General features: G+C 35.1%; 1 protein-coding gene across 1 annotated transcript; it reads left to right on the top strand.

Moving 5' to 3' along the window:
• Positions 1-26,259: 26,259 nt before the first annotated feature.
• Positions 26,260-30,572, top strand: LOC138337854 (uncharacterized). Its single transcript, XM_069288288.1, has 3 exons — positions 26,260-26,659; positions 26,804-27,078; positions 30,498-30,572. Exons 1-3 carry the CDS (start codon positions 26,260-26,262, stop codon positions 30,570-30,572), a joined length of 750 nt encoding a protein of 249 aa, XP_069144389.1.
• Positions 30,573-72,089: the final 41,517 nt, after the last annotated feature.

Genomic DNA, 72,089 nt, shown 5'->3' with positions numbered 1-72,089 from the left:
TAAACCCAACTTGGTGAGTAACATCATAACACAATGATAATCAATAAGATAACAAGGCCAATTGCATCTCTAAAACACAATTAAACTTTAGATCACAACTTGAGACAAGATGCATAGGCTATTTTAACATTATAATTCATAAAATAAATCAAATCTCAACAACTAGAATTATAGGACTATAATTCATCTTAATTTAATCATAATAAACCATAGGATAGTAAACAAATCAACAACCAACACAATTGAATGATCACAATACAATATAGGTAAAGATCAGTTCCTAGGGTTCTTTAATTTAGACCAAACCATCAACAATTACCAGAAAAAGGAAAAATTAAATGATAATTTACCCAATATAACTTAATCAAAGCATTAACAACTCAATCCATATTTTTAATTTCGTCATTGAATGAAACCCAAAAGAAAACTCAACTTTTGAAATCTAATTTGAAGGAACCCTTTGAGGAAAGATTGTCAAATGTGAACAGAACCCATACCTGAATGTTTGTCACCAATTTGACGGTGAGTTTGTCCCTTTCAAGCCCATAAACCCTAATCCTTGATAGAATTCCATGGTGAGTTCATGTAGAGAGATAAATATGAAAGAAGGAAAAGAGTTTATTTGCGATTTGTCTTTAGATTAATGAGGGTTGGTATTATCTATATTGGGTATTCAATAAATTTAATTATACTCCCTTAACCCCTAATTAAACAACCTAACCCCCTAACTAACTAAATGAGACAAACTTAAATTAGGCAGAAAACTTGACCCTCACAGATAAAACCTCGATCGACGGGCTGTCTACGAGTGGACGAACATCCCCCCTCCATCCTTCACTCTGTCGTTTTGGTCAATACTGTGTTGGCGAGGGGCTTCCTCGAATTCTCTTAGTGTGGGACGACGGTGGCATCGACGCCCTTTGATCAACACATGGACTGTAGCCTGCACCCGTGCACTGCATCGATCAAATCAGAGGTTGTGTGGATGAAGGGGACATCTCCACTAGAATAAGTGTGAGAAGACGGTGGCGTCAACACCCCATCGATCCACACACAGTCCGTCTTCTGTCCCGCAGATGCAGACTGCTAGGCAGTGTTGCGTCAAACCATAAGGGTCCTCCTCAAGGGCATTTGGTTGGTCCTTCGGTAGTTGTAGGAGAATGTTTTAACCAGGAAACAACTCAAACACCGATAATTTACCTTTCCACAAATTTCCATACATTTACGACTCCTATAAGATAGTCAAATAGGCTAAGGCACACTAATATCTCTTAGAACCAACTTCCCAACGTTATGAATGTTCTTGGACATTTTGATTCTTAAGCCTCCTAAATGACCTATATTCATTATAAATGGACTTAGAAAATGTACTTAGACTTTATGAAACCTATGATAGATTGTACAATGTGTCTTGGATTTGCAAGGTGTTACAAGTTCACCCTTGAACCCAAACCTTTCTGGAAAGATATCCAAAACTGTGCAATAAATTATGCGCCTCTATCTAAAATAATGTAGACTGGAACACATTGAAGTCTTACCACTTCTTGAAGGTACAACATAGAATAATTCACTCCTAATTAGGTAGTATTTAGCAGCAAGAAATGAACTAACTTTGTAATTCAATTGAAAATCACTCGAATCGAATCATGCTACCTGCCAGATCGTGGCAAACCCGTGAAAGGTACATGATAATCATTTCCAAATTTCATTCCGGAAATTCTATATTCTTATCCAAAACTTCAAGAATTTTGTGCTCTACTTTCACTTTTTGACCATTGGAACATTTGGCAACAAACTCAACAATATCGTTATTCATGCCTTCACACCAATATACCTCTCTCAAAATCGCGGTGCATCTTGGAGGAACCTGGATGAATGGATTATATGGAGCTATAAGCATCCTCCAAAATCCTCTCTTGGAGTCTATTGACTCTAGGTACACATAATCTATCTTGGTACTTCAGCACACCGTCTCCCCATTGATTAAAAGCTCATAGTCTTTGCTTAAGAACATTTGCCTTCAATTCAAGAAAAATGGGGTTTTGGTTTTGATTTTATTTCACCTCAAATACTACTGATTATTCAGCTCCATTGGTAACCACTATCCCCCTTTTGTGGAATCCATAAGTTTGACTCCCAAACGTGCAAGTATGTGCACATCTATATCTAACTCTCTTTTTTTTCCCTTCAAGATGGATAGTACTCCCCATGGATAACCTACTGAAGGCATCAATAACTATGTTAACCTTAATAGGGTGGAAAAAATACTTATATGATAATCCTTGAGGAATTCTAACCACCTCCGTTGTCTTAGATTTAGGTCATTCTAAGTGAACATATATTGGAGGTTCTTGTGGTCACTGAATATGTCAACATGAAAACACTATAAGTACTGACGCGATATCTTCATGGTGAAAACTGAAACAACCAATTCTAAGTCATGAGCTGTATAACTCTTCTCATGAACCTTCAACATTGTTGAGGCATGCTATAACCATGCCATCTGCATCAATGCGCCGCCCAAGACAACTCTTGATGCATCAGAATACACCAAAAAATGTTGAGTACCCTATGGTAATGTCAAAATTAAGGTGGTAGCGAACCTCTTTTTCAAAACCTAAAAACATTTCTCACAGTTTCAAAACTATTAAAACATAATTGCCTTCTAAGTCATCTAGTTAAAGAGACGATATAGATAATATTACTTCAACAAACCTTCTTTAGCAGCCACCCAAACCTAAGAAACTCCTCATATCAATTGAAGATGTTGGTCTAGGGCAACTATGAACTACTTCTATCTTATGAGTTTCAACTCTAATCCCTTCACCAGAAATAATGTATCCTAATAATTCCACAGACTTAACACAAAACTCACACTTGGAGAACTTGGCATATAGCTCCTTTTTTTTCAAAGTATGCAGAACAATTCTTAGGTGACTAGCATGATCTTTTGTTCTCCTTGAATAAAGCAGTATGTCAAGAGCATTTGTCAATCTAAAGGACATAACCAAAAACTCATAATGTCCATATATTGTTGTAAAAGTTATCTTTGGAATGCCACATTCCCTAACTTTCAACTAATGGTAGCTTGATGTGAGATCTATTTCGAGAAGCAGGAAGCACCTTGAAGCTGGTCGAAAAGATCATCAATCGTTTGGAGAGGATATTTATTCTTGATTGTCACCATATTCAATTTGCTGCAGTGTATACACATCCTATAAGAACCATCTTTCTTTATAAAAAATAAGATCGAAGCACCCCAAAGTGAGACACTTGGTCGAATGAAACATTTATCTTACAAATATTCCAATTGTGTTTTTAGCTCTTTAACTCAGCTGGTGCCGAGGGGTATATGGATTGATGTCTATGTGAAAGTCTATCTCTCTATTAGGAGGAACTACAGGTAGATAATCATGAAAGACATTTCGAAAGTCACTAACTATAGGAATCAACTAAATGGAAGGTATCTCAACACTTGAGTCAGTAACTCAGACAAAGTGATAGGTACACCCTTTGCGAATAACTTTCTCGCTTTTAGGTATGAAATGAAATGACCCTTAGGCACTATTGAAGTACTTGTCCACTCTATGACTTGCTCATTAGAAATGTAGTACCAATCCATACCTATAATGACATCAAAATCTATCATATCTAAATATTATAGATCAGCCATTATATTCTTGTGAATGATGGAAACAGAACAATAACGATAGACACTTTCCGCTCGAATAGACTCCAAACAAGAGTAGAAACACAGAAGTGTTCACTATGTTTCTCAAGAAGAATCTCATACTGATTGGCAACATAAGGTGTTACAAAAAATAAATTTTCTCCTGGTCTAACAAAGCATAAGATTCAAAAGTAATGAATTTGGTCATGCCCATGACAACATTTGGAGAGTTCTCTTGCACTTGGCAGCTAGTGATTCAATAGAGACAGTTTTCCCCTCCACCAGTACAGTAAGTGGATCCTGTAGGTGCATCACTATTTGGTGAAGCAACTGATGAATATTGAGATCTATTACTTGAATTGCCACCACCTTGTTTGTTCTTAGGCAACTCTTACATGAAGTGGTCCTATTGACCACACTTGAAGCAACCTTTTGGTCGATCATGACATATACCGGGGTGGCTTCCACCACACTACCACATGTAGGATCCCATCTACCTCCTTGTGCCACTCTAACTTTGAACTACGTAGGTCTAGTCTTGGATGTCTATGAATTCTAGCCATTGTTAGTGGTTAAGGTGAAGTCTAAGTGACATCTTGATCCTCTATTGATGGTTTTGAAGGAATCAGATCATAGTACATCTAATGATTCCTTCTCTCAAGGAGGAATGGGATACTCAAATATTAATTTAGGTTGTGTGTGTCGGATGCTGATGACTTAAAAAGACAAATTTTGGAAGAGGCTCAAGGTTACCGATACTCCATTCATCCTGCTGCCACAAAAATATATGGTGATCTACAAGAGATCTATTGATGGAATGATTTTAAGAGGGATATAGAGCAATTTGTAGCAAAGTATCCTAATTTTCATAAAGTCAAGATCAAACATCAAAGACTATGAGGGTTGACTAATGTACTATTGTTTTACGGTGCTTTCAATACATTTTTCATAAGAGTTATGTGTGTCTAGAACCTTTTTGTTGTAGTTTCAGAATGTTTTTGTGTTTGTTTTGCATGAAACATACCCAAATTTTAAAAGCACAAGTTAGCTGAAAAAAATGCAGAAGATAACCTATAAAAGCCATTGACATCTCATCGTTAAATTGACTATATGTAAGTAGTGACCGTCAATAAAAAGTTCGTGACATGTGAGAAGACCAAGAGAAATATGACCACGTGTGGAACCATGAGCTCAAACGGCGATCAGTCGATCGATCAATGGACCGTACTGGTAAACCATCAATTAGTTGAGAGAAGGATCTATTACCTGATTTATCAAGATTCTATGTTTGGAACGACGTAGGGTCATCGACGAACCATAATGCAGGTTCGTCATTTGATTCAGAGAAGATGCCAAGTCATTGAAGAAAAATTATCTAAGTCTTGATTGACGAAGGCAGACGAGGGACCCCCGTTCCAACAACGGTTTGTCAGTAGGGTCGTCGATCAATGCCGCATTTTTCAACAACCATTCCTGATTTTAGTTCCTTTTTCTTTAGGACAATGTTTTCTATAAATAGGGGATTAAAACCTCGTTTTCGGGGTTACAAACTCTTGGTTTTGTTCTATTTTGTGTTGGAGATTATTGGTTGCAAATTTTAGCTATTAATTAATTTCCAGATTGTTGTTGAAGAACATTGTCCTATTATTAGTTGGTATCTTGGGTTACTTCTTATGTTAAGTAATTAATGAATTCTTCATTACAAATATTAATTGTGATGTTGCTTACATGGGTTATTTAATCCACAATTAGGGTTGTGGGAACCATGGGTAATTAACAAAGTAAACCTAGCAAACAAGAAATTCTCAAATAGGTTCTTGAATGTATTGATATTTTTTCACCTATAAGTCTTTTGAACGAGTGAACGATTTTGAACTAGCCTTGTTGCTATTTTGCGGTACAAGGAGATAGTTAATGAGAAAAGAAATATCAACATAGATTAAGTGGGGTCCTATCTAATAGGCTAGTGTCGACTGGTGCGAAGTAATAACTAACCCATACATCGATAATGATGTCTAATATGAGCTAAAGGTAAGGTTAGTAAAGTTTACACACGTAGTGGGACCAAGGTACAAGGTCAAATTCTCCATATGCCAGACCAAGGAATTAGGGATAAATAATTACTACTTTACATGCAAAACACTAGGGAAGAATTAAAATTGTTAGGAATATGGTGTTATGAACCTATAAAGAACAAATATACCCTAGTTAGTATCACAACATCATAAAAACCCAATCTTTTACTTTCGGTCACTTTTTAACTTAGAATTGTGTAAAAAAACTCGTTCCATAACCCCCCATCTTTACTTACGTGCTTTTGAAAAGACCTTGACTAAATAGACGTGATTGTGAATTAAAGTAAAGTCTAAACCATTTTCCTCATGGTATCGACCCCAACCTACTAGTTGGGTTATGTGCTTGATTATGATCGCTTATACTTCGTTAGGGAGGTGTAATTTGAGCGTATCAAATTTCGGTGCCACTGCCGGGGATTTTGGCTGTTAGATTTACTTTAATTACATTATTTAAATTTAGTCAACAATTTCTTGATTTTACTTTTTCTTTTTGTTTTGTTTCTTTAAAGTCTAGCTCTAGTGTAAGCCAAGTACATGGAGCCGAGGTAAACACTCTTCCATTTGATCTCGTAACATAACCACACATATGAGATGTATGGTAAATAAACAAATCCTAGCCAATTTAGTTAATGGGGAAATTCATCAGTCTCTATTACTAGTTGAGGCACAAAACCAAGCTTGTGATGATAATCAATTGGATAATTCTTTGACGGTGCCGCCTTCAGCTCCACGACCTCGAGATTTTGGATAAGTCAATATAAACGTCACAGATTCTTATGCGCCTCTTGTCCTACCTCCTCTACCCCATGGGCACACATTCTTGAGGAAAAGTACCTTGATGCAAATGCTCACCAAGAGGGGCATATTTGTAGGACTACCATAAAAGGATCCTCATGCACACATAGCCAAACTTAGGTCTGTGTGCAAGATATGTGTGGGTAGGCAAATCATGGATATGAATGCCATTGGGCTACGAGTATATCCTCTATAATTAAAATGATATGTCGCAAAATGGTTTACTGAGTTTCTCTAAAACTCCATCTTTACTTAGGATCAGTTGAGATATGTGTTCTTAGCAACTTACTATCAAGTTTCAAAGAAGCTCAACCACAAGGAAAAGGTGAACAATTTTGTGAAATTCCTGGAGAGTCTATGAGTAGCTCTTTGGATAGGTTTAGTTTGTTTGTGAAAAGCGTCCTAAACCACTACATTGTTGATGAGTCACTACAAGAGTACTTCTACAAAGGTCAAGATGATAAAAACAAGGCAGTGCTCAATACTATTTTGGGTGGTTCCTATTGACATTGCACATATGCAGAGATCATAAAGAAGTTGAAGAAGGTATCTGGTAACAAAAAGAATTGGAGCACTAGATATTAGTAAATTGGGAGAAACACCATTATTGTACAAGCTACAAACAACCCAACAACAGATGCGATGCGTGAAGAGTTAGCAAAGATGAGAATTTAGCTAGGTAACATGTAAACGAAGGAGGAGAGAAAGTAAAAGTAGGAAACTACATGACTAAACAACCACTGCCGGTAGATGAGTACTATCATCAAGAAGATGCTTATGCAGTGAATGATTAGACAAGGGGTTTCTAACCAAATGCCGAAGGCTCAAATCAGGCTCAAGGACACGAAGGTCGAAACAATTGTAACTATAATTGAGAGGGTCAATATGTCTGACCTAGCAAATACAATCACGAAAACAACTTTAATAGGAATAACTATCATTAAAAGAATGATAAAAGTGGGACTTATATTCCCTCATAAAATGAGAAAGTTTCTCCTAAGGACGGTGGAGGTAGTATGGAGTAAGTTAAGGATATGCTACAGAAGATGATAAGGAGATTTGATACTAGTGATGAACATGACAAGGATATGAGAGGTGACTTAGCTAACATTGGGAAAAAGGTGCATGCACATGCAATTTTGATCAAGCACTGTAAGTCCATGCAAACCTAGCACTGTTCCTACAAACACTATCTAGAATCCAAAAAATGATGGTCGATGCATGTAAGTCACCACTCGAGGGGGTAAGCAAACTATTGCTCAACCTATGTTGTCTGTGGTGGAAGATAATATAAGCAAAAATGAAGAGGTAGTAGAAGCTAGTGGAGAATTGGTGGACAATACGGTGAGAGAAGCAGAAGTATCTCAGAAAGTGGTCCCTGTTCGTAGAACTCCACTAGCATCCCCTCAGAGATTAGTGAAGAAGAAAGAGGATGGTAAATGCTGGCGATTTATCAATATTTTGAAATACCTTTCTATTAATGTCCCTTTGGTAGATACTTTGGAACAAATGCCCGGTTATGCTAGGTTTATGAAGGATATGGTGACAGAATAGATCTATGAGTTTTGAGGATAATGATAGATTGCAGATCCAGGCATTTTCAACATTCCATTCACAATGGGGCTACTACACTTTTCTAATGCACTATGTGATGTTGGTGCAAGCATAAATGGCATGCCTCTTTCCATTTAAAAAAAGTTATGGTTTGGTCACCCTAGCCCTACTATGATGCGGTTAATGATGGCTGATGGAATAGTAAAGAGGCTTATTGATATTCTCCATGATGTTCATATGAAAGTAGAGTCCTTTATATTTTGGGCCGATATTGTGAATCTTGACTGTGAGATTGATTTTGAGGTTCCAATTATTCTAGGAAGAGCATTTCTTGCACCGGGCGTGCATTGGTTGATATGGAAAAAGGCAGATGAAGATTAGGTTGAACAATGAAGAAACAACTTTAAACATATGTAGGTCCATGAAGCATAGTGATGAGCTCCAAAAAGTATCTGCTATATCCTATAGGGTTAAAAGTGTATATGAAGTACAAATGGAAGAGTGACTAGGTGTGAAGGCACTAGCATCAGTGATCTTGAATTTTTACAATGACGGTATTGAAGAGTATGGGTATTTGGTGGTTGCACTTGATCGAAACGAATATCGTTCAAAACAAAGAAATTAGAGTTAGATATGTAGCATTGCGAGTCTCTGCTTGCGAAACCATTAATTGAGGAGGCCCCAAAATTAGAGCCTAAGTCTCTACCACCTCATCTCGGGTATGTGTTCTTAGGTAAAGATAACACTTTGGTAGTGATAATTGTAGCGGTTTTGAATGAACGTGAAGTCTTAGTGGCGGTATTAAAGACGTTCAAATGAGCCATTGGTTGGACTATTGCAAACATTATTGGGATTCCCCATGGTATTTGTTCCTAAAAATCCAATTGATGCTTGATTACAAACAATGTAATAAGCTCCAAAGATATTCTTTCGATTATTTGATGAAACATCCACCATCAAGTGCAATATGATATTGATGTTCTCTAATATGGTGTAGGACGCTATTGAGGTGTTCATGGATGATTTTTTTGTGGTTGGAGACTTATCGGTGTTTGAGTAATTTGGTGTAACACTCCAAAAGTATAAAGCCTAATATGGAGACTAACATGAGAATCTAAGAGTTTTAACAATATTTTAAAGTTAATTATAATGTATGAAGACATTTAGTAAGTTTTACAATCAATATATCAAGAAACGTCCATGACATCAAGAAACTAGTTCAAGACATGCTAATACGCCTTAACTTATTTGACTATGTTATTAGAGTCGAAAAATGATGAAATATGGTATTAAGGTTTCTAACACATATTATAGTGAGTTTATAGTCGAAACATTTGGGTACGGTTCCTCAATGATCAACCAAGGGCCTTAAAGGAGGACCCTGCCAAATGTGGCTAAAATCTGTCAATAGACAGTGTTTACCGACGAGGCCCATCGACGAGGCCTGGTACAATAAATGGGGAGTCGATGGCCACCATCTATGTATAATTTTCAATTTTGAACAAGAATCCACTTTTACCATTCTTTGTCGCCAACGACGGACCAACAGGACGGTTTAACCCTTGGTCGTCGATTGAATTACAACCTGTTGGTTGGGATCTCGTTGGTCGAGCCATTGTGTTTCTGCCACATTTTAAGTTGGTTAAATTAATTTAATTATTTGTTTATTTAATTAGTTATGTTTTAATTAAGGCCTAATAAATTTAGCTAATGACTCATATAAAGACTCCAAACCTAATTAGACTAAACCTAACTCCCATTATTCCCAAAATACAATTGTTCTTCCTTCTCTCTTCTTTTTCTCTCCAAAACAAAATCTATAAAAGAACAAGAGAAGGAGGGTTCTAGGGATTCTAAAATTCAATTTTTCTCCATAAAACATCAAGGTTTAACAAGGTATGAAGTTCCTTTCACCTTTGGGATCTCTTCCCCCAAAGGGTTCTTTCAAATATTTTTCAAAAATATGAAATTCAAATGGGGTTTTTTTCCAATACGAAATTGATCTTGTGAATTGATTTATTTATGATTCCTTTTGATTGTTAAGTGTATATCAATATGTATTATAACTCAATTATGCTACTTCTTGATGAATTTACCTAGTTGTGGAAAGATGACCTTTTCCCCTTAACCCTAGGTTATGATTGTGACTTGAATTATCTACTATTGATACAATTAGCTTGTTTAATTTGTGAATAATATTCTATGTTTTTATTATGCTATGTTTTGAGTAGATGATGATGTATTGTAATCCAATTGTGCTTGTTATTGAGTAACTTACATAGATTGGAAAATAGGTAATGAATTTAACCGAAGTCTCTAATCTTACGATATGGACTAGTGATTAATTGTTGAGTGGTTATTCAATTGATATTATTATTATGTTTATTACATTTGTGTGATGATATTATACCCTTCGTTGTGTTAAATTGGAGGGTTCATGGTAAAACCTTGATGATGGCTTGTGAAAGAGATTGGGGTAAGTCTTGTGATCTGAATTCTTTACTTCAATAATGATTATTATTGTTTACTGATGAAGTGTTATTGGATTATAACTTATTATTATGATTGATCATGGTTGGTTTGATGTTGAATTGAAATGTCTTGAACTATGGTTTGTGAGTTGTCGGATAAGATGTAAATTCTAAAAAGATGGTGATAACTAACCAATGTGCCTTATCATGATGTGATTATGTAAATGTGCAAACCTCACATGTATGAATTGCATTGGAAGAAAAATACTAATGCAATTCTCTTTGAGTTATGATGATGATTATATAAAGTATAGAACCTATGACTTAAATTAAGCTATGATTATTAATAAAGGCTTAATAACATTCCAAACGGGACTCTAGGTTAGCACCGAATGAACTAAAGTGAGGAGTGTCTATTTCCACATAGGGAAGGTAGAATCACTAACATACTCATGCAAAGGGAGACTATAACGCATGTACCATCAAGATGGTTCCAACTACATCTCTTAGTTCTTGAACTATGTTGCCCACATAGCAATACTAGCTTGTGGATCCACATAGTTTCTATGTTCATGTTCCGGTACTACCTTGGCAAGTAGTCCACCTTTTTTGAGTGTAAGGTTCCATGACACCGGATTCCACATTATCTCATGTTGTCTATGTTAGTTAAGGCAAGATGTTCCCGAAAGTTAAAATAAAATAATGGAATGAACTCTAACTAGGATGAACTATTGGGTTTAGCTTAGTCTAGGTAGGGTTATGGGACTCTACCTATGCATTGAACCAGTTAGCCTTGAGGGATGTTTTGGAAGGATGTTCTTTTGTATTCATATGCTTATAAATGTAAATTATATGCATATGATAATCTTACATGTGAATTACACTATTGGTTGTTTGTTATTATTATGACCATATGTTTGGTCTCTATTACAAAAGTATGATGCTATGTACTCTTAATGATATGCTATGTTAAGTTGGGCATTGTTTGTGGTCTTTTTTAGGTTTACTTTATTGAGTAAGGTTATGGGGCTTTGCTCAGTGATTGCACTAGTTGACTTAATGAGGATTCATGAGTAATGTTCTTCCTTTGGTTATGATTTCATGACTCGATAATAGAGTTGTCTTGATTATGTGCTTAAGTATGCTGATATGCGTGTGACTTGACTAAAATTAGTATTGTTGGAATTGTGAGGTACATAGTCTTGACTTAATGAAATAAATACTTTTGATTGATATTTGTTCTTCGATGTGCATAAGTGATTCGAAGTAAAATAACATATTGTAAGAAATGTCTCCTTTTAGCATGATTTTATGTTGTGTGTGAATATGATCATATACTAAGTGCAAGTGATCATCTAACACCATTCATTGAAGGTCTTGTGAAGACTTTTAAAGAAGGACTTAGAATTCTCACTCTTTAAGTTGGGTAGGTCCTCACCTTCCGAGGGTAATTCCACTATCAAGCTATTGATGTTCTATTTATAATATTTCGAGTTCTTTCCTTTTCATTTGAGTACTAAAGATTTTATATCCTATATGTGAATTTATTGTATTGACGTATGGGCTATGCCCTATTGTTTTACTCTTGTTTAGATGATTATGATATGAGACATCCATTTTAATACTATGATATATCAATTTATATTTATATATATGCAATAACGGTAGAAGACAATGTAATATTCTTATACGAGGGTCTATGTATACTCGATATAAATATATTAAGTGATGCAAGAGGTCTATGTAAACCTCATGATATATAGAAGAAAAGTTTTAAATTTCCCACATTTTAACCTATGAATGTAATGATGTAAACTAAGAGGCTAGTCTTACTCCTCCTTGAGGAGGACGCCGCCAGGTACGTCTTGGGGTGTTCCTTGCCAGATGTGACATTTTGATGAGGTTCTCAAGAAAATGTGAAGATTGTTATTTTTTACTTACTAGTAAGAAAGGCCACTATCTGGTGAAGAAAGGTATCCAGTTGGGCCATCATATATCGGAGAAAGGGATAGAGGTTGATCGAGCAAAAGTTGAAGTGATAGATAGGTTCCACTACACATCTCTATAAAAGGTTTTAGAAGTTTTCTTGGACACGTAGTCTTATACAAGAGGTTTATTTAGGTCTTTTTGAAAATGGCACATACTTTTTGCAAACTATTCGAGAAGGAATGTTAGTTCTATTTTGATGAATCCTGTGTGAAAGCATTTGGAGATTTAAAGGAGAAGTTGGTGTCCACTCCCATTATTATATCACCAAATTGGAGTGAGTCATTTGACGTGATGTGTGCAGCTAGTGATGTTCCACTTGGTATGGTATTGGGACAGAGAATGATAAAATCCTTCACCCCATTTACTATGCAAGCAAGGCTACACTGTAACTGAACAAATGCTTTTTCCGGTTGCATTCAAAAAGCTCCACTCCTATTTCCTTTGCACAAGGGTCATAGTGCATACAGATCACTCCACTTTGAGTTATTTGAATGCTAAAAAGGATGTGAAGCTATTGTAGATCCGATAGGTAGTATTGTTGCAAGATTTTAAGTTTTAGGTAAAAGATACAAAGGCGACAAAGAATCAAGTTGTCGATCACTTGTCTAGATTTGAGGATGAAGATATGCGTGAATTAGGAGAAAAGGCTGAATTTGATGATGCATTCCCAGATAAACATGTATTGTCTGCCTCTCAATATGTGATCCCATGGATCGTAGAATCTGTGAACTATGTGGCAACTAATGTAGTCCGTCAAACTTATCGTTCCATCAGAGGAAAAAGTTCATGCATGATGTGAAAATGTTATTTTGGGATGAGCCTTACTTATGCTGGAGTTGTGCCGATGGGATTATTCACCATTGTTTACATAGAGGTTTAGATTTTGAGTGTTTTGAATGCATATCACTCCTCGCCTGTAGGTGGGCATGTGCCGATGGGATTATTAACCATTGTGTACTTGGAGGTTCAGATTTTGAGTGTTTTGAATACATATCACTCCTCGCCTGTGGGTGGGCACTATAATGGTATCCTTACTGAGCATAAGATCTTGCAGTGGGGGTACTATTGTCCATCCATCCTCGAAGATGCTCACGAGTTTGTAAAATCATGTGATTGTTGCCAACGAGATGGAGCAATATCAAAGAGGAAAGAACACCCATTGAATCCTATTTTGGTGATTGAGTTATTAGATGTATGATTGATTGATTTTATGGGTCCATTTATGAATTCTCATGGGATTAAGTATATACTTGTAGTGGTGGAATATGTGTCAAAATTGGTGGACGTCATAGCGCTTCCTAACCATTAAGCAAAGAGTGTCACCGCATTCTAGAAAATTGATATCTTCTTCGGATTTGGCTAACCTAGGGCTATTATTAGCGATGGTGGATCTCACTTCCGTAATAAATTATCCAAAGGGATATTGGAAAAATATGGTGTTCTTCATAATGTGTCTAATCCTTACCATCTACAAACAAGTGCGCAAGTAGAGGTGTCTAATTGTAAGATCAAGCAAATTCTGGCGAAAATGGTAAATGATAATAGAACGGATTGGTGAGAAAGTCTTGATGATGATTTTTCGGCCTACCGCAGTACATACACGACTCCCATAGGTATGTATCCATACCAACTTGCATATGGGAAAGCTTGTCACTTGCGGTCAAGTTAGAGAACAAAACAATGTTGGAAATGTAGAAAATGAAGATGGATTGGACTGAAGTTGAAGGAGTTTTAAGAGCTTCGACTCAAGGTCTTTGTAAGTTCATCCATTTACAAAGACAAGATTAAGAAGTATCAAGACCTAATAATTGAAAAGCGAGAATTTACGGTTTGTGATTTGGTGCTTCTATTAAACCCTAGTTGATGTGTTTTTCCGGGCAAACTCAAGTCGAAGGGGACAGGGCCATTCCTCATCAGTATAGTGTATTCCCATGGAGCGGTTGAGTTGGAAAATAATGAGGGCGCTAAGTTCACAGTCAATGGGAAAAGATAAAGAGCTACCTAGGCATGCGGAGAATATCCATGAAGTGGTTGTTGCCTATCACCTTGATAGAGTCTGAGTAATCAAGGATCCTAAATCATACAGTGAGGTTAAATCAAGTGATTTTCACAAGGCAATCCAAGGTGTATCATATATCCAATTATAGGTTTTATGTTCTTGATAGGAATAATCTTTTTGTTTTCTTGTGTTGTTTTGTTTTTAGTCTTATTTCATTCTCTTGTGTACTACTGTTGGCTATAGACTGCTATAGGGTATGTGTCTCAATCGTGTCCAGAAAAAAAAAGAATAGCCTTAATGGGTGTTACAAGTGTAGGCACAAAAACAAAAATCTGTAGAAAATGATCTGGTGCAGAGGTCTACGGACCCCATCGACGGGTCATCGTTCCGTCAACGGAGTATTCACAGTGTCCATAGGTCCCAGGTTTGTCTCTTATTGGTTCTAAGTATAAATGTAACTCATGGTTTCAGTCAATGGCCCGTCAATTTACTTACGGACTATAGATCGTATTTCATCAATCCAAATTGACAGTGACCCGGCCAAACCAGGCCGGTAATATTAAAACACATAACGTTTCACATTCACCCCACCTTCAAATTCATGTAAAATTACCTTCCAAAACGATTTTTGTTCCTTTTTTGTTTTTTTTATCACCAAAAATCAAACGCCAATATCCTATTTTAGTCTCAAATAAGAATTTTTCCAGTTCCCCGAAATCTCTCTTCCAAAAATTTACCTTTCTTACAAACTAATTTTATATCCTATGACATATGATATGATAGATAATTGAATTATATTTCGAAGGCCACCAAGTTTATCAAATTCCGACCTTTGAGTAAAACTTTATGTGCAATTTAGTAAGGTTTGTCGAGCAGACTTAAACGACAGAATGTTGATTAAAAGATGGCCCGTTAGTCCACGTCATCGATTTCTTTGAAACCAACTATTTTAGGGGTATTTTTGTCTTTTCCTATTCATATAACCCCTAAGATACGTCATTTAAACCGTAAATCATGATATTTTAGTCACTTTAATCATACAAAAATAACTAAAACTTACCTATGCAAAAATCATTCTTCAAAAGATAGAAAATTAGAAGCAAAAGAAGAGAAAAAGGTCAAAAACCCTAGTTTAAGAACACATCAAGGTTGTATCAGTTAAAGTCCGGAAATCTAAAGATTTCTCCTTTGATTTCATCACCAGGTATGTGCAATTTTGCTAGTGGCTTCCTCTCACCCATTCAATCCATAGTTTTTAATTAGATTATTGATTCCCTTATCATGATTAGCCTTTGTGTTCTATAACTTCATCAGATTATCATTAATTAGTTAGTTATATGTTCCAAGTCAGATTACCATGATATATCTCAGATTATAGATGAATTTCGTAACCCTAGCTATATATTTCGTTAGTTCTTGAATTATATATGCTACGTCAGATATTTCTGTTACTTAAGATATATATGCCTTAATTATTAATTCATCATTATCAGATTAATTGTTGCATCCTCTATTTGTCTTTATACCTATTGAAGGGTATATTCGGTCCTCTTGATGGGGAGTATACATAGGTCTCCACATTTAGCTCATTTGGTTTTATTATCGGTTATTAGTAGCTCCCACAGTTCAATCATACACTATTCCGTTGACAATATTTACAGCTCAGTTAGTATTCAGTCTCAACATGTCATAAATTTGGTCATTACATTCAGATATCTCAGAATTCAGTAAACCATTATCACAATATTGTACTTGATTTTGTACTTGTTCAGTTATGTTGTATTTCACCTTTAATCTATATTACATGCTAGTACCTTTTAATTATTGACACGTACATGCGCTACATCTTCTAGTGATGTAGGTTCAGGCTTTCAACATAGATATCGCACTTAAATCGATTCCCGATCTCAAGTTGAACAAAATTAGTGGTGAGTCCTCATTCTCCGAGGACAATTATCACGAGTTCATATAAGTATTTTAGTCCTTTAGTTGAATTTTTGCTAGACTTAGTTGGGGCCCATCCCAACATTTCTAGTCACTTAGTGGCTTTATTTTGACATATTAGTTTCATATTTGTATTGCGATAAAATTTTATTGGTATTAAACTTATCACTTTAAAATATCTCAGTCATAGTATATGGGTATTCCCCATCTTTTCATTTCTGATTATTATATTTAGAATGATCATGATCATGCCAGTACGGTTAGATTGGGTTAACTTGTGGTCGTATGTTCCATGTTTTCATCTCGGCCATAGCTCAGGGCATGAAAAATTTTGTATTAGATCCCTAGGTTTTAGTGTCGTAGGATGTCTAAAAAACCGCATTAAGTAGAGTCCTTTTCATAGATGTGAAGTACACTACATCTATTGAGAGGGAGTCTATGAAATGTTTTAGGAAAAACTGCACGTTATTGCTACTTTTATGGTGTGTAAGATATGAGCTAATTCCACTCAAAGTCAACGTTCTATGTTTCAAATCATACCTCCTCGTAGAGCTAAAACCCAAAATATGAATGCAAAGAATGCAAACACAACTTCTCCAGTCCTACATCAAGATTTTTCCAATGTTAACTTATGAACGCCATTAAGATGTTGGCTAAAAGTGTGGCCAACCAAAACAATTAGGCTCAAGATCCTTTGAATGCTAATGGTTGATCAACAACAACAAGGGTCTGTGACTTTGTTAGGATTAATTCACCTGATTTCTTAGAATCGCAAACAAGTGAAGATCATCATAATTTCTTAGATAAGATCAAGAAGATATTTGAGGTGATGCATGTAACTGGAATGGCCGGGTTGAGTTGGCATCATACCAGCTAAAATATGTGGCTAACATATGGTACACTTAATTGAAGAAGAATATGGGTACAATTGCAGCTCTTATTACTCAGGATTGCTTTAGTGAGACCTTCCTGGATAAATTTTTCCTAATAAATTTGAGAGAAGCAAAATTCTCAGGAATTCATGTTCATAAGGAAAGGTAACATGGCAGTCCAACAGTATGGACTCAAGTTTAACAAAGTATTTTCGTAGGCTCCTCACATGGTTGCTGACTCCAAGGCTCAGATGAATATGTTCTTGTATACAGTGTAAGATTTAAAGAAAATGGAGTTCAAAAATACGATGTTACTGGGAGGTATGATTATGTCTAGGCTTATGACTCATGCTCAGTAGGTTTAGGTTATAATCTCAGGACATGCAAAGGAGAATATGAAGGCTAGGACTGGGAACTATGACTATTTTTTGTAGAAATTGGGTGGTGGAAATCGCTTACAAAGTCAGTAGAAATTTTCAACCCTTACCCTTTCATCATCTAGTGTTCTGTCCCAAAGAATAGGTATAATTAGAAGGTTAGGGCACTAGGCTCTAGGTCTCAATGATATGTTTCAGGAACCAAGACTTACTCCACCTTCCCTAAGTGTAGTAACAACCATCAAGGCGAGTTCCTCACAACAAAGGTACGCTTGTTTGGGTGCGGTCAGTCTAGTCACAGGTCGAAGGATTATCCTTTAAGACAAGGTAAAAGAGGTGGTAAAGATAGAGCTAAGTCTAAAACATCAGCAGAACCAACATGTCGGTTTACTCAGTAGGTAACTCATCTGGTGTGGGTGGATGTCAGTGCCAGAACATGTTGTATGTTGTTCACGTTTTCTTGGATTAGAAAGGTTCTATTGATGTAGACATTAGTACGTTACGAGTCTTTAACCTTGATGTTTATGAATTGTTAGATCTATGGGATACTCATTCTTTTGAAACTCCTTACGTAACATTCCAATTAAGTGTCATTCTAGAAACTCTCTCTCAACCTTTCTTAGTCTCTACTAAAGTTTGTGACCCAATTATAGCAAGACAGGCATACAAAAATTTCCCTATCACAATCTCTTAGAAAGTCACCTCTGCATAACTTGTAGAGTTAGAAATGGTTGACTTCGATATCGTTCTAGGCATGGATTTATTATATTCCTATTATGCCTTAGTCAATTTTAGAACTAGGATTGTTCATTTTTAGTTTCAAAATGAAGCAATATTAGAGTGGAGAGTGGAACGATAGAAGCTTAGCTCATATGGGAAAATTTATTTCTTACCTTAAGGCTAGAAAGATGATCTCTTAGGGTTATCACTAATCTTGTTTGGGCTAAGGATTCTAACTTTGAAACCCCAACTTTTGAGTCAGTTCCAGTAGTTAGTTAGTTTCCACAAGTGTTTCCAGAAGATTTTCCCGGTGTTCCTCCTTAAAGGGAAATTGAGTTTTCACTCTATCTATTTCCACATACACAACATATTTCAATTCCTCCTTACAAAATGTCTCCAAAAGAGCTTAAGAGATCGAAAGATTAGTTGAAAGACCTTTTAGACAAGGAAGTCGTAAAACCAAGTGTTTCTTCATGAGGTGCATTAGTTTTGTTCGTAAAGAAGAAAGATGGTTCTCTCAAAATGTACATTGACTATAGGCACTTGGACAAGGTCAAAATCAAGAATAAGCATCCCATCCCCAGTATTGATGACTTGTTTTTATCAACTTTAGGGTGCTAGACCTTTCTCAAAGATATACGTAAGATCAGGTTATCATCAGCTTAGAGTTAGAGATAGTGACTTTCCAAAGACAGACTTAAAGATTCAGTATGGTCATTATGATTTTGATGTTATGTCGTTTGGACTAACAAATTCTCCTGCAACTTTCATGGATTTGATGAACATAGTGTTAAAACAATACTTGGACTTGTTCGTTATTGTCTTTATTTATTTGAGAGTTGTTCTACAGGGTCTCAAACATCACATGTTATTTTCTATGTTTAGCAAATATGATTTCTGGTTCCAATATTTGCCTTTCCTCAATAACATTGTATCTACCGACGGGATTTGAGTGGATTTGCAGAAGATAGAAGAAGTGAAATAATGTCCCAGACCTACCCCTGCCATAGATATGAGAAGTTTCTTAGGTCTAGTGGGTTATTATAGAAGGTTCGTGGAATGATTTCCATCCATAGACTCACTATTGACTAGGTTGACTCAAAAGATTGTCAAGTATCAATGGTCGAATGATTGTGAGAAAAACTTTGCTGAATTGAAAACTATATTAACTTTGGTTCTTCCAAAAGGTTCTGATAATTATATGATCTATTGTGATGCATCAAGAGTTTTCCTAGGTTGTGTGTTGATGTAGACATACAAGGTTATCTCTTATTCTTTAGAGAACTTAAGGTGATTGAGAAGAACTAGACAATTCATGACCTCGAGCTTGCTGCAGTGGTGTTTGCACTCAAGATTTGGAGACATTACTTGTATGGTGTTCATGTGGATGTGTTCACTGACTAAAGTTAAATTTTCACTAGAGAAGAATTACTTGAGTTCCTTTAGGATTATGATATGAGTGTTCATTACCATCCTATTAAGGAGAATATAGTAGTAGATGCTCTTACCAGGTTATAAATGGGTAGTGTAGCATATGTTGAGGAAGAAAGGAATGAACTAGTGAAGGATGTTCACAAGCTTGCTCACTCGGGAGTTCACCTTATGAACATGTCATACAGTGGTTTACAACTTATTAATGGGGCCAAATCTTCTTTTATAGTGGACGTTAAGTAAAAGCAAGTCAATGATCCACTCTTGCTTGAACATAAGGGTGCAGTCCATAATCATAGAGTGGAGGTTTTCTCCCAAGGGGGAGATGGTCTACTTCGCTACCAAGGTAGATTGTGTGATTATTATGTGGGAGAGTTGACATAACATATTCTTGAACAAACCCATAACTCCTATTGGTGGAATGGCATGAAGAGGGATATAGAAGATTTTGTGAGTAAGTGCCCCAATTTCTAGCAAGTAAACGTAAAAAATCAGAAATCAAGTGGTATGACTCAAGAGATTGACATTACTATTTGCAAGTGTGAGGTGTTCAATATAAATTTCATCACAGGGTTATCTCGAATTCGCATAAAACATGACTCCATTTAGGTTATAGTTGATAGGATGACTAAGACTTCTCGCTTTTTAGTGGTCAAGAATACAGATTTGGCGAAGGACTATGCCAAGATTTAAACTAATGAAATTGTAAGGCTACATGGGGTTAATTAATCTATTATCTCATATAGAGGTCCTCAGTTTACCTCTCATTTCTGGAATTGATTTTAGAATGGCCTTGGTACTCAAGTTTATCTTAGAAAAACATTTCATCCTTAGACCGAAGGACAGGAAGAGCGCACAAGTCACACCGTAAAGGATATGTTAAGATCTTGTGTGATCAATTTAAAGGGTAGTTGGAATGATCACCTTCATCTTATTGAGTTCACCTAAAACAATAATACCATTCGAGTATTGTTATGGCCCTTTATGAGGCACTATACGGGCGTACATGTAGATCTCATGTTGATTTGTTTGAAGTAGGTGAAATAAATTTAACAGGACAAGATTAAGTCCTTTATGCAATGGAGAAAGTGATACTAAGTAGAGATAGACTTAAGACTGCCCAGATTGGTCAACATCTTATGCAGATTAAAGAAGAAGGGAACTAGAGTTTCAAATTGATGGTTGGATTTTCCTAAAAGTGTCACCAATTAAAGGGGGTGATGACATTTGGCAAGCAACCGAAGATCAATCCTAGATATGTAGGCACGTAGAAGATCTTAAAAAATGGTTGAAAAGGCGGCATATGAGTTAGAGTAGCCTGCAGAAGTAGCAGCAGTGCATTCAGTCATCCACATCTCGCTCTTGAAGAAGTGTTTAGGTGATCCAACCTTGGTAGTGCCATTAGAAAGTGTGGCATTGAATGTTAGTCTTTCTTATGAGGATGTACCAATTGTGATTTGTAACAACCCTAAAAATGTATAAGATAAGTAATGCTTAATGTGTCTAGAATGACTACGATTAGACTGGGTTCACACGGATTGATGCGCGTAGAACCAATCCTCTGCATACTTGCTATGGATAAGCAAACTAACTTTGGGAGTTAGTTGATCTAGAAAAGGTTGGGTCCAACAATGTAGGGCTCTCGAATACGAAGATTTACTCGAATGAGTCTTTACCAAACTTAATAAATGAATATCTTAGATTTGGAGGGTCTAAGGGTAAAATGGTCTTTTTCCAGGCACAGGGTATTATCATAACACAAAAATTAGCCGTAGAAGTGAAGTCTTGCTTCACTCGAGTTCGAACCTAGGTGGAAACAATGAATTAAATTTGTTCTATATTTAAGTTGGTAAAATAATGAAATTATTTATATTTAAAATTTATTATCTGATTTGAAATAAAAGGAAATAGGATTTTTAATAATTAAATAAAATCTTTTTTCACTAAGTGCTAATCTAGACTCCTAATCCTAAGAAAACTCTTCTCTCCCACGATCATCTCTCTGTCTCTCTCACATCTCTATCGCTCTCATTCTTGATCTCTCTCTGCCAAAGTAATTTCCAAGAACAGAAAAATAAACCATGTTCTTCACGCTTGAAGAACTCAAACGAAATCACAAGAAAATAAATGTTAATCACACGTTAGGCAAAGGGATGTTGTCCGTTGAGTGGTGTTGACATTGAGGGACTTGGACGTGATCTTGGGTGAAGTTTTTAAGCAAAAAGTTGAGGGTTTAACTTAAAAAAGGTATGGGTTCTCTTCTCTCTTGGACCCTTTCCCAAGAGACCTTTTAAGGTTCGGATTATTCAGTCCGAAAACTAGGGTTATTCCCCCTTGCATGTCCCTGTCATAAGATCCTAATGATTATTTAGGTTGGGTATGATTGATAGTAGATTTAGGTGTATGTTTTCTTTTCATGATAAATATATCTATGTTTGTGTATTTGAAATCGTTTGAATGACAACCTATGTGTTTTTGCAACTATGTGCATGTGTGAGCAAAAAATTTAACTATGACTAGGGTCTAGGCTTGAGGCTCCAAAATGTGTAAAGTTATGGTTGTTATTTTACTTGCATAAACCTATGTAAATGTGATGTTCATAAATTATGCAATGTGGCTGATTTAAGTAACAATCTCTTTGGTAAACGAATCTATGAAAAATGCACCAAAAAACGTGTTAAATGGTCTACAAATTACTGTGTGAGTTCAAGTGAAAATATTGACGAAAGTGAGCTGAAATGTGACCAAATTTTCAGAAAGTTATATGTTTAGTTTAGGCTAAATGTAGATGAACAAATTTGGAAAATTAATTCTGTGAAAAATGAGGTAAGGTCACCAGGATTCGAACATGCGACCTCACTCGTATAATGCCTTAAAATCGCAAAAGGGAAATGGGGGTCATGGGGATTCGATCTCGGGTGTGCGGGCTGAAAATTAAATTCCAAAAAAAAATTAATTAATAAAAAGAAATGTGATGAGTAGGAATCAAACTGAGGAACTCAAGAGCAGTAAATGAGAGTCAAAGGAAAATGAAAGAAGAAGAAATGAGAGGCATGGGAATAGTACCCATGAACTCCTAGGCAGATTCAAGGGAGAAAATTTAGAAGAAATAAAGAGAGATTGTGGGGGTTCGAACCCACAACCTTTCAGCGAAGGGAGAGAGAGTTTAAAGAATAGAAATTAAAAGAAAATAAGGTTGTGGGGGTTCGATCCCACATCCTCTTAATCCCATTGAGCGAAAAATGAAGAGAAAAATAAGGGAAAATTAAATTGAAGGTGTTGGGGCTCGATCTTGGGTCCCCAAGTCATGTGGACAAAAATACAATAAACGAAAAAATGTAACTGCTATCTAAGGGATTCGAAATTGGGTTTCCTTTCCCAAATTTCATATTGATACATAAGCCACACATTAATTAAATATTAAAGAATAATGCTACTTACTTAAATCGAAACGAGATCTTGGCATACATGCAAGATGCATAAGTCTTGTACTACATAATGTTAGAAAGATATGAATCACTTAAACAAATGATGAATGAAGCCTCGTGGCATGTATGTATAGACCCATAAGACTAGCATATGTTTAAAAATAAGTGAACCTTAGATGTATATAATGAAATGATTTAACCCTAGAAGGGTTAACTAAGAGTGTAAAACACACTAAATGGCAAAGTGCATTGGCACATGATGAAATGATGAAATCAACAATGAAACGATGAAAAGAACAAAGAAATGATGAAATGAACAATGAAAGGATGATACCCTAGAAGGGTAAAGTAAAAGTGTGAAACACACAAAACAGCCAAGTGCATTGGCATATGATGAAATCAACATTCACGTAAAATGGGGTGAGTAATAATGAATAGCAAATGTTGTAATGTTAATGAATGTGGTGACAACATGATGTGAGGCGAATGTAAAAGACAAGAGCAATCTCAAATGATCCTAAGTAAATGTTACTAAAATGTAATTACCTATGAGAGTGTAAAGTTAATGAAAAGACTAGTGTCTATGAACAACTTAATGAAAGTATTGCAATTAACACAATTTGTACTAATGATTAGAAGAGAAATTATATGTTGAGCTATGATGTCCTCATACTAGAATCCAGCTTCCTTGACATATGAGAGGAATGTAATGGAACTTTATATTGAGCACCTACAAACTAGCTATGAGCGATGATTCCTTCTTCAGGGAAGGGTAGAGGTTCACGTAACTTTCATGAGATTAGATTTTCAGGCATGCAAGGCATGGGTCTCCTTATATCTCCTATTCTTCTAACCTATATTGCGAATATAAAGATCTGGAAGGGTTTAATTCCCATGTATGCTAGAATTTTTTGTTCACTTTGGCAGGTTATTCCACCTATTTTCAGTGTGGAAAGACATTGAATTTTATGATGCTCACATGATCGATGTCGGTTAAAGTTACAGTTCCCCATGAATGAATGAGACCTGCCTCAAATGATGCACATAATGAAATTAATGATATCAAAGTTGTTAGGATAGGATAATAAGGAGGTGAGCTAGAAATAAGTAATGACACTAGGTTATTCTTGATTGTTGCACAGCGAACCCTATGAAAGTCTTAAACTACATCCAAGGTAAAGTGGGTGTTTATACTAGCTCATTAATGAAATTAAATGAAGTACGTATGAATGAATGAAGCAGACTCTGTGTTTTCTACAGAGGGCTCCCTAGTTGAGGACCCATATGTTGAGCCCTTAGTTTCGGGAAGTCTTGATGTCAAGTCCATCATTCAAAGGTGTCATGTCACATGAACGAATAATATGAAAAATGTTATGTGCTATATGGAATATCTTATGTGTTATGTGCTAGATGTTATGTGTTGTGTGCAATATGATAAGTATGATAATGCATGTTACTCAAATGGCATGACTTTCGTAACCTAAATATTGAAAGTTCTCTCACTTTCCTGATACAAATTTTGAAAGCTAACCAACCTTCATAATCCCAATTTGGCAAGTCCATGACTTGACTCTCCATAATCTTGTTGTAAGGAGAGAGCTATTCTTACTCATTTATGTCCTTGGTGTGATTGCATATAATCATACTTATTAAAATAATGTACTAACCCTATACAACTCTATAATTTTAGGTGCAGGCATAGGTGGATACTAGAGCTTACAGGTTGACGTTGTATCTATCAGGACATTGAGCTTTTATCTGGACTTGGTAGGCCCTCATGCTTACGAGGTTTTTTACAATTATTATCTAGATTTTATGTAGGCTATATATAGTGGTTCATGTTCCACTAGTGCTTCATTTAACTTATGTTCAGACTTTGTATTGGTGTCATTTTGGCAAAAATACGTTTAGTAAAATTTGAACTAATTCTTTCATTTGATTATCTCTATGTAAGATGGTGTATTTCTAATCGCCTATGATGTTATGCTTATGATGTTAATCATAAAATAAGAAAATAAAAGGTTCAAAGTTTCTGCTAAAATTTACCTAGATGAAGTAAGAATGACGTATGCAGGCTTGTCTGCGAATTTTGAGAGGTCAACGTCGTCGTTCTTATCTGGGGTCTAGATTCCAGTCGTGATAAAGTTGGTATCAGAGCGCTAGATTAAATTCCAAGGATAATTAGTTCACATCAACCATATTGAGTAGTTTCTAAGTCATGTTAGTGAAGTGCACCACTATCTTAAATTAGAGACTGCATGATGCGTAGGAAAAATTTCCTTCTTCTAATCTCATCGTGCCTTTTCCAAATGTCTGATTTCTTGATCTTATGTGCCTGTCTAACATCAATCCTTGTTGTTTTTCAGAAAACTAATACTAGGAGAACCATTGGTTAGAGGAGAGGAGGAGCAACTGTTGGGGACAATCAGGTTCCACCAAGGCTCCAGTCGAACGAGTCGCTATACCAGTTAACCATGCTGGGTTGACTGATGCAGAGGTGGGGGCATCTCTGGACCGAATGGAACATACCAGCATTATGAAGGCCCAGGACATGACTAACCAGGTCAACCAGTAGAATGTTAATAGGATATCCAATTGGTTCGTAGAATGGATGAAAGGCAGAGAGACATTCCAAGGATGAATCCTCCTATTTTGACAGAGTCTAAGACTTTGGTGGATTCTCAGGAGTTTGTGGATAAGGTGCATAAGATCTTGGTGCCTATGGAGGCCAAAGATACTCAGGAAGTAGAGTTGGCTTCCGATTATTTTAAAGATGTTGCACACTCTTGGTGCAAGATGTGGCAAGATACCGAGTTTTGGGTGGAGTTCCGATGACTTGGGAGTTCTTTAAGACAACCTTCATGGAGAGATTCTTTCCCAGGGAGATGAGGGAGGCAAAGGTTGATAATTTTATCAAAAATTAAACAGGGATCAATGACAGTCATGGAATATTCCCTGAAGTTTATTAAACTATCCAGGTATGCTACTTTCCTTATATCTAACAGTAGGGATGAGATGAGAATGTTCCTCATAGGGATTAGCGGAGATTTGGAGGAGTGTCAGTCTGCGATGCTTCAGGATAACATGGAACTCTCTAGGTTGATGATTCATGTCCATCAGGTAGAGAACAGGCACAAGAAGAGATGCATTCGTGATGCTATGAGACCTGAGCCTCAATATAAGGTAGGTTCCAGGCATGGAGGTCACAGAAACAATTTTGGCGTCTGTGAGAAGCCAAGATTTAAAAAGGGGCAACAGAGTTCAGGGAACTCTAATTCAAAGAAGAGTACAACGCCTAGAAGAGATAGACCTGACCCTAAGAAGCACAATGCAGGTGAGATGCAACGTCCTAGAAAAGACTATATTAAGTGTGGTCGTGTTCATAGTGGATAGTGCAAACATGGAAGTAATACTTACTTCGATTGTGGTAAGAGTGGGCACATGGTTAGAGATTGCCCATAGAACAGAGGTCTGGCAGGGGGTAATTCTCAGCCTAGGCCTTATCCACAGGGAGCAGCAATAGCCGAGCATCCTAAGAGGAACAGGTTCTATTCCATGAAGGGCAAGAAGGAGGAGGAGAAGTCTGCCGATGTTGTCACACGTATGCCTCAAGTATTGTCAACTTCTATTTATGGTTTTCTATATCAAGAGTCTACGCATTCCTTTGTAACTCCTTTGCTTGATCTTACTTTTGAGATATTGCATAAAGTTTTGCCTGATCCTATTGTTGTTATTACACCTTTAGTAGAAAATGTAAGAACTGATAGAGTATACAAATATTGACCTATAGTTCTATGGTGTAAGACTATGTGTGTAGACATGGTTGAGTTACCAATGCATGATTTTGATGTTATTCTTGGCATAGACTGGCTTCATAGTTGTTATTCTTTCATGGATTGTCATAGTACGGTTGTCAGATTTCATTTCCATAACAAAAGAAGAGCTAGTCTGGGAGGGCTACAACTCGGCTACGACAAGAATCTAGAACACAGATTAGATCAGCGTCGTTGACCTCTCAGAGGTCGTAGACAAGACTACATACGTCATCTTTAATTCATTTATGTTAATTTTTGCAGAAAATTTGAAACTTTTTGTTATTTAACATTAATATAATATATTGTACTTAAACATATAAATTTTCACAATCAACCATCTAATATTAAGATCATCAAATGAAAGAAATAGTTTATAGCTGCATTAGTGTACTTGCAAAAATGGCACCAATTCAAAATTTGAAATGAAGTGGGAAATGAAACACTAGTGGAACATGCTCCACTAGCTAAGTCCTACATCTAAGCTATATAATAACAATATAAAGCCTTAAAAGAATGAGGTCCTACAAAGTTCGGATGAAAGCTCAATGTCCGAATAGTTGTAACGTAGTACCGTACGATCTAACGTCCGCCTTTGCCTGCACCTAAATGTAGGTAATTGCATGGAATTAGTAAACACTTATACTAATTATAGGTATATTCAAGCACACACCAAGGACATGCATGAAAAAGAATAGTTTTTTCCTAACAACATGATTTATGGAAATTCAAGTAAGTGGACTTGCCAAATGAGTGCAACATGCATTATCAAACTTATCATTTTGCAAAAAGAACATAACATATTTCACATATCATATCACGTAGTTCATATTTTTTCATATGCCATGTGAAATTGGGATTATGGACTTGACGTTTGGACTTCCCAAAAGAGGGCTTAACATATGGGACCTCAACTGGGGCGCCTTCTTTAGAAAACACAGATTATGCTTCATTCATTTATACGCACTTCATTTTTCATTCTTTCATATACTAGTGCAATCACAAGTCATACCAAGGATGTAGTTTAAAACTCTCTTCAGGTTTGTTGTGCAATGACTAAGAATAACCTAGCGTCTTTAGTTATGTCTAGCTCACGTCTTGATTATCCTATGCCTACACCTTTGGTATTGTTTATTTAATTATGTGCATCATTTGAGGCTGGCCACTTTCATTCTTCGGGAACTTTAACTTTTACCGACATATATATATTGTGAGCAGCATGAAATACAGTGCCTCCCCCACATAAAAAAGAAGTGGAATTATCGGCCAAAGTGATCCAAAACTTGCTAGTGTACACGGGAATTGAACCCCACTCGATCTCTATATTGGCATTATAAGTTCGATGACTACGAGATATAAGGATATCCATACTCATCATGCCGGACAGTCTCATCTCATGAGAGTTACGTGAACCTCCGCCCTTCTCGAAAGAAGGCATCACCGCTCATAGCTAGCCTATCGGTGCTCTATATAAAGTTCCATTACATTCAACTCATGCATCATGGAAGTTGACTCCTAGAATGAGGAAATCATAGCTTATTAGATGATTTCTCATCTAATCATTAGTATTAAGTATGCATTAACATCAATACATTCATTAGGGTGTTCATAATGACTGGTCTCTTCAATAACTTTACATTATCATAGGTGAGTACGTGTTGGTAACATTTACTTAGGCTCATCTGAGTGTACACTCATCATTCATATTAGCCTCTTATCATGTTGTCACCACATTCATTAACTTTAGCACATTTTGTCTTCATACTTACTCACCCCTATATATGAATGTTCATTTCATCATATGCCAATGCATTTTGCCATTTAGTGTGTTTCACACTCTTACTCAACACTTTCTAGGTTTTGCATCATTTAATAACTTATATCTTACGTTCACTTACTTATAAACTTATGCTAAACACATACAAGCCACGAGGCTTCATTCATAGTTTGTCTAAGTGATTCATGTTAACCAAAGATTATGTGATACAAGACTCATACAATTTGTAGATATGCCATTATATTTATTTTGATCCTTAGAGGCAGCATTCATTAATTATTTACTTACGTATGAATTATATGTCAATACGGAATAGGGAAAGAAAACCCGACTTCGAATCCTTTGGACAACTCTTAGTTAATTTTCTTTTACCTAATTTTTGATTTACATTTCGGCTTGGGGAACCCTATTTCGAATCCCTTCAGTAACATTATTATGCCTTTATTATTCCCTCTCCTCACTTCACCTTAGGAGTTTTAAGCATTAGGGGGTCTGGGATCGAACCCCATAGCAACATTTATTTATTTCTCTTCTTCCTATGTTTTTCCCATGTTATCTGAGACGAGGTGGGTTCGAATCCCACTCATAGTATTATTATTTTTATTATTTTATTTTCTCTCCTTGTATCCTCCTTCATTAGAGAGGTGGTGGGCCTGAATCTCACTCATCCTATTATTTTTATTAATTTAAAATTTCCCTTTTACTCTTTTGTTTGGCCGAGAGATTGTGGGTTCGGATCCCACATCTCTCATTTGTTTTTCAGCTTTCATGTATTGAGGTCTTGGGTTAAATCCCAACTGACCTCACATATTTTACATTTATTTTTAAACTAATCAAACTTCAAGTATTCTGTCCGAAAACTCCATCACCAATTGCTGTAAATTTTATTAAATTTTCTAGCCTTTATTTAACAACATTCATAAATTTGTTTTGTGGTATTTTCACATTTTGTTTAACGCATTTTTAGGCGTAGATTCATTGTAGTTTTAGCTTAGATTTTTTCACGTAAGATCATCCACCTAATACTTAATTTAAACATTACAATTTACACACCTTATGCAGAATATTTCCAATCAACAAACATGACATCTTAAGACTTCAAAACGGAGAACAACAACAAACATTTTACACATTGCACCACATTATTTTCTGTTGACATCATTGAACATGCTTGCTATTTCCAATCACAAAATCACAAAGAACATCATGTTTAAAACATAGCTATCAACAACCATACCAACAACATGATTTCTAACCTAATTTAGATGAAATAGGAACGAGACCAGGGACAGGTAATTCGACAATAAAGGGGACATTCCTAGTTTCATACGTTGAATTTTGTAGAAAGAAATTTCTCTTGAAGAAAGGATTCCAATAGAGAAAACCCATACCTTGTTGTATCTTTCACACCTTCAATGTGCTGCAAAAATCCTCCACTATACCTTCAACACGATCCTGTCAAGAAGATGATGTAAAATTTTCATTTCTTAAGTTAACTTGCTTGTTTGTATATTTTTTTATAAGTTCTTTTAGTGTAGAGAACTTTTGATTGTTTTATAATGTTCTGTTTTCTTTTTTTACAGCCAAGAAAGCAAAATGGAGGAGAGACAGAGAGGTTTAGGCGTGTTAGAGAGTTTGTGTCAGATATTGCCCCTTAAAACTAGGATAGTTGGCAAGACTTGCTCATTTTAAGTTTATAATTTATAATTATCAAATAAAATCTGATTTCCCATTTTTTTAATTATCCATTGTTTAAATAATATTAATTAATTATACTAATTTATCCATTTCAATTCATTGCTTTTACCTAGGTTCGAACCTGGGTGGAGCAAGACTTTACTCTTATAGCCTATTTTCGGCCCTCTCTCCCCAAAATACCCTCCATCTTATTAATTAAATAATTAAATATATATTTATGTTAATTATGATATTACCCTTAGACTTTAAAAATACTATTTCACCCCAAGACACTCCAAACTTAAGATTTCCCCTTTTTAGGTCCGTTAAAGACTCATCCGCGTAAATTTTCATATTCGGGAGCCCTACATAGCTGGACCAAACCTTTCCTAGATCATCTAACTCCCCAAGTTAGTTGATCTATAAAAGGTCGGGTCCATCCATGTAGGGCTCTCTAATATGAAGACTTACTCGAATGAGTCTTTACCGGACTTGAAAAGGGAAAATCTTACGTTTGGAGGGTCTAGGGATAAAATGGTCTTTTTCCAGACTAAGTATAGTATTATAATTACCCTAAATATCTAATAAATTATTTAATTAATAAGGTGAAGGGTTATTTAGGGTAGAGACGGCTAAAAATTGGCCCTTGAAGTGAAGTCTTGGTTCACCTGGTTTCGAACCTAGGTTGAAGCAATGAATTAAATTTGTTTTTAATTTAAGTTGGCAGATTAATGAAATAATTTATATTTTTTATATTATTTGATTTAAAATGAAAGGACGTTAGGTTTTTAATAATTAAACAAAACCTTATTAGACTAAGTCCTAAACAACACTCCTAAGCCTAAGAAAACACTTCACTCCCATACTCATCTCTCTCTCTCACGTCTTTATCACTCTCATTCACGATCTTTCTGTGCCAAAGTAAATTTCAAGAACATAAAAATAAACCAAAATTTTCACATAGAATAACTCACACGAAATCACAAGAAAACAAACATTAATCACACATTAGGGAAAAAGAGGTTGTCCGTCGAGTGGTGTGAACATTGAGGGGATTTGGACGTGATATTGGGTGATGCTTTGTGTCATAAAGTCGATGTTTTAATGTAAAAAAGTTATGGGTTCTCTTATATTGTCGTCCCTTTCCAAAGAGACCCCTTAGGGGTCATATTATTCAGTCCGAAAACTAGGGTTGTTCCTCGTTGAAAAATGTCCCTATCACTAGCTCCCAATGATTCGTAGGTTGGGTATGATTGCCGGTTGATTTAGGTGTATGTTGTGTTTTCCTTATGATTATGTTTATCTTTGTGCATTTGAAATCGTATGAATGACAACCTATGTGTTTTCGCAACTATGTGCATGTGTGTGCAAGAATGTGACTACGACTACGGTCTCGGCTAGAGGCTCCAAAATGTGTAACATTATGGTTATTATTTTACGTGCATAAACCTATGTAAATCTTGATGTTCATAAAATATTAAATGTGGCTTATTTAAGTAACAATCTCTTTGCTAAACGAACCGATGAAAAAATGCACCCCAAAACGTGTTCAATGGTCTACGAATTACTCTATGAGTTCAAGTAAAAATATTTATGAAAGTGAGCTAAAATGGTACAAAATTTACAGAAACTTACATGTTTAGTTTAGGCTAAATATAGATGAACAAATCTGGAAAATTAATTCAATGAAAAATGAGGTGAAGTCACCAGGATTCGAACCTGCGACTTCACCAGTATAATGCCTTAAACTTACAAAAGGGAAATGGGGGTCAAGGGGATTCGATCTCGGGTGTGCTTGCTTAAAAGTAAATTACAAAAAAATTAATTAATAAAGAGAAATGTGAGGTGTGGGAATCGACCCAATGTCTTCTAGGCAACAAATTAGAGTAAAAGAAAAATGAAAGAAAAAGAAATGGGAGGCGTGGGAATCGAACCCACGACCTCCTAGGAAGATTCAAGGCGGAAAATCTTAAAGAAATTAAAGAGAGGTTGTGGTGGGTTCGAACCCACAACCACTCGGCCATTGGTGAGAGAGATTAAAGAAATGGAATTAAAAGAAAATCAGGTTGTGGGGGTTGAATCCCACATCCTCTCAATCCCATTGAGTGAAAAATGATGATAAAAACTAAGAGAAAATTAAAATAAAGGTGTTGGGGCTTGATCTTGGATCCCCTAGCCGTGTAGACCCAAATACAATAAACGAAAAATGTAAGTGTTGTCTAATGGATTCGAAATTGGGTTACCTTTCCCATATTCTTAATTGATACATAACCCATACGTGAATTATAAATTCAAAAATAATGCTACCTACTTAGATAAAAATCGAAATCTTGGCATACTTACAAGATGCATGAGTCTTGTACCACATAATCTTTTGAAGATATGAATCAATTAAACGAATGATGAATGAAGCCTCATGGGTTGTATGTATACACCCATAAGTCTAGTATAAGTTTAAAAATAAGTGAGCCTATGATGTATGTAATGTAATGATGTAATTGTAGAAGGGTTAAGTAAGACTCTAAAACACACTACATTGCCAAGTGCATTGGCACATGATTGAATGAACAATAAAAAGATGAAATGAACAACGAAGTGATGAAATGAACATAGAAATGATTAAATGAACAATGAAATGATGAAACCCTAAAAGGGTTAAGTAAGAGTGTGAAACACACTAAATGGCCAAGTGCATTGGCATATGATGAAATGAACATAACCGTTAAATGGGGTGAGTAATTATGAAGATCAAATGTGCTAATGTTAATGAATGTCGTGACAACATGATATGAGACTAATGTAAAAGATGAGAGCAATCTCAAATGAGCCTAAGGAAATTTATTAAAACGTACTCACCTATGAGAGTGTAAATTTAATGAAAAGACCAGTCGCTATGAACATTCTAATGAATGTACTGAGATTAACACACTTAATACTAATGATGAGATGAGAAATCATCTATTGAGCTATGATGTCCTCATACTAGAATCCATTTTCAAGGATGTATGAATTTAATGTAATGGAACTTCATATTGAGCACCGATAGACTAGCTATGAGCGGTGATTCCTTATCTCGGGAAGGGCGGAGGTTCACGTAACTCTCATGAGATGAGAGTGTTTGGCATGCCGGGTATGGGTCTCCTCATATCTCATAGTCTTCGAACCTATACTACCAATATAGGGATCTTGCGAGGTTCAATTCCGATGTACGCTAGCATGTTTTAGGTCACTTAGGCCGGTGATATCACCGCTTTTTGCTGTGGGGGAGGCACTAGATTTCATGATGCCCACATGATCTGTGTCGGTTAGATTTAATGTTCCCCATGAATGAATAAGGACAACCTCAAATGATGCACAAAACGAAGTAAATGATATCGAAGGTGTTAGGATATGTTAATCAGGAGGTGAACATAAGTAATTATACTAGGTCATTCTTCAACATTGCACAGCAAACCAGAGGAAAGTCTTAAACTACATCCTAGGTATAGCTGGTGTTTTTACTAGCCCATGAAAAAATGAAATGAAATGAAGTACATATGAATGAATGAAGCACTCTGTGTTTTCTAAAGAAGTCTCCCAAGTTGAGGTCACATATGTTGATCCCTCATTTCCGGGAAGTGTTGATGTCAAGTTTATGAATCCAAGGTCTCATGACAATTAAATAAATAATATGAAAAATGTTATGTATTATATCTAAAATGTTTTGTGTTATGTACTAGATGTTATGTGATGTTTGCAATATGATAAGTATGATGATGCATGTTACTCTCATGGCATAACTTTCCTAATACAAATTTGGAATGTTCTCTCACATTCCTAATAAAAATATGGAAAGCTCACTAACATTCCTAATCCAAATTTTGCAAGTTTACTAACTTGACTTTTCATAATCACGTTGTTAGGAAAGAGCTATTCTTCCTCATGCATGTCCTTGGTGTGTTTTTTCATATACTCATACTTAGTACAAGTGTGTACTAACCCTATACAACTCTACAATTTTAGGTGAAGCTATCCTGACATGGAGCTTTCATCCACACTTTGTTGGACCTCATGCTTTCGACGATGTCTACCATTATTATCTACCTTAGATGTAGGCTTTATCTAGTGGAGCACGTTCCACTAGTGTTTTGTTCCACTTTTTTTCATACTTTTTATTGGTGTCATTTTTTGCAAAAATAGGTTTAATAAAATTTTGAACTAATTCTTTCATTTGATTATCTCTATATTAGATAGTTGATTTGTCAACGCCTATGATGTTAAGTTTAAGATGTTTAGCATGAAATCTGAAAAAATTCAAACTTTCCGCTAAAATTAACCTAGATGAAGAAAGAATGACGTATGTAGGCTTGTCTGTGACCTTTGAGAGGCCAATCAAGCCGGTCTCGTCTGGGATCAAGATTAAGATCATGACATGATTCCTGACCGTCAGGTTACAAAGGTTGAGAAAAAAATATGTCGCTTCAGTCAAGGTTTTGTTGAGGCGTTAGTCCGTAAAGGGAGATATTTGGGAAGTACAAGCAGCCATGAAATAAAAGTACCATCACCTCTGTAATTTTGATTCCACTTCAGCTTGGGGAAATAGTTCATTTTCGGTTTTTCAGTCATTCATGTGTCAATTCAACCTTATAATCGTGTTCCCTCATTTGTACTTGCATTTTAAGGGTATTTGAATGTCCTTGAAACACAATTCAATCATAAACTTAGTTTTCAGTGTTCACCAATAGGGATTGCACCTCTCTCCCTATTTCAGCTAATTTAGTATTTATTCGAGGACGAATGTTTCCAAGGTGGAGATAATGTAATACCTCGTATCCAAAATAGAGCGAAAATCATCTTTTTAGAAAAATTGCAGGTGCAAGCAACAATAAGCATATGCAGACCGTAGTGTGATCTATGGTCCGTACTGCGTGTCCATGGTTCACCACTACAACCCTCCGAAACATATCTCACAAGAATAGACAAAGTCTCAACCCACGGAGAGACATATGGTATGTAGGTCAGACCAAAGTCTGTGGTTAGTGTTCGTAAATCAAGACTCCTATTACCCAGGGTCTAACATATACTACGGACGACCATCACGCGCCATTGTTCGATTTATGGTCAGTAGGTCTAATCGTAGGTGAAGGTTAGGAGTAAGTTAGTGGGGGGGGGTAAGTTTTTATCAGGTCAACTTCAATTGGTTATAACTATTAGCACAAAATGAAGTTGGTGTCTTATAACATATTATATGATAGATAATTGAATTAATCTTTCCAAGGCCACCGAGTTTGCTAAAATCCGACCTCCATTGCTTGATAACTAACTCTGGTCATGTCAACCCTGATTCACAAATTTCAAACCGTCCAAAAGGAGATTTGCATGTTCTACCATAAAGAGCATCCTGAGGAGCCCTTTCAATGCTAGAGTGATAAGTAGTATTGTAAGAAATTCCATGTGAGATATGTGATTGTCCTTATTACCCCTGAAATCAATCACACAATTTACCTTGATACCTCAAAATCCATCACTTTTTGCTTATGTACATTTACCTTTAACTCAGGCAAGATAAGGTCTTGCTATTGCTTGCCTTTTACTTCTCATACTAATGATCTGCCAGCTCCATTCATAACAATTATTCCTCCTTCTTTTGAATCCATTATTTGAACATCTTATAGTGCAATTAAACGTAAACTTTTTCCTAATACTTTCCTATGTTCCTCGAAATAGGTGGAACTCCGCATAGACAACTTGCTTAAGGCATGTACAGAAACACTAGTGTTTATAGGATTATAAATAGATCTCATGTCATAATCTTTGGGTAATTATAACCACTCTCTCTATCTGAGATTAAACTCTTTTTAACTAAACACCTACTAAGAACTTCTTGTGATCTGTGAACACTTCAACATGAACACCATATGGATAATGAAGTCATATTCCAACACAAATATTGTAGTAATCAACTCTAATTTAGGGGTTTGAAAATTATCTCATGAATATTAAACTCTCTCTTCTTGTGCCATTCTATATGGTTGAATAGAGATAGGACGAGTATATGAATTGATGTCTATGTTGAAGCCTATTTCTCTTAAGAGGGACTCCAAGAGTATTATTCTAAAAGACTTCTAGAAATTCTTTTACTGCTGAAATTGACTGGTTGAGAGGTATCCTTACACTAGTTTCATTAACTTGGACTAAGTGATACCTACAACTCTTCAAAACTACATATCTCGCCCTCATGTACAAAATGTAATGACCCATAGGCACTACTGAACTCTTACTCCACTCAAAGACTTGTAGATTTGGAAAATGAAACATGACTACTCGATATCTACAATCAACTGAGTCATAACAGACATGTAGCCTATCCATACTAAGAATGACATCAAAATCTACCATGTACATCTCAATTTAATCATCATGGTGCCTTAATGATTGATGCATACGGGAAAATCATGATATATTATCTTTGCTAGAATGGTCTCACCAACAGGTATAGAAATAGTAAATTGTTCAAAGGTGTTACAAAATATAAATCGCCCTTAGATATAGAAAAGATTAAATAGAATAGTGAAAGAATTCGATCATACCAATGACATACTTTGGCAAATCCTCTTGTCCTTAGTGACTATAATCAACATATAAGTGATTTGTTCCTCCGCCAATATCCTTTCCTTGCATATTCTTTGGACACATTAAAAAAGTGACCCTCTTCTACACACTTGAAGCAACCTGTGTGTCCGTCACGACAATTACTTTACTTGTTCTATTACAGCTAGAACATGCATTAGCCTTACTCGCTTTTTGTGCCATACTGCCTTGAGAATATGCAGGTTTAGCTCAGAGACATTGAGAATTCTGAAGATTGTACTCATATTTGTTCTTAGGTGTTTGTGTAATAGCAAATGATAGAGTAGGTCCCATTTGTTTCTATTGGAGAGATAACTTGTTAACATTATCAGTTTGCTGCCTGAAATCCTTCCCAGATGTTGTAGCCCACGTAATCTTTAACTCTTTCTATCTTTCAGCTTATGCTCGTCAACTTGTTGTACATTGATCATAAGCGTTGCTAGGTCCATATCCCTTATAATAATTGCTTCCATTACTTACTTGCTTGACCGACGAGATAACTCAGCAACAAATAGACTCATGCTGCTCCTTATGTCAGCAACCATCTCCAGAGCAAAGCGAGAAAGTTGTGTGAACTTTACAGTGTACTCATGAACTCTTATTGACTCCACATTAATGGTGAGAAACTCACTTATTGCCTCTCGCAACTCAAGGGGAATGGAAAACTCCATTAGACAACTTTCAAACACAACCCCACTCACTATTGTCTCATCATCAGCCCCATTCATCTTCCATTGGTCGAACTAGATTGTAGTGACACCCTTCATATGGTATGCAACTAGTTCCACCCTCTCTGCCTCAACAACATGCATCACATCGGATATCCTTTTTAGCTCCTCAATGAAGTTTTTCATACCCTCAGTCACACTTAAAACTATGAAACTTTTGCCCTTATCCTAAAAAGTTCAGAGATACTTGATGTATCAGCTACTTCTAGTTAATTATATCTTATTCAAACATTATATTTCCTAACTTGACTTAACCTCCAAATAATTTCATGGAATTAAGCATGGGTGACCTCTCCTTGAGGTTGCACTTCTGCTGCATTAGATATCCTTTGTTCATCGACAATTTTTTTAGTAGGGCGACCTCTAACAACTCTTCATACAGGTATGATTCTCTAAAAACACACACACGAACGACTTAGAAGGAAATATTTTTAGAAATCACACTCTAACACAAGAAATAATTATGAAGAAAGTTAAGGAACTTATAAATAGTGCAACCTCCTAATTATAGAAGTGGCACACTTCACACTGATAAGTAGGACTATACAGACACGACTTTATAGATTTCCTATGAATTTTGAACTATGTGCTCTGATATCAAGTTCATCACACATCGAGCCTACAAGCTGGACGGGACCGGCACTCTGAGACAATTGATGGCCCCATGTGAACCCTTACGCTGGCTTACTTACTAAGTGGAAGAGTTAAAGAATTAAAAAAAGGTTTAAGTGATAAACAACTTAACTTCCTCAAACCCAACTCATAATGTTTCAAAAATAAACATTAAATTAATGCTAATGTGGCAACTTAAATCACAATATAAGCCAATAAAAAGATAATGACAAATGGACCAACGTCTTTGACTATCTATAAAGCCTCTAAAAACTAGGTGGATGTTGGGAAAAGCACCACAACATCTTAATGAACTAAAATTCAAATTTAAAGAAATAAAATGGATCTTGTGAAAATGCATTGAGGCTGACTCAGTGACTTTAGGGTGTTCAACTAGATCACTGGTGCTGTAAATGACAATCCTAGTTACCTGTGTCTACATTATAATATGATGCTAACCAACTGAAATCAGTACATCTAATGTACGAGTATGCAAGTTGGATTGCTTAAATAAACATAGGCATGAAGGAGATTCTAAAAGAAACACTTACCATGATTATTCTTTACTTATGAATCCATAAATGAACTCATTTCATTATAAAATAGTTTTAAAACATGTAAGATATAAAGAAATGCTTTTTAAAATATGGTTTCCAACTCTGTTTGTATGTAAAGATACAAATAACTCTGAGATGTATGTAAAAGTAAAAATTAAACTGATGTCAATTCATAATCATAATAAATGGAATACCATTCTTCCTCTGATAGTCTACCTTTATAATGTATGAATGAAGTCCCATACCCCATTCATACTAAGTAGAACCTCTTGAGGAAACTATTCAATTAATGTTTTAGGAGTTTCTCTATCTAACAACCATCACATAAAAGTTGTGGTGATGATATATAGTAATTAGGCCCACATTGCCCGGTCATCATACACTTTCAAAGAGTATAGGAGCTGCCTAAATTAGTAAATTCATTAGCTTAACTTCAGTGATCATCTAAAAAGCATGATTATTTAATGCCTATTATAGCTACATGGTTTATAGACAGTCTATTTAATATGAACTCGTATTCCCATATAGGTGCTCAATACTACTCCAAAAATTATACTTAGCTCATATGTTTTAAAATTAACTCCTTTCTTTGGGTTATTATAATTACTCAAACGCATAGATTAAAGGATCTCTTGGAATCTATGTACCCTTCTTTTGTTCAAAATTCTTCTGGAAATCTCAGTTTTGCTCGTATCTTAAATGTGAAAACATTAATAAATTCTTTGGTCAATAATTAGTTTTCTATAGATTTTAAGAAATGAACTCAACTATTTACTCTTAGCTTAACTGTAAATTGTTTATTTTAAACAAAGTTAAAATATTTGTAAACGACATTTTAAAAACATTGATAAGATTCACTTGACTTTACTCTTAACTTTACTTTACTAGACTCTTATTTTTACTTTACTTGAATCTTAATATTACTTGAATCGACTCTTAACTTTCTTTGAAATGAATTATGGTGATTTAAGAAATTAAGATTGGTCATATAAAAGGTCTTTTGATGTTTAGGAATGATTTCAAGTAGGTAAACTTGAGAAAAGTTATGAAACCACTGTCATAAAACAAGTCCTCGATGCGGATGTGCTCCTAATTAATTATATGTGAAACTTATATTTGAGATAGAGAAGTCCAAGTTTTGTCCACGACGCGGAGAAAATTTTGTTCATTGGGGGAACAGGTCCCTTTTTCGGTACGGACTCGGTACCTGTTCCTTGTCTGATTTTTGTCTTCATCGTTTTCAAGCCCCAATTCTCTAAATCTCGAATATTTCCATCAAATTCCTCTTACACCACAATATCAAACATGTACAATCAAGAACCTAACTCCAAACAACTCCAAATTTCAATGGAAAGATCTTAAAAACTCCACATTAGAACTCAACTAAAGAACAACATTCAAATTCAAGAATTATTACCAAGAAAATCAACACTCAAAACTCTTTAAGGACAAATTGCACTGAATTAAACATGTTAGATCTGTGGGAGAATGATCCCTTACGCTATGAGAGACTAAAATAACTTGTAAGATCAAAATCTGGAAGAAATCCACAATCGAAATCGATCATTCTTTGCTAATCTTGTCTTTCCTCTTCTCCCTACTCTTGTGTTCTTTCTACAAAACCCCTAACTCTCTTTTTCAAAAGCATAAACTGAACTAACTTATCTTTGAACCCAATTAAAATTACTAAAAATGAATATAATTAATTGGGTAAGGAAAAGACCAAATACTCTTTAAATTTTTTGTTTGGATTTTTTCCCTAATCAAACGACCCAACTTCTGAAGGTCATAACTTGCTCATCCAAAATAAAATTTTTGAAATATTGGTGGTGTTTCAAATACATTTCCAAAAGTTTCAAACCATATCTTGAGCTACACCTTACTTATCTTTAGCTAGGAGTTATGCCCGATTGTAGTTGACCAAAAGTAACTTTAACTTTCCTACAAAATTTCTAGATTTTTAAAATTCTTTAGAAAAATAACTATATTCAATTTCAAAACTTCCTTCTAGTTAAATTTTAGTTGCAAGATGTTACATTTATAGTTCATGATTCTCACACAGCTCTCACATTTACAAAGATGAACACAAGCATGACTCCATCCATAGGTTTTCCCTTATTTTCAAACCAACACTAGTTTTAGCTCACTTATGATAAAAAAATGTCTTTTAAGTCTTGTAATAGGCCTGGGTGTAAAATTATGGGAATTAAGGCTCATTCATTATTATCAACATGAAATGTGGTATGGACAACACTTTATTCACTTTTATTTGATATTTTCATTCATGCTCAAAAGTCACAGCATTATTAACTTTCAATAGAATCAACTGTAGGAAACTTGCCAATTGTTGTACACTGGCAACGGTACAACCACGAATCTCTTGTTTTCTTTATTTACAGCTGGCCTTACTTAAATAAAAGTTCCTACTTCTAGCTAGCTCAATCAGTGCGCTGGAGTTCCGTTCTTTCAATCTCTTCGCTCTTGTTATCTTTTTCTCCTTGATTCGGATGAATCGAGGGTTTCAAACCTTCCAAAAGTGATAGGTATGTGTTCTTTCTTGTCACCTAATAGTTGTTGAACCCGAGGTTGGTAATAAACTAAAACTGCTCAGTCTTCTAGCATAGAGGAGTGAGATATATCCATGAATGAACTTAGCCTTCAACCACAAATGGGGTCCCACCCCTTCTGTTACCTAACTGTACGAATCTCTTTGGTATACCTCAATACAAGACAAGCCCAGGAAAGGATAAACAATAAAAACCACTAATCGATTATGATAAATTGGATCAAATTTTGCTGTTTATTTTTGTGCAGTACCTCGACGTGACATGAGCGTCAAAGGGATTCAAGAATCAGTTTTCTTCTTATAAGGGATAAAATCACTTTTTTGGCTATTTTACCCCATATTATAGGGTGGATCTAGAAAGATATGAAAGATTTCCTTCCAAGCTGACCCAATTTCTGATGTGCTTTCATAACTTTAATTTGAAACGTTTTCTTTCTTTTTTTCATTCTTATTTTCATTTTTTCTTCTTTTTTGAATTGTGGGGTTCCATCATTCTCAAAATCATGGATCAACGGGGACTTCATTGCACTCCTTGTTTTACATTCTCTTTTCACCACACCCCAACTTAGTTTTTTAGCCTAAGTTTGATATTCAAATAAAACATATCTCACGAGGATTGAGAGTGAAGGAATAAAGAATGTCACAATTTCATCATGTTTTTTCCAAGCAACTGTTAAGGTTCTAAGATTGCTCAAAAAAAGATTACACACTAACAAAGTAGGCCATAGAAAGGGCATAATGTCAAATTTGTTCTCTCTTTAAATTTTTTTTTACTAAGATCATTTCAAGATCTTGCATCACGTAGTACACCGGACCAATGGGGAAAATTCTAGGTTTCATCACACAAGATTAATGGTAAGCCCATATCACAAGGAAGTGACACTAATGTCTAATAAGACTCCACACTTTCGCTAGTGTGCAACATTCAACACATGTGACTTAACTTGATAATAGGCTAGTTACATTGAGATGCAAAAATTAACATATTATGGATAAAACTTCATTTGTCCTCATCATAGCCGCACATCCATTTTTGTTTGATTGATAACACTATAGAAGTCATCGATATTGATCAAAAGATACTCAAATTTGAATAATAAAATCCACATTGAAAAACAACCAAGACGTAACACAAAAGTTTCAAAAACCGTCAAAAAAAATTTATAATTGAAACAAGGAGACACACGCTCAAATATGCACAAACATAGTGCAACCACACAATTAATAGTATAAAACCCAACGTACAGACAAAAGTTATATTCACATGAGGTAGGTATATATATAACTCATCCCACCACAAATAAAAAGAAATTTATCCTTAAATGCAAGAAAAATATGCAAAAATAACTAAACCAAGGCATATATGGGACTGAACCCTCTAATTAGTTTGCTCGCACATCAGCCATATGGGCTACGTGCCCATCATCAGGATCATAGATTGAGTAATCCTTGAGGGTTGGGCTGCTGTAGAAGTACATGGATTTTATGAAGAAGGTGTAGGAGATGATGTACTTGAATACCTTAAGGCCGAAGTAGGCAAAGATGCCTCTACGGTATAGATTCAATGTCAACCTCCAGATATATACATACAAAGGTTTCTCTCTTCCTGTGGCCTTTCTTCAGTGTGTACACGACCTCCAATATCTCTTCACGGGTCTCGAGGAACTCCAAAACGCGAGCACAACTCTATGACCAGCACCAGGAATAAAAGAGAGGTTTGATTCTACTTTGCTCAAATGGCCATCTTCTGACTAATGAGAAGTCCCAAGTTATGCTCCACATGGATATGATCGACCTAAGATAGGCCTCCTTGGGGGGGGGGGGGGGTGGAGGACAGACTCATTTTGGGATGGCATAATGGTGTTGCTGATAAAGCAAACCAGAATCAAGAAACAATATTCAAGTCCTTCTTCAGGATGGGTACTCTTACCTCAATCCACCTCTAGATGTTTTCAAAAATCAACAATGCAAGTTAGCTTATTGTGTTATTTAGGGATTGAGTTGCACGCAAGCACTCATATGAGTGTAGAACCTATGGATCTGTTAACTATTAATATATAAAAACTATTTAACCTGAATTCCTCTCCTCCGAACCATTACTGACTTTAACGGTGGGAAGACATTTGCCTTTTCTTCCCCTAGGGCACCAACTATCCATATGCCTTATGAAACTCTCCAACCCATATAGGAATGTAGGGGCCTTGGGACCCGGTGTACTGCTCTGACGAGTTGAAATGGAGAGCATCCCTTCATGTAGAGTATCTTACCTCAAAGCCCTCAGTAGATAGAAACTTCTCTTAAAAATATTCTGCAACCTATCTGCTTTTAATACATAAAGTATTCTGGGAGGATTAACTATTGGTGGCACTTGAGGCCCAAGAGGTGTCAGAATTTACACTGTAGCTACTACTAGTATGGCTATTGGGGATCTCATTCCTGAAGGACATTATCTAATACATATTTATTCTCTTTGTGATTGTAATGGTGGGTTATCCACCGACTCATATATTAAAGTTTGGAAGTTAAAGACCACTCGGTCAATTCAAGAGTTTTGCTCCGAAACCTCAAATGGTGACCTCTTGCCTTTGCCCTTTCCTCCCATAGGAATGTTTGTTAATCTCCTCATAGGAGGATTGGCTCCCCCTTCATTAATGCGAAGCCACGTGCTCTTTTGTGGGGTGACATATAAAAGGTTTGTTTTGGCCAATTCTGCAAAAACATAAAAGAAAACTTAGTGATACTTCAAACAAAGTTGAAGAAAATAGTTGCAGACATACTCATCGAACCATTCAACAAGTCTTATAAACTCTTTGGCGAGCCAAGTCGGTCTTGCTGAATGAATTGGCTTAAAATTTCCTACAAAAACATGCATGTAGTCGATGGTAAGGGACTTTTCGGTTAATCTCCGAAAATTTAGTTCATTATAGGGGTTAGGGGTGTAAAAAGGGCGATCAAGAAGACAATCAGCAACTCACTTACTGCACTTCACGATTTGAGGATTCTCATAGATAGTTATAGAACAAAAATTCAAGTATAGTATGAAATTAGTGGTGATCTAGGGGACCGCGCCTAACCACCAGTGGTTCAGCGAGCTAACCCAACTCGCAAAATGGCCAATCGTGCCTACTTTCTACCCTAACTTCTGAATTCAATGTTACAGCCCCTGAAAACAAAATTTAACCATGCACTCCTTTAATTAAATTAAGACCCATTGCCCCCATGCTTCTACAATTAAAAAAATTTGGCAAGATATTAAAATTAAGACATACATTCAAGAATATAATTATGATAAGAGAGGCCAAACCCACTACACTAAGATAAGAACAATTAAATGAGTACAATTGCATAATATGACTTTGGAGTTTCGAAAAACCAACCTTTTATGCCATATATATATATATATATATATATATATATATATATATGTTTTAAATCTAGATGGAAAATATCAAACTTCGAACATACAATTAACGACTAATGTATGATAAAAACAAAACAATATATGAAACTATAGTGGGTGGCATGATTTTTTAAAGTTATAAAGAGAGGCAATATGAAAGACATTCAACTTTTTTTCTTTTAAGAATATCCAGTTCTCTCCAAATCGACGACATTAGTCTTACTTGCTGACCCACTCCGCATCGCGCCAAGTTGAGACTTACCTTGCTGAGTTTTACGGAACCTCCAGCAAATGAGGGGTTCAAAACGGCAGAGAAAGTCATGATCACCGATCGGGTTGGTGATTGGCTTATTTGCTCCTAGACTAGCCGAGTTTTACAAAATCCAAATTGAAAATTCCATGAGTTTAATGGCTGTCAAGGTCAGGCTCGCTGACCTCTTCGGTGAGACGTCGACTGGACATTTTTCTTGCCAATATGCACTTTTAAAACACATTCTATATTTCAAACTACAACATAAACCCATTCTAAAATAAAAATAAAGCGATAAAAAATTGGGTTGCCTCCCAAGAAACTCCATAGTGAACATTGTGAAATGACTTCTACAATAAATCTTTATTTGTGGGGTTGAGACGAGCCAATACATGACCCAATTTGGGTATCCAATAGCTGGATAGATATGGAATGGGAAGCAATCATTTGATTTAGAAGTGAGGAATTCTCTTTTATCTTATTCAACACTCTATCTTGCTCTTCGACTTTGTGGATAAAAAGTGAGAATCAATTCTTCTTTTCCATTCTCATGAAGAATAATTGAGAGATTCTCTTCTACTTGTCCACCCTCGTACTCCTGGGAGTTTCTATGCTCATAAAGGGAATGCACCAGTAATTCTTTTTTGCATGGTACCTACAATTCTATAACTTTTTTGCCAACGAGATCTAGATGAGCAAAAAGTGGCAAAAATATAGGTTGTCTGAGTGTCCTAGTTTGTCTTGGCCATGTAATCAAGGAGATGTGTTGCTATTGCATAGGGTAGTCATGTGAGACCACCCGAATAAATTTGATAAGCCACTTTTCTATTCTCCAAACCAAGAACTCTATAGAAGTAGTCCAACAGCATTTGAGAATCACCCTAAAATTGAATAATTGAACTAGAGTCTAAGTTGTATGCATTTGCATTAGCATGAGTTTAAAATTAGTTTATGGTTATCCCAAGCAATGGTGGAGGTGCTTAGGGGTTAGATTTCAATGTAATACCCCCAAGGACTACGCTAAAGGGACTTGAGGAGGACAATTTGTCTAAACCCGAACGCCCCAAGGAAACCATGATGCTGCCCAAAATGAAGATTTTTTCCATGATTTTGGTGATCTACGGAAAGGGACAACGCGCCATAGGTCCATCCACGCCTAGTAGATAGACTACGTAGCTCATGAAACCTAAATTTAAGCCACAACAATGAACCAGGTCCTTCAAGGATGGTCGTTGGACTATTATGTGGATGGTGGTCCATGGATCACACTTGTAGGACTGGTTTGGTTCGGCCAAGTGAAAAGTCATTTGTTAAATTGTCTTAATGTTGTGTTAAGTGTTTATATGATTATTTTTAGTTTATTAGGTATTTTAAGAATATTAAATTGAAACATATTAAAGACTTTATTATTTCAAAACCCCAAATACAAACTTCCCTTTCCCTAAAAAAGATCTCTCCTAGGACCTGAATAGAAGGTGAAGAAATAAAGCTTACAAGGTCAATTTATTCAAGATTTTCAAAGGAATTTCGAGCGGTTTTTTTAGGAATCCATATCAAGGTAGGTTGGTCTTAATCCTTTTTTAATTTACCATTCAAGGAGAAAACTCCAAAGTTATTTCAGGATGCTCAAAACCCCTAAATTTTAACATGGGTTATTGCATCAAATATTTTCAAATAGTTTTTAATGACAAATTATGATTGTATTATTGTTTAATTTATTATTTATGTTAAAAATACTCTATGAACCCATGATTTTTTTCAATTCCTAAATTGTGTTGTATGAAGTGGGTTTGATGATCATGAAATTTTTTTTATGGATCATGCCTAAATTTATTTAGATTGTCTAATGGTATTATTATACATGATTTAATTGAAGTTCATTATTTGTTTATTGGAAACTCTTGATCATGGATGTTAAAAGGCAAGTTATGGTCTAATTTCATGTTGAAGTAGAATTGTGCTAGAGATGTTGATCCAATTTAAAGGTGGAGGTCTTTACCTATCATGTATATCATGGTATTGAGATGATTGATACATTCCTTGAACCCTTCATGTGGAGGTTAATGTAAAATGATGATGTAAATCATGTGCATAATCTAAATGAATGAATGATAATCATATTTAGAAGCTAATTGTGTTAGTATTGAGTGTTATCTTTATATTAACACTTCTAATTAATGGGGATTATCTGAAAGTTTATTCTCACAAATAAATACACACACATAATTGAATGATGAATGACTGAAGTTCAATGATACGGTCAATGACGAAGTACTATTTCAAAGGCTATTCTCATATTTTTCTCTTAAAAATAACAATGAATTGTTGTGAAAGTATTTTCTCACAATGAGGAGGTTCTTAGTTGAAACGCTATTCTCATCTTTGAATCTATCAACTTTTGAATGAATTAATGAGTTTTGGGTTGGGATGGATTCTCATCCAGGTGTTGAGAGGGGGTATCGAGTTGCAATCCTTAATCCCTTAATGAACGAATGTAATGAATGTAATGTAGTATGTGGTAAATAATGCTAAGCACCAAGAAGATATGGTTTGATATGGGTGTTTATCCCTGAGTTGAGGTAGGGTACTTAGTAGCGTCCTCTTGAGATTGATTCTCTTCCATGAGTTGAGGCGCGGTATCTACTAGCGATCTCCCTGTCCATTAAATTATATGATAACATAGGTATAGCTAATGGATCCACTTAAGTCTAAACAAACGATGGTCCTACATTAGGTAAGTATGAATCTCTTTATCCGGTGATGTGATACTGGGATTTCATGTAACTCTTACATAGTTAATGTCGGTTAAGGCTTACGCTTACAATGTATGTTTTACAATACGTTGTTAGTAAGAGTCTCTAAAATGAGACATACTTAATTTAAATTAGTCCCTAAAAGGTTATAACCATTCTTTTATAGTTAGGTATATATTTATGTATTTATAACATGTCTAATAGGACATGCGTAAATCATTGATTTGTATTTTTATTATTGCATATATAAGTTGCTTAAGGTATTATTATAATGCTTATCTAGGCATAATAATCAATTTGTTTCATGTTTATAATGTTATGTTATTTATCCAAAAAATTTATAACTCTAAATTTAATACATAGAAATATGATAGAATCTTAATTGGAAGACTTGTATATTTTTTCTTATCATAAATTTATGATAAATATTTTTCATACAGAGAGTAATATTATATGTGACATGAAAAACATACAAAAGTTTAACGTTATTAACTATTGAAACTAGAAATAAATATTGAAAAATTAATCAGAACATATCTTAAATCTACCGTCTCATACTTTATGAGTTTACATGTTGTTGTAACATTCCATTTTCATGCAGATAATTTAAATTTTTTACCAAAATAAGTCATTCTATAAATCAGTACACCAAAATAGTATGTTTCTAATTATGTTTACAAAACTAGTATAAACGTGTTTCACAGTAACGTTTTATACTTTATTTATTTTTTGAAAAAATATTTTATTTTAAAAATTTAATTAGAAAAGGGACGGTCTGCTAACGACGTTAAATAATAATATGTAACTGGAAATTATATTTAACTCTAATACATTATTGGGAATAACGTTTTAAGCATATATAATTTACTCCTGTACTAGAACAAAAAAACCCCAACTTAGTTATATTAAATTTGGGGAAGAAAACCCTCCAAGAAAACACACTTCATTGTCAAAACCTACCATTAAGTTACATGGGATAAAATTAAGAATAGAACTAGCATCAAATCTCGCTCCAAAAGGCACCATGAAGTTGATGAATGTTGTATATGAAGAGTGCACAAATTTGGAAGACCAACATGGTTTGGTCTTCCATAGTTGATGCTTAATCTTTACTCAATTTGAAATCTTTTTTCTCTATACAAAAGATTTGAGAGTGTTGATCGAGTATTGTAGTTTAAACACACTGCAAAAGATTTGAGGTTAAATTTTTGAAACTTTGAAAACGTTTGCAGATTTACTTTAAAAATGTAAAAAAGCATTGATAAAGAAGAGTTCTTTTTTGTGATTCAGCTAATTTGGTCATACATTGATTTTGTTTATCTTATAGTTGATGAATTTGTTATTTTCCTTTTTGTTGAAAAATAACATTTTAGTTCTGTTTTTCCTCTTTTTATGATAACTAGCAAAATATTAGTGGTAGCAACAATTTACTGCTTCCGTGTGCTCATGTGAAGTTTATTGTTTCTGTCATGCAAACATAATTTACAACCACTACATATTACTTCAAAAACAAAAGTTTTAAAGTTATTTTAATATTCGAAAGTAATTATATTTTGACTTCATGCTAATTAATGAAATGCAAGAAAATAATGTTTCTTCTGATAAGGTAAAAAGACAAATAAAGATGTCTTTCTTTATCTATTTAACAGCTCTTGCACATTATGAGTTGTTTAAAAATAAATGTCAATTTCAAACATAAGCAAGACTTTATAACGGATTGATTTGTTAGAACAGACACTTATAGTAATCAAGCAAAATGAGACAGACGGATCATATTAATTATTTTGTGGTCATAAAAATTAGTGTAAATAATGCATGGTCTGAAATATTTGTCGTTCTCTGAATTGTTATTCTTGTAGGTTGCTATGTGTATATACTGTCACAACTTCTATAGTTGTTGTTATTCATACTTCCAATTAAAACTAATGTTAAAAAGCATTAAAGTAGAATGACAACAGTTGTAGTAAAAATCTAAAACCCATCTTTAATTTTACTGTGGTCCAAAAGGTAATTATAGTCATCAAGAAGAACCTAGTGGTTAATCAATTTAATGTCATACAAAAATATTTGGACTTTGCTACTGTAAACAACCTCGAGACTTTAAACATAGTAGTGTCAAGGTTGAAGTCGCAAGTGTGCACTACAGACCTCTGTGCTTAATGCACACTTGCGACTTCAACCAAGATTACCCGACTTGGCAACACATGATATGGTCAACGAGAAAGCTAGGTATTATATGTTTTGGATGATTGCTGGTTTACTATTGGCAGGCACATCTGGTGGCCTTTTAAAACCTATGTACTTGCCTATGCTGGAGAATATCACTATAGTAGGGTCTTATAGTTGGGGTAGTGCAATCCTTGTATATTTGTACCGTTTTCATTGTAAAGCCTCCCAAAGTAGGAAAATGAGATTGCTGGATTCCTACCACTACTTCAGGTATACTCAATAATTACACTTTGTATTTATTCAAATTTTATCTACTTTATAATTGTCTATTATGTTCAGATTTGGGCATGAGAGAGAGTTACAGTCCTTAGGCCTTAGATTATAGCAAAAAGAGATACAAGGAATATTTTCCCTGTTGCTTTACCAAGGGGTCCAAATGCTGCTAGATGGTATGCACATTTTAGTTGGACGGACACTACCAAACACGTGTTAAGAGATTTGAGGGATGTGCTGGATTCCATGACAGAAGATCAGGTAAGATTTTGTACAAATTTTCTCTTAACATTAGTATATATTGTAATTGTGAATACTTTTTTAATATTGAGTCCTCTCAATATGGCGTACACATCGGACTCCACATTTAGCTCATGTGGTTTTATTATTATTTATTAGTAGTTGCCACAGATTAGTCAAACTCTCTACATTGACAATTTATCAGTATATTCATTATTCAGTTTTAGTATCTTAAAAATTGGTCATTTCATCAAGTTAGCTTAGAATTTAGTTTATCACGTTAGATTATTATACTTGCTATTATGCTTGTTTGCTCAGAATTTAGTTTATCACGTTAGATTATTATACTTGCTATTATGCTTGTTTAGTTATATTTTAGTTCAGCTTTACTCTATCCTATATGCTCAGTACCTTTCAAGTTCTGATGGATACGTGTATTATATCTTCACGTGATGTAGGTTCAGGTTATCAGCATCCAGAACACGCATAGATTGATTTCCGATCTCCAGTTTAGAAGATTCAGTTTTGAGGCCTCATTCTCCAAGGACAACAGTTATGAGGGTAATTTCAGTCTTTAGTCATTTCATTTCAGGTTTTGCTAGATTTTGTTGGGGGCTTGTCCCAGTATCCCTATTCCAGTTTAGAGGCTTATTCTGGACAGAGTTAGTTTCAGCTTAGTGTTTAGTTAGTACCTTCACTGTATTAAACTCATACGTGTTCATAAATATCAGCTTTAGCATATGGTTTTCCCCATCATTTCATTAAAAATTATGATTTAGCTTCCACATTAGTTTATTTTCGATAGTATGCTCATGATCATGCATGAAGGGTTAGCTTGGGATCACTTGTGGTTTTAGGTTCCGTGTCCACGTCTCCAGGGTAGTTCGTGGACTAATTATACTTGGTATCAGAGTACTAGGTTTAAGTGTAATAGGAAGTCTGAAAAGACGCACTAAGTAGAGTCCTTTTCATAGGTGTGAAGTGCACCACATCTAATGAGAGGAAGGTTATAAAGTGTTGTAGGAACAACTCCGCTTTCTTGTATTTTTATCATGCGTAATGTATGATCTTATTCAATTCTAACTAGACATTTTACGCTTCAGATCATGCCTTCCTTAGATCTAATGCTAGGAATGCGAACTCTATGAATGCAAATGCATCTCCTCCAGTCCCAAATAAAGAAGTCTCTAATGCTTAGTTCAGGAATGGCATGCAAATGTTGGATCAGAGTATGAATAACCAGCACAATTGAGTTCATGCTCATGTGAATGAAAAAGGTGGATAAGTAGCAGCAAGGTTCCGTGACTTTGTTAGGATGAATCTGACTAGGTTGTTAGAATCGCAGAGGATCCTCAGAGTTTCTTGGATGACATTAAGAAGATCTTTGAGGTAATTAAAGTCACTGGGAATGATCGAGTTGAGTTACCATCATACCAGTTGAAGGAAGTTACTAATATATGGTACACTAAATTGAAAGAGAATAGGGGTGCAAATGCAGCTCCTGTCACTTGGGATTGCTTTCGTGAGATTTTTCTCAACGGGTCTCTTCCTATAGATTTGAAAGAGGCAAAGGCTCTGGAATTCATGAACTTAAGGCAGGGTAACATGAAAGTCCAAGAGTATGGACTAATTTTTAACCAACACTCCACGTATGCTACTCACATGGTTTCTTACTCCAGGGCTCAGATGAATAAGTTTTTATATGGATTGTAAGATTTGGTGAAAACTAAGTGAAGAAATGCGATGTTACTTGGAGATATGACCATCTCTAGGCCTATGACTCATGCTTAGCAGGTTGAGGGTGATCATCTCAAAGAATGGGCTAAGGAAAATAATAAAGCTAGGACTAGGAAATATTAATATTCTCAGCGAAAATTGGGTGGTGAAAGGCACTTGCAGGTTCAGCAGAACAGGTATAAAAGTACAAGTATAGCACTAGGCTCTAAATCTCATGCAAGTGTTTCATGAAAACTGGACCCCCATTTCCCTATGTGTGGTAAGAGTCATCCGGGCGAGTGTCTTACAGGAAAAGAGGGATGTTTTGGGTACGGTCCCTTCTGGTCACAAGTTGAGGGATTGTACTTCTACACATGGTCAAAGAGGTAGTAATGGGAGATCTTAGTCTAAAAGTTCAACAGCACCAGCAAGTTGCCCAACTGAGCATTGTAACTCATCTGGTACAGGTGGCGGTCATCATCGACAGGACATATGCTCTTTACGCTCGCCAGGATCTTGAAGGTTCTCCTAATGTCGTAGCTTATATGTTATATTTCTTTAACCTTGATGTTTATGCATTATTATATCCTGGGGCTACTCTTTCTTTTGTATCTCTTTACATAACAGTTCAATTCAATTTCAGTGAAGAAGCTCTCTCATAACCTTTCTAAATCTTTTCTCCAGTTTGTGACCCAGTTATAACTAGACGGGTATACAAAAATTGCCCTTGCACAGTCTCTAAGAAATTCACTTCAGCAGATCTAGTAGATTTACAAATTGTAGAATTCGATGTCATTTTTGGCATTGATTGATTACACTCATTTTATACCTCAGTGGATTGTAAACTAGGATTATTCGTTTTCAGTTTCTAGACGAACAAATCTTACAATGGAGGTGTAGTAGCTTAGCGCCTATGGGTCGATTTATTTCATACTTTAAGGCTAGAAATATGATATCTAAGGGTTATCTATATCATCTAGTTTAGGTTAAGGATTATAGCCATGAAACCCAAAATTTTAGGTCAGCTCCGGTAGTTTGTGAATTTTCAAAATATCTTCCCAGAGTCCTTCGTGAAAGGGAAATTAACTTTGGAATTGATCTCCTTCCTAAAACCCAGCCTATTTATAATCCTCCATACAGTATGGCTCCAGCAAAGCTTAAGGAATTCAAAGTTCAGTTGAAAGACCTTCGAGATAAGGTCTTCATAAGATTTAGTATTTCACCATGGGGTGCACCAATGTTGTTAGTAAGGAAGATAGTTTGTTCTCTTAGAATGTGAATTGACTATAGACAGTTGAATAAGGTCACATTAAAGAATAAGTATCCCATCCCAAGGATTGATGGCTTGTATTACCGACTATAGGTGATAGTCATTTCTCAAACATAGACCTCAGATCAAGTTATCATCAACTTAAAGTCAGTGATAGTGACATTCTGAAAACAGATTTCAAAAGTCGGTATGGTCATTATGAATTTGTAGTTATCTCATTTGGACTAACTAATGCTCCTACAACTTTCATGGATTTGATTAACTAATTTTTGAAACAATACTTGGACTTGTTCGTTATCATATTTATTGATGATATCCTCATTTAATGTTGGAGTAATGAAGAACATTCAAGTCATTTCAGAGCTGGCCTAGGTTGTCTATTCATTCAGCGAGGTAACGTAATAGCTTATGCCTCTAAACAACTTAAGATTCATGAGAAGAAATATCAAACTCATGACCTCAAGCTTGCAGAAGTTGTGTTTGCACTAAAGATCTGGAGACACTGCTTTTTATGGTGTTAAGGTAGATGTGTTCACTGACCATAAGATCGTTCAGTATGTGCTCACCATGAAAGAGTTAAATCTTTGCCACAGGAGATGACTTGAGTTCCTTAAGGATTATGATATAAGTGTACATTACCATCCTGGTAAGTCAAATGTAGTAGAAGATGCTCTTAGTAGATTATGTAAGGGTAGTGTAGCCCATGTTGACGAAGAAAGGAAGCAGGTAGTGAAGGATGTTTATAGGCTTGCTTGCCTTATAGTTCGCCTTATGTGAATATTAGACAGTGGTGTAACAGTTAAGAATGAAACAGAACTGTCTTTTGTAGGGGAGGTTAAGGAAAAGCAAGACAATGACCCAGTCATGCTTGAACTTAAAGGTGTAGTCCATAATCAGAGAGTGGAGGTTTTCATCAACCGGAGAGATTGTGTACTTCACTAACAGGGTAGATTCTGTGTTCCTGATGTAGGAAACTTGAGACATCATATTCTTGTGCAATCACATAAATATAGGTATTCTATTCATCCAGGTGACACTAGGATGTACCGCGATCTGCGAGTAGTCTATTTGTGGAATCGCATGAAGAGGGATATAGCAGATTTTGTGAGTAAGTGCCCCAATTTCAAGCAAGTCAATGTACAACATAAGAAACCATAAGGTATGAATCAAAAGATTGATATTCCTTCTTGTAAGTGGGATTTGATGAATATGGACTTCATAACAGGATTCCCGCGTACTCGCAGACAGCATGACTCAATTTGTGTGATAGTTGATATGATGACAAAGTCTTCTTGCATCATGGTGGTCAAGACTACATAATCAGTAGAAGACTATGCAAATCTTTAAATTAATGAGATTGTGAGTTTACATGGAGTTCCTTTGTCCATCATCTCAGATAGAAGTTCTCAGCTTACCCCTCATTTCTGGAAGTAATTTCAGAAAGGTCTTGGTAATCAAGTTAACCTTAGTACAACATTTCATCCACAGACGGATGGGTAGGCAGAGTGTACCATTACAACCTTATAGGATATTTTGGGAGCTTGTGTGATCCATTTCAAAGGTAGTTGGGCTGATAACCTTTCTCTTATTAAGTTTGCCTACAATAATATCTACCATTCCATCAATCAGATGGCCCTTTTTGAGGATTTATATGGGCGTAGATGTAGATCTCCTGTTTTTTGGTTTGAAGTAGGTGAAGTAGATTTGATAGGGTCTGATTCAGTCCATTTTGATATGGAGAAAGTTAAGCTCATTATAGATAGACTTAAGATAGGACAAAGTCGTCAAAAATATTATGCATATGTTAGGAGAAGGAATTTAGAGTTCCAAGTTGATGATTGGATTTTTCTAAAGGTCTCAACTATGAAAGGGGTGATGAAATTTGACAGAAATGGGATCTTAATCCTAGATATGTAGGTAGTTACAAGATCATGAAAAGCGTTGTCAAGGTGGCACATGAGTTAGAGTTGCCACCAGAATTTGGAGTAGTGATTTCGATCTTCCACATCTCACTCTTGAAGAAGTATGTGGTTGATCCAGCCTCTGTAGTTCCATTAAAGAGTTTGGCGGTAAAAATAGTCTTTATTATGAGGATGTACCAGTTGAGATTCTGGACAGTCAGGTCATATGGTTGAGAAACAATGAAGTCGCTTAAGTGATGGTTTTGTGGAGGAGTCAGTCTTTAGAGGGAGCTACATAGGAAGAAGAAGCAGCCATGAAATCCAAGTATCCTCACCTCTTTACATTCGATTCCACTCTAGCTTGAGTTAGTAGTTCCTCTTCTATTTTACACTCATTTATGCGTGAATTCAGTCTTAGAATCATGTTACCTCAGTTTGTACTTGCATTTTCAGTGTTTAGTAGTAGTGTTTGTAGCTCTCTCACGCTATTCAAGCTAGTTTAGTCTTCATTCAAGGACGAATGTTCCTAATGGGGAGATAATGTAACACGATGTAGGCAATATAGACCAAAAACCATCTTTACAGAAAAAATCCGCAGGTGCAACAACCAGTGGCATCGACAAACCGTAGCCTGACACACGTCTTTCCTGCACATCCGTCGATGGGATCAAAAACTCCCAAAAATTTCAAACCAGAAAATTGGTTAAGTCTTGGACAATGGACGAACTTGTGGTCCGTAGGTCAAATGAAGGTCCATAGTCCATGACCTTCGATCAATACCCCCATTCACCCACTCTCTTACAAGAGTTACGGATGACAAGCACGGTCCATAGGTGAAAAATTTGTAGACAGTTAAGGGGAAATGGAGTTAGGTCAACTTCAAATGGGCATAACTCTTAGCACAAAATAAATAAGGTGTGTCATGACGAACCCACAGATAGATAATTGAATTGTATTTCCATAGACACCAACCTTGCTAAAATTAGACCTCCGAGTAAAAAGTTATGGAAATTTTAGTAAAGGCTTATCAAACAGTCCCAGTGGATGGACCCAATAACTGGGCGTCGCTCAGACGACGGACCGTCAATCCTAGCCGCTGTTTGGACCGGCAGCAACTTTCCCTGGGATCTTTTTGGCCTTTTTCACTTCCTTTAAACCTAATGATACGCCATTTAGACCCTATATTATAATATTTTAGTCAGTTTAATCCTAGAAAAATAACTAAAACATATCTAAGTAAAATCATTAAATCAGAACATAGAAATAGAAGTAAGAGAGGAAAAAAAAGCTCAAAAACCCTTGTGAAAGAATGCAACAAGTTCTAGCTATTCCAACCCCAAAACCTAAGTATTTTTCCATGAATTTCATCACCCGGTATGTACGATTTCACTAGTGTGTTCCTTTCACCTATTGGGTCCCTAGTTTTCAGTCAGATTCTTGATTCTATTATCATGATTAAACCTAGGGTTTCTAAAGCTTTGATAAAACTTATGAATTTATTAAATGTATGTTCCAAATCAGTTTATCATGTTGTTATTCAGATTATGGCATGAATTTCGAAACCCTAGATTTTTATTTCTTTATTTCATGAATTACAGATGCTATGTCAGATATTTCAGACATTTTACATATATATGTCTCAGTTATAAATGCATCATTACCTGATTAATTGTTGCATTCTCAGTTTGCATTTTCAGTTTTGAGCTATCCACTATTTACAAAAACTCAAACATAATCATTAAATTTACAGAATCCATGGGAGTAGCACAATAGAGAGTTGGACAAGGGTTTAGCATACCCAATAGTCCCAAAACTACTATCCAAGTAGGTTGTAAAACCCCTCTGTAGGTAATAGTTTATTGATCACGCCAGCAGGGCTTTATACCTTTAGCAGGGTATATTGGGTCCTCTCAATGGGGAGTATATATCAGAATCAACATTTAACAAATTTGATTTTATTATCGTTTATTAGTATCTCCCACAGATCAGTCAGACTCTTTGCATTGACCATTACAAGTATATTCAGTATTCAGTTTTAGCATGTTATAAATAGGTCATTGCATCCAGTAAGGTCAGAATTCAGTTTATCATGTCAGATTATTGTACTTGCTATTATGCTTGTTTAGTTATATTTTATTTAAGGTTTACTCTATCCGACATGCTTAGTACCTTTCAAGTACTGACGGATACGTGCGCTACATATTCTCGTGATGAAGGTAAATGTTCTCAGCATCCAGATCACGCATATATTGATTTTCGTCTCTAGTTCTGTAGATTCAGTGGTGAGTCATCATTCTCTGAGGATAAGAGTCAAGAGTGTCACTGCAATCTTTAGTCATTTAGTTTAAGTTTTTTCTAGATTTAGCTGAGGATTGTCCGAGTATTTCTAGTCCAGTTTTAGAGGCTTATTACAGATATAGTTTAAACATAGTGTTGAGTTAGTAACTTCATTGTATTAAACTCATCAATCTTCATATATATCAACTTTACGATATGGGTATACCCCATCTTTTGAGTATAAGTTATGATTTAGTCTCCGCATCAATTTATTTTTTATAATATGCTCATGATCATACCAGTAGGGTTAGATTAGGATCACTTGTTGTCCTAGGTTCCGTGTCCGCTTCTCGGTGGTAGCTCGGGGCGTTACAAAAACCTAGTGGAACATGAACTCTAATTGAAAATGCATTATATTGTTATATGTCAAAAAGAAACTTGTTAAGTTTCAAAGTTAATCTCGAAAAAGGCTATCTTCTTTAGAATGTGAATGATTGAAATGTTAAATGCTCTTTCTATTACAGCAATAAATGCATATAAGAAAACGGTGGATGAAAAATTTGATGTACTTTCTTGTGGGTGGTTCTTTACAAATATTTGTATAGTTGAATCACATGTAATATTAAACAAAAGGTGTATTGATTCTTATAATTTTATCATTTGGTATGAACGGTTGGGTCATCCTTGTTTTAATATGATGCGCAAAGTAATTGAGAATTCACATGGGCACCCTTTGAAGAACCAAAATGTTCTTTACTCAATGAAATTATCTTGTGATGCTTCTTCACAAGGGAAGTGAGTTATTAAACAATTAGTGACTAAGGTTGGAGTGGGATACCCTACATTTCTTGAACGGATATAGAGTGATATATGTGGACCTATTCCCCCTTAATGTGGACCGTTTAAAAATTAAATGGTCTTAATGATAATGTAGTCACACGTGTGCTTATTGTAAGCTTGAAATATGGATTTTGCGAGGTTGTTGGATCAAATAATAAGATTAAACGCACAATTTCAAGATTATGCAATAAAAAATTTCATCTTGATAATGCTGGTGAGTTTACTTCTTATGGATTTGATAAATTTAGTTTGCCATTAGAATAATAACTGAACATCTTATCGCACATGTTCATAATAACAATTTTCGAGAACAATCATCTATTAAACATATGCACTGGTAGCTAGACCATTGTTGATGAGTAAAAAGTTGTCTATTACAGTTTGGGGCATGCTATTTTGCATGAAGGGGCGCCTGTGCACATAAGGCACCAATTATCATGACATTTCCTCATTGCAATTGGATTTTGGTCAGGAGCAAAACATTTCCTATCTTATAATCTTAAGGTTTGTTGTATATGTTCCTATTGCTCCATCAAAATGAACAAACATGGATGCCCAAAGAAGTTTTGGGATATACGTTCAGTATGAATCTCGTTCAATTATGAAAAAAACATGGAACCTAGAAATAGAGATATATTTATGGCATGATTAGTTAATTGTCATTTTGAAAGATCAGTATAACCACCATTAGGGTGAGAACAAAAGAAGTTCAAAAATGAGATAGGCTGGAATTCAATTTCACTGTCTCATTTAGATCCTCGAATAGATCATGTGATAAAGAGGTTCAAAAGATAATTTCTTTGTAGAATATTGCAAATCAACTGCTACATGCATTTACTAATTTCCAAGGGTAACTAAATAATATAAACCAACTTTTAATTCTCAAGTTCAAATTGATGTCCTAATATGAAAAAATGTTAAGGAAAATGAGTCGAGACCACGCTTAAGACTTGGTAGACGAATTGGTTCCAAAGTTAGAAATCCTTGAAAAAGAAAAGGAATAAATGATCAATATGGTCATAATATCGAGTCAATTTCTCATGAAGAGACCCAAGAAATAAAAAATGATGACACCATATAGGATGTCCATGTACCAAAATATAATGAGAATGAGGAAATCTCAATAAATTATGTCTCGATGAGAAAGTTTTAACTAAGATAATATTGTGGTGGATAATATTTTTTCCTATGATGTTGTAGTTGAAATAATCCAACTAAATGAGGATTTGAAGCTACGATCTATTAATTAATGTAGACAGAGAAATGATTGGCCAAAATGGAAGGAAGCAATTCAAATAGAATTGGCTTCACTTAAAAAGCATGACGTTTTTTGACCAATAGTTCGAACATCTTAAGTTTTCGAGACAGTGGTGCACAAATGAGTTTTTGTTCAAAAATGAAATGAAAACGGTAATGTGTAAGATATAAAGAATGACTTGTGGCACAAGGATTTTCGTAAAGGTCTGACATAGATTATGAGAAGAAATAATGTCTTGTTGTAGATGCAATTACCTTTAGGTTTTTATTAAATATGACAGTTCATGAAAAGCTTGAAATACATATAATGGATGTTCTCAAAGCCTATTTATATGGCTTACTAAACCACATATTTTTAGAAAATCCCTGAAGCACTCAAAGTGCCAAAAGCGTATAAAAATTCAAAATAAAGTTGTTCAATAAATCTTCAGAAATCCTTATGTGGATTAAAATAATCAGGACAAATGTGGTATAATCGTCTTAGCTAATATTTGCTAAAAGAAGGGTACAAGAATGAACCTATTTGTACTTTTATTTTTATATGAATGTCAAATATTATTTGTAATAATATATGATTATGTTGATTGCTTAAATATCATTGGGACTCCTAAAGAGATTTCAAAATCAGTTGAGTGTTTGAAAAGATAATTTGAAATGAATGATCTTGGTAAGACAATGTTTTGTCTTGCACTTCAGATTGAACATTTGAAAAATCGAATATATTTCTAGCAAACAACATATAATGAAAAGGTTTTTGAGCGACTTTATATGGATAAATCACACCCATTAAGTACCGCGATGGTTGTTAGATTTATTGATATAATTAAAGATTCATTCAAACCTAAAGTAAACTATGAGGAGGTTCTTGGTAATAAAACATCATATCTCATTGCTTGGGGCAGTAATGTACCTTGCAAACAATCCCCTACCAGATACTTCTTTTATAGAATGTTTATTTGTTAGATTCGGCTCATGTCGAAGAAGAAGCTATTGGAAAGGTGTTAAGCATATATTCAGACATCTTGAAGAAACAATTGATTTGAGATTATTGTATTCTAATGCATCCAAGTCAGAGTTGATTAGTTATGCAGATGCTGGCTATTTGTTTAACCCACATAATGCCCGATCTGAGATACACTATTTATTTATATATGGATGTTCACCTATATCATGGCGTTCAATGAAACAAACAATAGTTGCTACTTCTTCAAATTATGTAGACATAATAACCATACATGAAGCGAGTAGAGAGCGTGTATGGTTGAAATCAATGACTCAATATATTTTACAAGTATTTGGTGATTCTGTGCAAACAAGATTCAAACAACATTGTACGAAGATAATTTTGTTTGCATATCTCTATTAAAGGGAGGATATATCAAGGGAGAGTGAACACAACATATTTGGCCGAAGTTATTTTTCACATATGATCTTCAACAAAATGATGAGATAAATGTTCAATATATTCATTCGAGTGATAATCTTGCAGATTTATTTATGAAGGCATTGCCAACATGAACATTTGAAAAGTTAATATATAAGAATAAAATGCGTCATCTCCAAGATTTCAAATAATGTTTTCATTATGGGCAGTAAAATACGCATTGAACTCTTTTTCCCTTAACAAAGTTTTTGTCCCACTTGGTTTTCGTGGTATGGTTTTTTATGAGGCAACACTTAAGGCGTATTACAAGATGTGTGTACTATTTTTCCTTCACTAGGATTTTTTCCACTAATTTTTTCCTAGGGATTTTTTAATGAGGCACATTTTCAATAAACATCCAAGGGGAAATTTAACAAATCCATTTAATATGCATGTTTATTTTAAACAACCTTATGTAATGCACATATTAAATTAAAGCAAGAACCAAAGTTACTAACGTATTTTGTTTGAGGTAGTAAACGGTTGCTTTCTACCACATGTAAAACTGTATTATTCACCCTTAGGAAATACATACTTGGAGAACTTTAATAATATTCTCCACTCTATACTATCCATCACCATTTGTTACCCTTGAGTTTTATGTATTCTTGTATTATCCTCTCACTTTACAATATAACACAATTTATATGATATTTTATGTAAGACATGCCTTCGTTACGAAAATATAAAATGTAGCTCCATTTAAATTGATAAAAGGAGATAAAACAGAAAAAAATATGTAGTTTTTCACTTTTGTATTAGTTAAAAGGTTTTAAAAGAAAAAAATTACAATAACATCATCAAAAATAGTATTTTATTAAAATTAATGTATCTTAAAAGATATATTAAGTAGGAAAAGATACATATCTATAAGAATTACCTTGTTTGATATGAAAAATTGTCGATTTAACAAATACAATTTGAATAGTAGTCAACATAATTTAAAATCTGATTTTATCTTCACTTGTTGTAATTGACTTACCATGTTAGATATGGAATATTATTTAAATGAGGACATGTTAGATATGGAATATTATTTAAATGAGGAAGCTTAATTTGAATAAAAATCAATTGCATATCTAATTTAGCATGAACTTTCATTATGTGTAATTTCATATTTGACTTGTCTTATTTAATATGGAAATTTATTAATTTAAATATATCTAATTTGAAAAAAAATCAATTGCATACCTAATTTAGCCTTCACTTTTACGATTTAATAATTTTTTAGTTGACTTATCTTGTTTGATATGAAAACTTAGTAACATAAAAACACCTAATTTTATTAATAATCAATTGCCCACCTAATTTGGCCTTCATTTTTATTATGTCTAATTTTATACTTGACGTACTTGGAAACTTATTAATGTAAGGAAACACAGTCTGAATAACAATCAATTGCATACCTAATTTCACTTTCACAATTTCTAGTATAAAGAAGTTTGGTATTGTGTTATTGATACATCGTAATTTCATCTCTCTCTAATATTTTTGGCATGTTTTGGTTTGAAGTTTTTTTTTGGAACTTAAGAAGTCAACACTTGGATTCATACTCTAAATGATGTTATTTCTTTTCTTGGCGTTTTGAAGTTATTTAGTTGTATTTCTCTCATGTCGCTCAATGTTAATCCTTTTGTTTTCCCACCATTGTTTCATATGCTTAAATAAATTATTTGGACTCGTCTCAGGTTATGGTAAAAAAAAGACAAAAAAAATGTATTTATAAACTTTAATTAATAATTCTTTGCGTTTTTTTGTGTATTCTAATTATATTATTTTACATAAAACATTTTTATAAATAAAAAAATGCTTTGAGATTTTCCTTATTCTGTAACTAAAATGGTTTTCTGTGTGTGAGACCTTTTCGAATCATTTCTAAGACATACTGAAAAATAATGATATTTCAAAGATTTTTTTTTAAAATTTTCAAACAACGTCAAACTCTTTTCTTCTTCCATTAGAATTGTGCCTATGTTGAAGGACGTTTTTTGCAACAAAAGTTTAATTATAAGGACGATAAGTTTAATGCTAAGTGTTAAGTGTTTCTATTTCGACTCTTTCTATGACACTAATCCCCCCCTTTCAAACGATTTCAGAATTTTTCTCTACTTTATCCCTAGAGTATAACTACTCTTCTTCTTTGCTTTTTAGGTCGTATTCTTTTTGTTTCATGATGTGCTTTTGTCTTCTTTGATATATCATTTTTTCAGTATGATTCAAACATTCAGAACTTCTTGTCGTGTTAGTGTTAATAATATGTAATGTGTTTAAGGTTTTGTAAATTTGTTTCCTATTATACTTGATTTATAGGATGAATTTTATGTTGTACCTACTTGTAGATGACATTTGTGCCGGTAGAAACAAGTTTCTCAAAGACGTTACAGAACAAGAAAATTCATCACGTGATTGATAATAGATCTCTATCAGTGTGTAAGAGCATGAGAGTTGACATCACCAACAATTATCCTGAAAATTGTTGTCCATCCGTTCAAAAACAGTTGAAACAATGTTAAAGAACATGATGTCTTGATTAATCAGAAGTTTATTTTTCATAAATTTCATTAATTTATTCAAGATGTGAATCATTTTCAAATGACGGGCGTATTATAAAAGAATATAACTTGCCCAATATTTGTGAATATGAGTATATTTATAAATTAAAATTAGTTAGAGAGAATCTCAAACTTTTTGCTGATGTATATACTAGGCTTTTGCGAGAAAAGAAAGCAAAATAACATGGAAGACAAATCAAAATAGAGGTTGTAATTATTTTGAGAAAATAGTAAAGTAGGTAAATTCAAAGTGGGCCTTTGGACATGTTTCTGGAGTTGAAATTGGTGATAAATTTTGGTCCAAGATTCAATGGATAAATGACTGACTCAAAATATATTTACTATGGGTTGTACACTGTAACTATGTGTTGGAGAGAAAGAGGTATAACAAAAAAATAACGTTTTCAAGTTTAAACTGCAGAGGAATATTGGACAACAAAAACTTACCCAATTAGTCAATGTCAATCATAATTTTCAAAAATTATTTAAGGCACCAAATTATACTATGTTGACAAAGTTTGTAATGGAGTATGATGTCTGGAAAGACAAGAAGAATATACCGATCATCACTATCAATGAAATAGATTATGAGAGAATCACACCTTTCCCATACATTACTAACATTGAGTATCGTGATTGTATAATATCATTATGCCTCAAGGTTGAATTTGCACAAGTAGATGCTTGGCTTTTGAGCAGTGACCTTGTGCTTCTAAGAATGAAGGCAAGTTTCCACTCAACCCAAAAAGCTCTATTCTTAAAGAAAAACCTATTGTTTGTGATTTAGGTCCATATTTAAAATTTCCTCAGTCTTTCAAAAATAGGATTAGAAAACATGGTCTTTAGTACCATTTCGAACTTTTCAAAATAATCGAAAGGATGAGGTTTGATATCATCATATTATAATGCACCCGGATGTTTTTTTGTGAATATATCGGAGTATTTCTTGAAGATAAGGAAGCTAAAGTTAGAGTGGATTATGACAACTACTTCTTTTATGTTTGCAACAATACTAAATATAACCCCTAAAGAAAGGTTTTTAAGTAGTAAAGTTAAGTCAAATTCTTTTAAAAGGGAGGATGGATATGGATTTACTATTGATGCAGATATATGGTAATGTTGGAAGATTTAACAAACATAGTTGCTCACCAAACCTATGTGCTAAAAATGTTATGTATTACTGTGGTGATAAAAGAGTGCCTCACATAATTTTTTTCGCTTCCAAAATTTTTTATCCATTAAGATGAGCTTAATTATCACTACAACCACCGAATTGTCCATTTTCAAGATAAAAATCTTCTTTGAAGATAATGAATGGTAGATTGGCTCTGATAAGTGGAGTGGGAGAATGTATTAAATTCTGATGTATCATTAAGTAATAATTTACTACATTCTCCCGCTACACTTATCATATTCACATCTACCCTTTTCTCTCTTCAAATTGCCATTGGAATCACGAACATGGTAGTATGATGGTTTTAGTGATAAGTAAGCTCCTCTAATCGATAAATACTACTGGAAGAGAAAAACATTTTCTGAGATACTCTTTTATCCCCATGGTCATACATGAAATTTTAAGGAAAATTGTTTAGTGAGCAACTATGATTGATAAATCTACCAACATGCCCATATATTGCTGCATCAATAGTAAATCCATCTCCGTCCTTCCTTTAAAAAGAATTTGACTCGATTTTACAACTTATAAACTTCCTTTTAGGGATATATTTAATATTGTATCTAACATTAAACAAGAACTTGTCATAATCCATTCTAATTTTTCTTCCTTATGATTAAGAAATTCTCCAATATATTCAAAAATATAAATTCTGGGTGCAATTTAATCTGATGACCTCAAAACCCATCCTTTCGATTGGTTTTGAAAACCTTCAAATGGTAATGAAGACCATCTTGGCTAATTTTTGCAAGATTGATGACATTTGAAATATAGACCGCACTCATTGACAATAGGTTTTGCTTTAAGAATAGAGTTTGTTGGATTGAATGGAAAACTGCTTCTGTTCAAAGAAGCACAAGCGCACTGTGCAAAAGCAAAGCATCTACTTGTGCAACCGCAACCTTGAGGCCTAACGATATAATATAAATCAGGATACTCCATGATACAAATGTATGTGAAAGGTGGGGGACTCTCATCATCTAATACGTTGATAGCGATGATTGTTAATGTAATATCCCATATCCAAAAAAGATCAAAAATTAGCTTTTCAAAAAATGTGCAAGTGCATAGACGGACCATAGCCTAATCCACGGTAGGTCCTGAACATCAATTGATTGGGTCAGCAACCCCCCAAAATCTCTATCAAGAAAATTTGACTAAGTGTCGAATAATGGAGGAACTTACGGTCTGTAGTCTGAGTCCGCCGATCCCACCTCATTCACCAATTCTATGATATGAACCACGATTGACCAGCACAGACTGTCGTTCGATCTAAAGTCCGTAGGTCTTATGGTAGGAGAGAAATAGTAGAAAGTTAGGGGGAAAATGCAGTTGGGTCAACTTCAGAAGGTCATTACTCTTACCAAAAAATCAATTAGGTGTCCTATGACATATCCAAAGATAGATAATTTAATTATCTTTCCATATCCATTGTCCCAGTTAAAATCACAGCCCCGAATAAAAAATTATGTCCATTTTAGTAATGGTCTATCAAATAGCCCCAACCGACGAACCATCTATCCAGGTCATCGTTTGGACCGACAACAATTAACTCATGGGTCTTTAGGTCTTGTCCACACTTCAATTACGTCTTAAGATACATTGTTTTGATCTTAAATCATCATATTTTTGTCAGTATATGCCTAGAAATATAACTAAACCTTACCTAAGTAAAATCATTAATCAAAACATAGAAAAATTAGAAGAATGAAACGATAAAAAGGTCAAGAACCCTAGTTGAAGAACGCAAAAAGGTTCCACTAGTTCCAACCCTAAAATCTTAACAGTTCTCCGTGAATTTTATAACCAGGTATGTGGGATTTCATTAGTGGGTTCCTTTCACCCATTGGATCTCTAGTTTTCAGTTAGTTCTTGATTTCCGTATCATTATTAAAGATAGGGCTGCTAGATCTTCGATGGAACTTCATGAATTTATTGAATATATGTTCTAAAGAAGATTGTCAAATTGTTATTGAGTTTATTGCATAAATTTTAGAACCCTTTCTATGTAGTTCTTTAATTCTTGAATTACACATGCTAGGTCAGATATTTCAGTTACTTCAGATATACATGCCTCAATTATAAATGCATAATTACCAGATTAATTACTGAATCATCAGTTTGCATGTTAAGTTTTAAGTTAGAGAGTATTTATAGAAAATCATTGGTCATCATTTCATTACATAATTAATGGGAATAGCATAATACCGACTTGGACTAGGGTTCAACGTACCCAATTAGTCCAAGAACTACTAGCCAAGTAGATTGTATGTCCCCTCCGTGGGAAATCAGTTTAGTGATCACACCAGCATGTTTTTATACTCTCGTAGTGTATATTGGGTCCTCTCGATGGGGCGTATATATCAGACTCCACATTTAGCTCGTCTACTTTTATTATCTGTTATTAATAGCTCCACAGTTGAGTATTTAGTTTCAGCTTGTTATAAATCGGTCATTGCATCCAGTTAACTCTAAATTCAGTATATAATGTTCAAATTATTATACTTGCTTTTGTGATTGTTCAATTATTTTTTATTTCAGTTTTATTCTATCCTTAATGCTTAGTGCCTTTCAAGTACTTACCTATACATGTAGTACATTTTCTCGTGCTGTAGGTTTAGGTTCTCTGCATCCAGATCATGCATTGATCGACTTCTCGATCTCCAATTCAGAAGATTCAGTGGTGAGACCTCATTCTTCGAGGAAAATAGTCACGATTTCATTTGAGTATTTTAGTCATTTAGTTCCAATTTTTACTAGACTTATTTGGTGCTTGTCCCAGTATTTCTAGTCCAGTTTAGAGGATATTTTAAGACATAGTTAGTTTAAGCATAGTATTGAGTTAATATTTTGTTTGTATCAAGCTCATCTGTTTTCATAAATCTCCGCTACAGCACATAGGTACTTCCTCATATTTTCATTTTAAGTATGATTTTGCTTCCGCAACAGTTTATATTCATTAGTATGCTCATGATCATGCCATCATGGTATCACTTAGGATCACTTGTGGTCCTTGTCTCGTGTCCGCATCTTGGGAGTAGCTTAGAAAGTGACAAACTTGGTGTCAGAGTATTAGGTTCATGAGTCCTTTTAATGGGTGTGAAGTGCACCACATATAATGAGAGGGAGGATATGAAGTGTTTTGGGAAATAATCAATTTGTTGTTACTCTTATCATCCCTAAGGTGTGATCTTATTCCATTTTAATTTGACGTTCTACATTTCATAACATGCCTCCTCGTAGACCCAACTCTAGGAATACGAATACCAAAAATGCGACCGCTGCTCCTCCGATCCCAGATCAGGAAGTCTCTAATGCTGAGTTTAGAAATGATATACAGATGTTGTCTCAGAGTATGACAAACCAAAACAATCGGGTTCATGCGCATGTGAATAAAAAAGGTGGATCACTAGCGGCAAAGGTCCGTGACTTTGTTAGGACTAATGCGTCTGATTCTTAAGATTGCAAACTAATGAGGATCCTCAGATTTACTTGGATGAGATCAAGAAGAACTTTGAGGTAATGCAACTCACTAGGAATGATCGGGTTTTAGTTGGAATCATACCAGTTTAAAGATGTCGCTCATATTTATACACTAAGTGGAAGGAAAATAAGGGTGCAAATACAACTCCTATAACTTGGGATTGCTTTAGTGAGACTTTTTCGACAACTTTTTCGTAATAGAGTTGAGAAAAGCAAAGACTCAGGAAGTCATGAACTTATGGCAGGGAAACATGACGGACAAAGAGTATAGGCTGGAGTTTGACTAACACTCTAGGTATGCTCATATTTTTTCTGACTCCAGGGCATAAAGGAATAAGTTCTTGTACAGAGTGTCCGATTTGGTGAAAACTGAGCGTAGAAATGCTATGTTACTGGGAGATATGAACATTTTTAGGCTTATGACTCATGATCAAGAGGTTTTAGGGGATAAGCTTATCAAATAGGCTAAGGAGAACAAGAAGGCTAAGACTAGGAACAATGACTATTCTCAGCAGATATAAGGTGGTGGAAATCGCTCGCTGAGTCTGCAGAAGTTTCCAGCTCCATCCCCTTTGTCAGCTAGTGTTCCATCCTCCAAGAACAGGTATGACCGGAAGGGTAGAGCACCAGTCTCTAAGTATTACGGAAGTGTTTCAGGCACCAACACTTACCCCATTTGCCCTGAGTACGGTAAGAACCATCAGGGCTAGTGTCTTACATGGAACGAGTGATATTTTGGGTGCGGTTAGTCTTGTGACGGATTAAGGGATGGTCCAACTAGAAAGGGTCAAGGAGGTTGTAATGGTAGAGCTTAGTCTAAAACTTCAGCAACACCAGCATGTCCCCCGACTCAGTAGGGTAAATAATCTGGTACATGTGGTCATCAGCACCACAACAGGTTGTATGCTCTTCAGGCTTGTATGGATTAGGAAGGTTCTCCTGATGTAGTCATTGGTACTTTACGTGTCTTTGACCTTGATGTTTATGCATAGTTAGATCCAATGGATACTATTCCTTTTGTAACTCTTTATATAGAAGTCCAATTCAGTGTTAGTCCAGAAAATCACTCAGAACCTTTCTCTATCTCTACTCAATCGGTTATCCCGTTATATCTAGACGGGTATATTGAAATTGTCCAGTCATAGTCTCTCAGAAGGGCACGTCATTAGATCTTGTAGAGTTAGAAATGATAGACTTTGATGTCATCCTAGGCATGGATTGACTACAAACCTGTTATGCCTCAGTCGATTGTAGAACTCGGATTGTTTGTTTTTAGTTTCCAGATGAACCAATCTTAGAATTGAAGGGTGTTAACATAGCGCCTATGGGTCGATTCATCTCTTACCTTAAAGCCCAAAAGGTGATCTCAATAACACTATAATCTAGTTCAAGTTAAGGATTCTACTTTAGAAACCCAAAGCTCTTAAGACAGCTCCAGTAGATTCTGAGTTTCATGAAATATTTCTAGAAAATCATCGCGATATTCCTCCCGAAATGGAAATTGACGTTAGAATTGATCTCATTCCAGATACCCAACCTATTTCATTTCCTTCTTACAGAATTGCTCCAGGAGAGCATTAGGATTTGAAAGAGAAGTCAAAAGAACATATAGATAAGCTCTTCATCAAACCTAGTATTTCACCATGAGGTACACCAGTGTTGTTTCAAAAAAGAAAGATGGTTATCTCAGAATGAGCATTGCTATAGACAGTTGAACAAGGTCACAATAAAGAATTAGTACCCCATCCCTAGGATTGATGACTTTTTTTACCAACATCAAGGTGATAGCCATTTCTCAAAGATAGACCTCAGATTATGTTATCATCATGTTAGAGTCACAGATAGTAACATTCCAAAAACAGTCTTTACAACTAGGTATGGTCATTGCGAATTTGTAGTTATATTGTTTGGACTTACCTAAGCTCCAGAAACTTTCATGAATTTGATGAACAGAGTGTTAAAACGGTTCTTGGACCTATTCATTATCATCTTCATTGATGATATCCTCATTTACTTTAGGACTGAGCAAGAACATGCAAGTCATTTGACAATTGCTCTACAGACTCTTAAGGATCGCCAGTTATTCGCTAAGTTTAGCAAATGTGACTTTTGGTGGCAACTTGTTGGTTTAATTTGTCACATTGTATCTCGCAGAGGGATCCGAGTGGATTCAGAAAAGATAGAAGCAGTGAAATAATGGCCCAGACCTAACTCTCCTAAGAATATTAAAAGTTTCTTAGGTCTAGCAGGTTAATACAGAAAGTTCCTGGATGATTCTCATACATAGCCTCAGCTTTGACTAGGTTAACTCAAAAGATGGTCAAGTTTCAATGTGTTGATGATAATTAGAAGTTTGCTAAATTTAAAACAAGATTGACTACAACTTCTGTCTTGACTCTACCAGAGGGTTCAAATGGTTATGTGATCTTTTTGATACATCTATAGTTGGCCGAGGTTGTCTGTTTAGTTAGCGAGATAAGGTTATAGCTTATGATTCTAGAGAGTTTAAGGCTCATTAGAAAAATTATCCAACTCATGATCTTGAGCTTGCAGTAGTGGTGTTTGCACTCAAGATATGGAGACATTACATGTATTGTGTTCATGTAGATGTGTTCACTGATCATAAGTGCCTTCAGTATGTGTTCACCCAGAAAGAGTTGAATCTTCTCTAGAGGAGATGTCTTGAATTCCTTAATGATTATGATATAAGTGTGCATTATCATGCTTGTAAGGCGAATATAGAAGCATATGCTCTTAGTAGATTATCTATGGGTAGTGTAGCCCATGTTGAGGAAGAAAGGAAGAAGAATGTGAAGGATGTTTAGAGGCTTTCTCACTTAGGAGTTCTCCTTATGAGCATATCATATAGTGGTGTAACACTTCAAAATGGAGCATAATCTTCTTTTGTAGTAGAGGTTAAGGAACTGTAAGACAATAATCCGGTCTTGCTTGAACTTAAGGGTGCAGTCAATAATCATAGAGTGGAGGTTTTCCCCTACGGGGTAGATGGTGCACTTTTCTACCAATGTAGATTTTGTGTTCTTGATATGGGTGAGTTGAGAAATCATATCGTTGAAGAAGCCCATCACTCCAGATATTTTATTCATCCAAGTGCCACTAAGATGTACTGTGATCTACAGGATGTCTATTGGTGGAATGGCATGAAGAGGGTAAGTGCCCCAATTGCAAGCAAGTCAAGGTAGAACATCAGAACCTAGGGGATATGACTCAAGATATCGATATTTCTACTTGAAATTGGGATGTGATCAATATGGATTTCATCAAAGGGTTACCTCGTACTTGCAGACAGCATGACTTAATTTGGGTGATAGTTGTTAGGATGACTAAAACTTCTCGCTTTTTAGTTGTCAAGCCTACAGATTCGACAAAGGACTATGCAAAGCTTTAGATTAATGAAATTGTGAGGTTATATGGGGTTCAGTTTTCT

Source organism: Solanum lycopersicum, chromosome 8, assembly GCF_036512215.1.
Source record: "Solanum lycopersicum chromosome 8, SLM_r2.1".
In the NCBI taxonomy this organism is placed as follows: Eukaryota; Viridiplantae; Streptophyta; class Magnoliopsida; order Solanales; family Solanaceae; genus Solanum; species Solanum lycopersicum.
Note: the sequence above shows the minus strand (reverse complement) of the source record. Positions and strands in the feature narration are given on the sequence as shown.

Coding starts and splice junctions, on each gene's coding strand:
- LOC138337854 (XM_069288288.1), top strand. CDS start 26,260: ATGACAGTCATGGAATATTCCCTGAAGTTTATTAAACTATCCAGGTAT. Junction 26,660..26,803: donor CCCTAAGAAGCACAATGCAG/GTGAGATGCAAC, acceptor GAGGTCTGGCAG/GGGGTAATTCTCAGCCTAGG. Junction 27,079..30,497: donor TTACACCTTTAGTAGAAAAT/GTAAGAACTGAT, acceptor CTTTTTTTACAG/CCAAGAAAGCAAAATGGAGG.